At 47.8% G+C, this 72,089-nt stretch overlaps 2 protein-coding genes across 2 annotated transcripts; one reads left to right on the plus strand and one right to left on the minus strand.

The window, feature by feature from the left end:
• Positions 1-5,652: 5,652 nt before the first annotated feature.
• On the plus strand, positions 5,653-7,066 carry LOC144115221 (uncharacterized). Its single transcript, XM_077649502.1, has one exon. The coding sequence runs from the start codon at positions 5,668-5,670 to the stop codon at positions 6,073-6,075; it is 408 nt and encodes a 135-aa protein (XP_077505628.1). The 5' UTR covers positions 5,653-5,667; the 3' UTR covers positions 6,076-7,066.
• Positions 7,067-16,971: 9,905 nt separating this feature from the next.
• On the minus strand, positions 16,972-46,812 carry LOC144115223 (lysosomal phospholipase A and acyltransferase-like). The gene is made up of 7 exons (XM_077649503.1): positions 46,641-46,812; positions 46,414-46,562; positions 25,055-25,330; positions 24,738-24,836; positions 22,641-22,868; positions 20,727-21,021; positions 16,972-20,040 (listed from the first exon to the last, which is right to left on the minus strand). Exons 2-7 carry the CDS (start codon positions 46,547-46,549, stop codon positions 19,818-19,820), a joined length of 1,257 nt encoding a protein of 418 aa, XP_077505629.1. The 5' UTR covers positions 46,550-46,562; positions 46,641-46,812; the 3' UTR covers positions 16,972-19,817.
• Between the last annotated feature and the right edge of the window lie 25,277 nt (positions 46,813-72,089).

Raw genomic sequence — 72,089 nt, forward strand, 5'->3', positions numbered from 1 at the left:
CACTCGGGCGCCGTCAAATAAAGCGTCGGCAAAACTTCGTAACACGAGTGGTGTTTTACTGGTCTTTTCGGCGTGCAGTGCGAGTCAAGCGCTCAGTACTTCGTCGGCGTGTTCGCGGGGAAGTGACTTCTAATCAAGCTGCACCCCTTTACTTCAGTGTCGAGCGCCAGGTGTCCGCGCCGAGTCGCCCTTCGGAGGGTGCGTCCTCCATCGTGCCGTGTCTTCCTCCCTTCGCGACTCACCGCGGCCATCGCGGGCTTCCCTCGCGGGCCCGAACGCCTCGCGTGTGTTTGGCGACGTTCGGCGAAAATGTACAGCGCCCCCCGGCACGCAACCCACGGCCGCGCGGAGCCCGCGCACGCGAATGACCTTTCAGATTGGCATCGAACGCTGCCGCATAGCCGGGCTTGCTCACCGTGCGCTTTCTGCCTGCGGGAGCCCTGCTGCAGTTCGCGGCAGCGTCGGAGGCTCTAGTTTTTACCGCGATGGTCGGAGACAGCTGTGTGCTTGAAGGAGCGTGTTGTGAGATGCGAAGGAAGGACGTATGTGGGGTGCTATTTAAGCGCGGACTGCTTCGCACTGCTTATACAGCCTCAACCATAAATTCCATGGCGCTCCTCTGGCGGCCTTAAATAAGAAACAGACCGACAGTTTGGGGAAGGAAACTAATCACACGGACGGCTGTACGCGCGGCAGGCAGCGCGAAGCCCGTGATCAGAGAGCCACAGAAATGAAAGCACTACGCTTGAGCACGTTAGCGTCAAGACGGACGGGGAGTGTACATGACAGCACCACTGCGCACGGTGTACGCACCGGTGTACCGCATGGGACATCTGCTAAGCGGCCAACTTTAAGCCCGCTCCTGCCCCCACCCCCGTTCCCTATTTTTTCCGAGAGGAGGTCAGATTGGAAGTGCGTGAGAGCCGCGTATTGCTTACAAGCCGACTGAAGGGTTCGCGACTGCTCGGAGTGCTGGGCGCAGTCATTTTATGCGCTGTCCATAAGTGAACAAGGAAGTCGGGTATTTAGGCTTCGGGCTTCTTATACAAGTCAATGAAAACGATAAACAACACACACACACACACACACACACACACACACACACACACACACACACACACACACACACACACACACACACACACACACACACACACACACACACACACACACACACACACACACACACACACACACACACACACACACACACACGCACGCACGCACGCACGCACGCACGCACGCACGCACGCACGCACGCACGCACACACACACACACACACACACACACACACACACACACACACACACACACACACACACACACACACACACACACACACACACACACACACACACACACACACACACACACACACACACACACACACACACACACACTACATACAGAGGAAAAGGTGTGAACAGCGAAAGAAACGGGGGGGGGGGGGCTCTGCGAGTTTTTCCTGTCCCCGCTTTTGTATACGCTCGTCGTTGCCTCTCGTAACGAAAACTTCTTCGCAATTTCGCAAAAGGATTCGTATACTGAGATTTGGGTGCCCCGGGTGGACTGAAACCAATCCGGAGCAGCTTACTGTGGCATGGCTTGTGGCGCACAGTACCGGTGAGTTTTAGCACAGCGGAGACTTATATGTACTAGCGCAGACGTAGACCCCGCCAGCTGGGATTCAGCTGCGCACGCGCAGAGACAGTGCGCGTCCGCACCTGGTCACCGCGCATGCGCAGCACGCGTCTGGCTGGTCTTAAATACGTCTACCCTAACACTATCTACTGCGCTAAATCTATTGTGTCTCTTTGGAACGCAAAAAATCTGCCAATCAATCAGTGCCACTCTCCTGCAGTGTAGCGACCGCGGTACAATGTGCACCGCAAAGCCTCGCAGCGCATAAGCCAGTAGTCAGCCCGGGTTGAAGCCAAAGGCATCCAATGCAAGCTTAGCAGAGGGGAGGAGTTTCCGTTTTCAGTCCGATCGCTGCAGACTGCCTGAGAACCGCGCATCAGCAACACAAAGAACTGACGCCACACAAATGCTTTAAAACTTTTAAAAAGTCCATGTTAGGGAATGCATACTATAGAGAAGCATCATGTTTGTAAACAAATGTGGCGCTGCGGTCGGCAGCGACGCGGGGTGTAGGCAAAACGCAGCACGCCTACACTGCGCCAAGCGACGCTGCCTTCGAAACTAACCGGTGTATGCAAATATTTCAAAGCGTGCGCGTCGCTTGTGACTAGAAGCATTTTTGTTGATACTCGGAGATTAGTTTGCACTTTTTCAGCCTGTTCGCCAGACGGAATCAGTAGGCGGAGCGATGCATCGGGTGCTTCTCCGCTATTAGTTGGCGGAAAGTAAGAGCGCAGCGCTACGGCGGGGAAAGCGCGAGGTATGGGGAGAAGCTCATTGTCCACTGGCCGATAAAGCATATCCGATTGCTAGTGCAGGATAGGACGTTGTGATGCACGACTCGAATCAGCTTTCCCACTCGACGAACTCTGTAATGTGCTTCCTATTTTCACCGAGCCGCCTCACTCCGGAGACCTTGGAAATTAATGAACACTATAGCTGCTTTGAATAAGGCAGATGCGATCCGAGAGCGCCACGAGCGCATGCGCAGACGTTTTCCTCAAGGTGCAAACGAAATTTACGCTCACTCGGCTAAGCTATAAAGTCTTCTTTTCATTCTAGAATGTATTCATGTGTGCGCATTCTGCTTGATCGGAGTTGTTTTTGGCGTGCAATTTGCAGTGTTCGCAGGTTCTGGTCGACCTGCAATGTGAAAATTCAAACAATTTGCAAAATAACACTGCGCGACTTTGTCGAGATCCTCGCGTCGTTGGACCGGTGTTAAAACGACAAACTTGTTGAAATTCGCTAAAACGAAAACAGAGGAAAAACCGCCGTGCGTGCGACTATCCGAGTCCGATGCTTCTTCAAGCGCGGCACGGTGTGAATTAATGCTGAAGGCGACTGGCGGCAGCTTTTTGTCTTTTTTTGCGCGCGCAAAGTGATGCTCGGGACGTTGTCCGTGTGATAAGCATCTGAAAATGGCCCCCTGCGTTCAACTTAGGATCGGATCCCAAGCACACGGAATATCGCGCCTAAACTTATGCTGAGAGCACGGCAGAATGAGAACGAGTTGCATACGTTACTTGACTTTTGCACAGTTCACCACGCGACCGAACAGCAACGATGGGAAGTCAGAGACACGAACCAACTTATTAGATTTGAATGCAGAAACGCAATATAATAACCCAAGGAGCGAAACGAGCTCTGCGTAATAACCGCGAAGCCGATCCGTCGCCGAACTTGTCTGGCTCCTCGGCCCCTGCCCGACGCTTTCACGCCTATTTGACTGCGATAAACTTGTGGAAACTTAAGCCGCATCCTTTCTTCTGCATTGCGGCTCGACCAACCTCACCACAATTTGTCGGCACGCCCTGAATTGTGCCCAAAAACACGCAAGCGTGGCGCACCCTACGCGGAAGGTCCGCTTTTTGCCTACACAACGAAAGTAGCTGCTGACGCCAGCGCCGCCGCATCTCTTTGACGTCACGGCCTGACGCTTGTCTACACTTCAAGTTATGAGCCGAGAGAGTGCAGACGCCAGCAGGCTTGCCTGTGCAGAGCACTGGAGCTCTGTGCTGCGGAATAAAGCGAAATTTTAGTGCGCCTGATCTGCATGTAGAAGCACCGTATGCTCGTGCATTGGTCGCTTGAATGTCTCTGTGGCTGCGCCCGGTCGCGACCATTGTGTCGTTTGGCGCGTGATATGAAAGTTCGCTTCGTTTGGTCCACACAACAGCGATCGAGCGCTCCAGACAAACCTGCTCACGGCTACACGTGCCGGTTCGTACTCCGAGAGTATAGTAGAGGGCTGCAGTTCCGTGTTTCTCGTTGGTCCATCGCCAATTCGCAACTATAACAGTGCGACTCCCACGTCTACAAGTATATCGTCAAATGCATCACTCTATAGGCGTGTACACGTTGCCCGCAGAACTGCCCTTGTCAATAGATTTTATCTCTCCCCCTTGTGCAAGGGGCTTGCCCTTAGGGCAGGCTTCCTCATGCATGATAATGTGGTACGCGGCAACACGCTCTGCAAGATTGCCTCGATATACTTACACCACCCCGCTTTGCCTTTGCAAGGTGTCTCCCACGGCCGCGCTCTTGGACGCCTTCACTCGCTTCTCACAAAGCCCAAAAAATGCTAGTAAGAAATTGAAACGTTTCCAGTATTTTAAAATAGATGCCTCTCTTAAATGTAGGACTGCTTGCGACTGGGCTACTTCTTCACGTTGCATTGGGGAGCCGGCTTGAAGATACTTGTTCAGACGAGGACGCAGATAAAGCATGCAGGACGCAACGCACCGCCTAGAAGCCCTGTCCTTGAATTTGTTTAAGTTAATTTTTATCAGTGTCATGCTGCTAATTGGTTAATGACAGTTCTATTACCGATGGATTGATTGATTTGACACGGTGACAACGTATTCGTCAAACTCCAGCCAGCTACTCTTCGAACGCCACTCACAGATGGCGCTGCTTCACGCCCGAACAAAATTGCAATTCGGGATTTTTGCGAGTGAAAATGAGTTACCCAATGGGCACTAACCATTTTGATTACAGTTCTAAAATCTGAGCAGCCTGCCGTTATTGAAAATTGGAAAAGATTTTGGGAAACCTTCTGTGGTACATTGGTCATCTTGCGTGGCTTTATTAATGGAACAGCATGACAAACTCAAAGAAGCAAGTAAACGGCGGAGTGCGTTGTTTCTCAGATGCGATGTGATCACGATACTTAGAAGCACGTTCTTGCACTACAGGTCAATCAAGTCGCATGATGCACGGTCTAAGTTACCAGCGTTCTCATTTTAGTCTCCGCTTTCTCTTACCATTGCAGCAGGGCTGAGGCTACTTCACTCTTTGGCAAGTCTGTGCAGAGGCGAGTGAAGTGAGACATCTGTGAGACTGCTGTGATTTACACTATCCCAAACAGACACTCGTTGAAAGGGGAGATAAATTTTCCCATCTGATCTGAAACATATGACATTCATAGGCACTTTGATAGACACTTGTAGTCACGACATGAAACGACGAGCTCATGAGTTTACGCGTTAAGAAAGGCACTTGAACTGCACACACTGGTGCATACCTCCGACGCCGCTATTCGCGCTGTTGGCCATATGCACCAGTGTTGTTCCCGAAATACAAGCTCTATTTTTTTCCCCGACGCTCGCTTGGCGTTCTTTGTTTTGACGAGCATGACGCGCGCCCACAGCCACCGCTCCTGTTCTGCGAAGCTCCCTTGAAACGCTATAACAGGACAGGCAAATTCATGAATGCAGCTACAGTACAGACGTGTCCCGTAAATACGGAGCGCGCTTCAGTGTTTTTACTTTTCTCGAGCTTCATGCTCAGAAAATGTGACTTTTTTTATTTATACGCCAACGGAGCAACGGCATTTCTTATAGCACGTATTAAGTACCTTCTAATTTCCCCTGGGTAAAGCGTGAAAGCAGATTGATCACAGAAGCGTGCTACGTATTATTACGGCCACGACTGTGCCCAGATTTTCTCGCTGGTTAGAATTTGCGTTTGGGGAAAAAGTGCAGCGCAATTGCGGGCTTCTCGCCAGCGCCGTACTCATTCGTATGGCATGCCTGTCCGTGCGTAGGTCTCAAGACCTGCTGGACCTGAAGCTGCTGGGCCTCCGACTGGAGACCAAGCTGACCATTCTGGAGGGCCAGCTGAACAAGCTGAGCGCCACCTCGAGCAAGTGCAACCAGGGCGGCCGCACTGGCGGCCCTGACAGCGACACGGATGTGGCCACGAGCGACACCCAGGAACGCATCTTGCGCGCCCAGCAGGCCATCATCGACATCAGCAACCGCAACACGGTCGAACTGGAGAACCTATCGCAGCTCGTCACTACGCAGACGGCCAAGCTGGCCAACCGCTCCGACGCCATGCTCGGCCTGCTCAAGTCCTCCGAGCTGGTGCATCGACGACCGCCGCCCCAGGAGACCATCTCACAGGGCCGCAGACACCACCAGCCGTAGTGTCCTGCGACGTCTTGTCGGCCTGGCCACAGCGCTTCTTCCTTTCCATCCACGTGAACGGTTTGAGGGGAACGGTGCGCAATAAAATCGGGTCAGGCACGTTGGTGCGCGCCAGTTCTTTGTGACCTCCGGTCTCATGGGATGAATGAGACAACGTCATCGGGGACATATCTCACTTCGTCGTTAAGTGTGTTGTGTGCAACAGTCAGCGAGAAGCCTTCATGCGTGTGTTGGCAGGGGGAGTAATTTATGTCCTGTGCACTTCGTATTACTTTAGGTAGTTGGTAGGAATCGCACTGAGGGAAGTTTCCCGGCTTCTCTGGGATGCTTCGTTCCTGTATACCAACCGCTGGATACCTCTGGTGCTGTCACTCAGAAGGCGAGCGAATGCACGCAACGCTGCGGTTCTAGTGTGCCAGCGGGACGCGAAAGGGGGGAGGGGGCTTTTTTTTTTTTCAGGTGTACAGTGGGTGCTTGGTGAAGAGATATGCTTGTCAGTGTGGTTCAAAGCAGTAAGCATCGGTCGGCAGTGCAAAGGTTACGCAGACGTTTAGTACGAGCAGCCAAGTGGCTTCGCGTACGAAGCGTTTGTATGCGGCCTTGCTCTCTCTCCAATCCAGTCTCAGTCTTCTCGGCTTCTTTCACACTTTTTACCGGCTGGCACACTCCCGTCGTACAGTGCACACTCTCGTTCAGGGTTCTGATCACAAAGCCTGAAGCTGCTGATTATTTTTGAATGTTTTCAGTACCACGATCTTAATTAAGGCAGCAGACAGAAAGTAAGGCTAAAGCTTCTGTTTTGTTGCCTTTCTCTTCTGTCTTGGTTGCTTGGTATTAAAACGAGAAAGGATATGAAATCTTCGCATTTGTGTGTTCTGTATACTATTCGACAACAAGCTAGAAGAGAGGGCGAGGATGCCGCAGTGCTGCTGTTTTGATACCAATGCGATTAGTACAACTGTCTACAATAAACCCAAGATTTTCTTCACAACGTTCTTAAAAGTTTCTTCAAGTGCCTATAGTACCACACATCCAATACAGTGCATCCATTATATGGTGGTATGCCGAAATGTTACGTGGTGCGGGTTTCTACAGAAATGTTTCCGATAATCAAACCATGTTCTTTGCTCGAGTGCAAAGTGTTTTCAGGCAGGTAAGGTCAATTTAGCGTGCACTCGGTCATGCAAACACGCACAAAAAAGTTTCGCAAGGTAAGTGGAAACGTGCTCGAAGTCGTCCAACTATGGCTAGGTTTTAACGGTATCATTTTATTCAATACATGTTTTTTAATGCTTCACTAGTTACATAGCGCTGCTTTTGAGGTTTGATGATCTGGCTAGGCAGACAGGTCAGCAATCATCCAATTTATTAGTTGCCAAACATAATTAAAATTTCTGTTGATTAGCTGTAATTTTTCTGCATTATGTATGAAACGTCCTTCAATGACGATTCTAACAATGCGCTTCAAGAATTCCTGAAAAACTCGCGGCTCATCAGTTTCTTCTCACCGTCCTCGTCAGCCACTGCGGAGTCCTAATGGTTTTCATTCAGCCACTAAAAAAAAAAAAATCTGCCGTTTGGTGGATTACAAGCATGACAGGACAGCCAGCAAAGCGCGCGGACAAACACATCAGGACGAAGATCAAAGAAAATAATCCCTCAATGTTTATTACATTTTCACGGGTGAGGAGGAAAGCAGCTATGCGTCAGAGTTAGGGTCCTTGTTCCTCTGCCTGTCTTGTGCGGCGGCTGTCCCGCTTGGGCGTACAGCTGTCCACAAACGTTTTCTGAACAAGAAAATTGCAACAAAGCCTAATTGCTGGGCAGCCTTCGCATGCAGCCATGAAGTGAAGTGTGTGCTTGGTAGTTCAAAGCGCGACGTGCAGAATGCACATCTCAGTGCCTGGCTGCGCTTAATCAGTGAGGAAATTTATGGTTTTTCGTGATTTCGGCGTTAAGAAACTTTTGTGGGCATCTGTACTAAAATACTAAATAGAGCGCTCTAAAGCTACACAGACATGAAGTTGCCCTCATATTCGCCCACTCAACATATCGTAAAAAAGAGATACGTTAACAGATGTGGCTTGAATATCGATTTAAACAGTGGTAACCGTTCTGACAATTTATTTCATTTGCTTCGCTTACAAGATGACCGCATCACGGGGCTGTTTCGTACCAGCGGTTTGAGCAAATGCTGTTACTTAATACTCGTAACTAAAAGTAACATCTAAATAACAGAGATTAGAAAGATGTGTCCTACCTGATAAAAAATTTTCAGTCTTTTTATTTTTTTTTGCAGCTTTCCTTCTAGCCTTTACGGCAGAGTGTTCAACTTTAAACGTCTGCTAAACGCTTCGCTTAGGAAGAAGCCGTTCAGTTTTCTCGAGCGTACGGAGCTTGCACCTTTATGAACAGAGCACAGAAAGAGACAACCCGTTAAATGCTTCACTTGGCAACGAAAAGCATCACAAAAAGTTTCAAGTTTATTTGTATGCAGTCAAGTGCTTTAGACAGGTTTGAAGAATTTTAGTTTAAAAATTTTTTGCTAGGCTGCTTATATGGAAGCAATCACTTCAACGTAACCACTGCTTCAATCTAATGCTACAAGCTCTGAAGAAACCAGCTGGGCCGACTGTAGAGCTTAAAGAAATTTGTGCGGCTGGATTAGTTTAAACTCTTTCAAAAGCAGTACGCTATATTGAATACATTGAAGATTCCTGAAATCACTGAGATATTTCTCAACTTAGCTGATCCTATTACCAGCTTTATTAATACTGGCCATTTCAGCTATCTATCGAATTATCGACGATAGAGTATCAGTATCTAAATCGGAAATCAGTTTCGGTTCTGTATCTTGTAGCGGTATCGGAGATATAATTTTTGAGGGCATCGGGTATCAGTATCGAATATACGTAGAGTGTCCAGCCCTGGTAGTAATCCGGCAAACCTTGAAACATTACTTAGACCTCCACGAGACATTTACACTGAATATTTGACACCTCTGGCAGACATATTTTTGGTGTTCTTTATCATGAATCCCACCATCATCATTACCAGCCTGACTACGCCCAATGCAGGACAATGGCTTCTCCCATATCTCTCCAATTAACCGTGTCGTGCATGCGTACCTGCAACACTATCTACGTACCTGCAACACTAAAATTGTACATTCCGAGTTATTGTACGTATTGTAGATATTACAGCAAGATATATGCCAGAAGTTTGCAGATTCCCAGCACAGTGTAGATACGAGCAGTCTCCCTGGCCTAGAAAGTTATGGTATGAAACAAATGTGAGTGGATCGACGTGATATCAAAAGATGAAATCACAATTTCATACACTTGGGTATTCATAACATCGGGGTGCAAGAACCTTTCATGCACGAATAATTCTGTCATATTTTCGGTTAATTTGAATCACGGTTCAAATATAGAATCGCACGTATAGCCACGCCATCTCGCCATTTTACAGAATAACATATTTCAGACCACTGCAATTGAATAACACAAGCACTTCACAGATCTCTTCACTCACCCGATTCCAACAGGTCACCTTCACGTGTGCTTATATGCCTGACAGGAAGGGTGTCCTCTCGAGGGCTAGTAGTAGACTCGCGCTCAGCAAAGTTATTAAATTAATGTTGTGAATTTTATTAATGTTGAGTGTTATAGAATCGAGTAAATTAATCTACAGTGTTCTGTTAGTTGAAAAGCGCAGTTATTGTTGAAACACCAAACTAAGCTCAGGCAGCAACTGTCAATTTGTGTGCATAGACACCCCCCCGTTCATACGTCTACCTCCAGTATATACATCTATGTGACGTACCTTGAGTAATAGTCGTGCAAAAGTATGCCTAATATGGGCCCGACTGAAAAAATCTCAGCTTTGTCCAACAACAAATCGAAATGAATAATTTTTGAATTGCTACTCCCAAGAGCAGTTTTTATCCGGAACGTTGAGCAAAGCAATGAAATATCTTGATCATTCTAGGCCAAGATTAGCATATGCGCCCTGAAAATGTATGATTAACGGACGAAAGATGAATAGGTGCGGGCAGTCTCATTTTTCTTGTTAGTCACTGAATAATATCTATGCATAGTCTAAGATTGATGTAGATACAATGTCACGAGTGCGTTTTTAGCTTTTCTCAAAGAAAAGTTGGTAAGCTGGACATCTAAAAGATTATACCTCCTATGGACATGAACGTTTACACTCAATCAGGACATCGCTGGGGGGGGGGGGGGGGGGGGGGGTTTGTTTGCAGGGAAGCTGGCTGTCTGATATCAGCAGGGGCTCGTTTTTCGGAGGTCGCTCGGTTCTAGTCACGCGACAGCAGAGGTGCGGTAGTGCTATGCCATGGCTACGTTGAGTCGTCGCCGTATGTTATTTTCACAGTTGTCTTCTATTGCTTATTTCGGGCAGCAGGGTGCGTCGTGTGGAGTGTACGGGCTCGATCAGCGGAGGAGAATGCTCGTCCGGCGCCTCAGGGTGCGTTTTAACGCGAATGTGTTAAGGATGCCGTTCTGCAAAATAACCCGGCCTCGTCGTCGTCCGCGGCGTTTTGAGCGAAAAGGCAGATTGTCTACCTTCCATCCAGGTAACGCGACCTTGCGACTCGCTTCTTTTTTCCTTTTTGAGCTGTTATCTCTTTATCTTGCTTCGTACTTTGTTGAATGGGATGGCTGTGTTTCTTCAAAAAAAAAAAAAAAAAAACTGGCGTATGCATTGGTTCAAAAGTAGCTCCAGTACTTGGTGACATTTTCCTTTATAAGGTTGATGGGTGCATTGATAAAAACTCGAGCGGCCATGCAAAAAAGATTTTCCGGTACGTTGACGACTATCTGGTATTCGTAGGCACACCTGATTTTACCAAGCGCGTTGTGGATGTAGTCGAAATTTTTTAAAAGTTGATCATGCGTTCACGTTTGAGACGACCACCGATGACAGTTTGCAGTTCCTAGATATTAAACTTCGTTTTCAGCAGGATCGCGTGCGCTGGAAGCATGATTCAAAGTCGGTGAAGCCACTTTCAGTCAGGACATTTCAAAATTATGAAATGTGGCATTGATGTGGCTTGCCTGGGATCATCATTGCACAGGTCGTGCATTGACTCAGTGAATGACAGTCCCCGTGAACAAGTTGGCAGATTAAGGCTAGCTGCTTTTCCTGGGGCCGTCTTATCCCTCGCCTGCCATAAGGTGCTGAAGAAAGTTTGCAGAAAGAAAGATTGCAGAAGAGCGAAAGAAAAAGTAGTGGTTCTTCCGTGTGTTCATCGTTTCTATCATCAGCTTAAAAAATGTCGGTAATCGGTATAGTACCAATGCGCTATTTTTGGCCCCGAGAAAAGCTGGCAGAATCTGTGCTATGTTCGGCACGCGCTCTGGCAGTGATGTGCGTGGCAAGGCTAAGGGATGTGCTGCGAACCATGTAAACCAGTACGTCACTTCGATGGTCTACAAAATTCCGCTCGCCTGTGGTAGTTCGTATATCGGACAAACTGGCCGATGCTGGAATGTATGGTTGCAGGAGCATGAGCTATCTTGGAAAAAAAAAACGCCTTCTTGAAATCTAGCGAAGCACTGTAGACAATGCCGCGCGTTTAAGCCTTTTCTTTACCGAACAACAATTTTGTTTCGGCATCCCAGTCAATTAACAAAGGAGGTGTCAGCGGCTTTTTGAGTAACAAGGGCGGTCTCAGTGGAACACAACTTTCTAAATCCATGCAGACTGGGTGTTATTATACTGTTTTTCACAGAAACCTAGGATCCTAGTATATAGTAGCTTTTCTAAACATTTAGGAAATAAAGGGGGTATAAATAATGGACGGTAATGGAATAAATTAATTGCATCCCCTCCTTTATGAATTATAATGACCTTGAAGTTTGCATAATTCTATGAAAAGTGCCTTCATTAAGGCAACAGTTAAAGATGTGGTCCAAAATGGGACAAAGAATGTCAATTACTTGTTTGAATGGTTCCATCTGAAAATCGTCCACGTCCCTAGACTTGCAGTTTCTAAGAGAGTTAAAACATAGTTTAATCCGCGGGTGCAAGGGAAGCACTAAATGAGTTCCGCTGATGCAGATATGACATGCAAGTAGGGTCATGAACGCTATGTGCAACTGACAAGAAATCGTTGAATTAATAATCTAGCCTTTTTTCATGACAACATCTCATTATCTATTGTGATTTCTAGTTCACTGTTGTTTTCGGCGGAATAATAATGCCATTTGTTTCTACACTATCACTTCATTTCAGAATATCACTGTTAAATAAATTGTGGAAGTATTCTTTCTTTACTTGGCGAAGGAATGATGTCGCCTTATTTCTGTATGCCTTAAATATAAGGAGGTCTTAATGAAACAGCTATACAGGTAGTTATTGTGTTTTATCATTTTTAATCATTCTCTATTAATTTAAGGCTTTCGAACGTTCTTTGGTTTTCTAGTGTTTCGATACGGGAAACTTTCACCGTATACGGCTTTTATGATCTTTACGATATTTCAGATCCTGATAAAGCATATCTATTTTTAAACAGGGCTCCAGTTTATTTGTTCAAGTCTAGATCGAAAGCATGCCAGAGAGCTCATTGACGAACAAACACTCATTCAACGGATACCCGCTTACCAAAGAAGCTCAGGTGAAGAGGAACGTGTGTGATATTAGCTGCGCGTTACCCCAGTGGTCACTTGAGGGGCTGAAGCACTGATACTAAATCCAAGGCCTGAAAATGACTACAGCGTACCAAGCCACGGAAAGGAACAAGGCGGCGTAAGGCATATGGAGTCTAACGTCCCTAAGAGGATCAGGCTAGGGGGGGGGGGGGGGGGGGGGCGCCGTAGTGGAGGGCTCCGGATTAACTTAGACCACTTGGCTATACTGGTAATATGAAGAGATGGGAACAAAAATACAGGACGACCAGACATCTGATGCGACAATTCCGCGAAAGCAATTGAATTTACCCTCTAAGGTTACTTTGATGCTTTTACTCCGATAAATTTTTTAGTGTAAGCCAAGTCTTCACACACGCGGCAAAATTTTTCTACAGGAAGAAGTGGGAGGCGCTTCTGGAGGATGTAGGTGGGGCAGGGAGGTGGGTCGAGGGTGGAAGAGGGCGCTTGTGCAGCCACCTAGCTAAGGAGACGGGTTTGGGTTGAGTAGGTGGCTGGTGCTTCTGGAGGGTATAGTGTTTGGTGGGTGGGCGGTGTACTGTGCCTGTGTAGGGGGAAGATGGGCAGCCCGGAAGATAGAGGGGTACGGTGGAAAGGGGGCTAGAGGCTTCGCTCCCAGAGGCTGCATTGACAGACAGACGCCGGCATTTTCGAGTTTTGACACTGGTGCTGCTTTCGCCTTTAAAAAGTAACGATACAATAGAAAGATCAAATGGATATGAGTGGGGCATGAAATGCGGAAATAGGGTTGGCCTGCAGTAGCCGGGCCGCCGCAGACGTTTGCAGCTTCTCGTCCCCCAGAAACCCTTGCATCAGCAGTCGGAGCTCACGCAAGCCACTTGCTTTAGTTCGAGACATACTGTGAGACTTCTGCACGCAAGAGGTCGGCGCAGTACGTAGAGTACTGTTCAATTGGTAAACGCGCTCACAGGCCCCGTGGTCGAAGCCTTAAACGTTCGTAACGTTGTGATGGACCAGTTTCTTAAAATGGTCCTGGGTCCACACTGTGCACGAGGAGATTGATGCAGAGACTCCAAGAATGATTTTTTGATTATGATTTAATTAATGAATCTGGCTTGATGCCGCTTACGGGAATGCAGTAGGGCTCGCCCACGTCGGGGCTTAGTCAGATTGGTGTGGCACGGGCTCGACGAATGGCTGGATGTCTGCAGCGGCCCGGCTGGGGATTTTTCGCGGCTGCGCTGCTCTCGGCCAGTAGTCGGATGAGCTGCCAGGTGTTGGAGCGCGCTGTCGGTGGCCGAACGTTAGCGAAGGCTACACCGGGCTCCCTGGTCAAATAAATGCCCCGGCCTTGCTCCGTCTCGTCCGCTCGCTCCTACCGACCCCCCTCCCCTTGTTCCTCCCGTTGGCTCCCTCTTTCAAGCCTTTTGCTTCTTTTTTCATCAGCCCTTCCTTCGCCGCTGGCTGCTGCTCCTCCTCTCCCCCGCGGCGCCGCCCGCTCGCTTCCTTTTGTTCGCTCCGCGCAGCTCCCCTTGGGCTTCTCGCGACTGGGTTTCCAGGGAAGGTCACTGACCGGGTTCGCGCTGGCAGTGGTGCGCGCGCACGAATCGTCACAACGTAGTGCCGGCGCTGCATGTAACCTCCTTCCAAATTCCATCTACCGAAGCAGACAGTAGTTCAAGAAGGTGGCTCCCATTTTCGCTGTTTGTGAGCAGGGCTAAACCATGGCCGTGGTGTCAGCGTAGTACTGAGGCACTCATTGGTACTTCGGGGACATGGAGAGCAACCCACCTTTTGTAGTGGGGGGTCCCACTGAGGGCGCCTGCGTGCGGGTAAACCCTGTAGGCTCAGATCGCAATGGATATAGGGAGCCTTTCAAGACACTTGATGACATGCTCAGGGCAAGTAGTGTAGGAGTCCACGTGCACATGTGTAATGCGCACCGTAGCCATCGTTTGAAAGTATGGCTGCAGCTTTAATTTCTTGAAAGAACGTCTTGCTGGGCAAGTTGGTAACTGTTCATCTTTGGTTACAGCCACGAAAAAAGACAACACAATGCAGGCTCAACTCATTTATTCGAAGGCAACACGCACAAATATATACAAACTTGCACGCAAGGAATACTGTCGTCTTCAACGTTGATATGATGGCGAACTGGTGAAAAAAAATTGTTCTCAGCCTTATACAAAGATATGGACGTGTCGCTGACGCACATGCTTCCTTTCTTTGCAATAAAAAAAGCTTCGATTAATTCCCTAGCTTTTGTATCTTTCCCTTTTGAGGGAATTCGCCCACCGGGAAAACGTGGCTCACAAGAGCGTGACGCGCAGGACCTTATATGCTTAGACATATTTGGGCCCTCTTCATCTTGCTCAACGTTTCTTTCGTGTTCCCTGATTCGCTCGTTAACGCAGCGCCCAGACTGCCCTATATAGGAGCGGCCGCACGAGAGGGATATTTCGTAGACAAATCCTTCGGCGCACTTCATGAACGATCGCCCATGTTTGGTGCCACATCCTCTTTTTTCTTGTCGGTCTCTTTCAATGCGAGAGAAAATTCTTCCGAGCTTTTCTGGGGCTGAAAAAACAAGCGGCACACCATGCCTGCTCGCGACCTTCTTCAAGTTGTGGGCCAACTTGTGCACGTAGCGCACCGCCACAGGCCGCAGCACCTCTTCTCGAGGGACATCTTCCCCAGCTCTCACAGCCTTTCTCTTCATCTTCTGTAGCAGGCTTTCAGCGACCGCCGTTACGAGCGAACCAGGGAACCAGTCTTTCTGCCTTGTGTCTTTTTTCGCGCCTGTAACCAAAGATAAGCTTTAATTTCGGGACGACGTTTTGCCGCTACGACCTTTGTAACCAGGCTGTGACCACGAATTGCAGAGTACAGCGAGCACGTCAAGCATGCAACCCGCAGTAAGCAACTCACCCTGTTGCTTGCATCGCTAGTGCCTTTTACATATTGACGTCGTATTGGCAATGCCGCGCGAGAGCTGGAGGGCGCTCGCACAATGTATCAGTATTTTTTCCCAGTCTTTCTTCGGCTATAGGGCCCGCACACGGTGGCACCTACTGCGAGCTTAAAATGCAAAAAAAGTCAAATCCAGTTTAGACAAACTTTTTTTTAATTCTATGTTCTTTACATATCCTGACGCTGGTAGAGCACCGTAGGCGAAACTGAGGTCGTGGGTTCCGATCCCACCGACGGCGTGTGGTTTTTCGGTTCTGCTTTCACTGATTAACACCGCAAATAAAAAGAAACATCCCCTTATGCTTCTTTGTTTCGGCGACTGTTTGCTTCCGTCATTGCTGATGAAATTCAGGTAGGCTATGAAGTCAAGAATGCATGCTTGAACTATACAGACAATCCCAGATATAACGCACCCAGATATACTCAATTGTTTACATCGAGCAGTCAGAACATCCCCATGAATATCACTAAAAAGTGCAGCCCTCGAATCTGTCCCGAACGGAAGTTCGATAGACCCAGACAGCGCGCCGCGCGCCTGCGAGTTGCGCTTCTCCGATCGACACTTGCCCGAAAACTTTTTGCGCGCGGAATGGCGTCGGCTGCGAGCTTCGACATCTGCTGGCAGCTCTAGCGTCATAAAACCTTCATTTGTAAAACCGCGTAACGATCTGAGCGTGGGGTGTGCTTAAGGGTATCATTCGGTTTCTCGTACCAATTCTCCACGCGACACTGCTGAGATGCAATGAAGCCACCTATCGGTGCACAGCAGCTTGTCATGCAGTGAAGCAAACCGCGTCCACTGCGGCTCTTCGGCGCTGCAGGCTAGGTCTAGGGGCACCTAGTAAGCATCGAGATGCCGGTATGCCGGCACATCGCTAGCATGGCTGCACTGTATTCTTGCTTCGAGGTTACAAATAAACATGCCTACTGCCGTCGTAAATATTGAGGTATTGCGCTATCCCATTCGAGCTCGATATATCAGTAGAGTTAGTTCTTGGGCTAGTTGGTATTCTTGATTGAAGCTCATAGTTCTTCACCGCAACGGCACACAGCCAAAGAAAAGTAGGACGAACACAGCGCTCGACATCGATATCAGGGATCGACTGTATTCCACTGAATCGCACAGGGGTGCAGATCCGAACAGAAGGTCGGGTCTCCGAACTTTTTAGAAGCACTGCTGTCCACAAACAGCGCTCGGTCAGAGAGCACGCATCAAGTCAGCGCCATGCGGGAAAGAGTGGATGTGCATGAAAGTTGCTGCGGCTAAACTGAATGAAATGTACAGAAGACAGAGTAAGAGCAAGGAAAAGCAGATTTAATTGCGATTCAAGCAATGCATATATTTCGAAACATCACAGGTTTCCTTCTTTATACTGTGTATAAGGTGTGCGAAAGAGGGCGACACGTAGAGTTGTAGCAGTGCACCCTCGAATTGACCATTTTCAGAAAAGCCAGCGCCACCTGTCGTGCAAACCGGGAAGCCCCGCCGGCACTTTCGGTTGGAAAGGAGTGCTCGAGCAAACATGTGCAAGGCAGCGTTCGGCAGTTCACGTGCGCATGTTTTGTTGTTTTAGTGTTGTTTCTTTGCTGGAAACGTGCGTCTGCTCACGAAAGAGTATGATGGAAGAGAACATCCCAGTGCGTCTGCTCACGAAAGAGTATGATGGAAGAGAACATCCCATTTCCGTTTCTAGAAACAGGGTGGAGAGAAGAGTGCGCGTTGTAGCCGGAAAAACAACAATGTGTGGTAATACCTACACTCCGCTACCTCAACGGAACGCCGAATGACCAAGTGAAAATGTGCGTGAATGTGCGCCTATGTGCGGATGAGTGTAACAGTATAATGGGATGCTCTTTCCTAATGCGCACAGACGTTTATGTTTGCGCTTGCTTGAGAGGGGAGGAGTTTCTGCTAACTTCACACAGCACCTTTTGCCTCAGGGCAGACTTAGCTCATTAGTAAACGACCACGGCTCGTGCTGATACGGCAGAGCGCTGCTTTGCGTGCAAACGGACCGCCGGAGCGTTACAATGCGCGGATATACGCGAAGTTGCGCTCGGCCATGCTCCCCCTGTTCAGGTAGCACAGCTTGGCATTGTAGCATTAATGGAGAATGTCCATACTAGTATATACCATTGGGCTTTCCTGCGTCGATGGCAAAACTTCTAAAACGACCGAGCAGTGTGCACTTGGAAGTAAGCGCGAAATAAAGCCGGAACGCCCGTTTCGAAACGTGCTGGATGTGCGCATTACGGGCCCAATCAACGGGTTCGTCCTGTGCCCCTTGTATCTCGTCGCGGCCTTTATTACCTACAAGTCTCGCTGTTTTAAAACGCGTGGTTAGATTAAGATAAAAACGCGTTGCAGTTACATGGCAGTTACAGCACGCATCAGCCGCCGCACTACAGCGGAGGAATGCACAGCCGGCTCATGTTTTCCAACCAAAACCAAATCGCCTATAGATGGCGTTGGGTACGCCTTCACCACGCATGCGCAGAAACTTTTCTGAAAATGGTCAATTTTGCGGTGTAGGACATTCCAGTGGAGCTTCAAGGTGACTGAGCTCACATCTATCATATCCTGTTACTTCTCCATTTTCGCTTGTCTGGAAACTAGAGCTTAAAAAGAGACTTTCGCACGACCCTTGTAGATGCCGAGCGCGACGTCCAAAACAGTGTTCCGACACAGTAAAAGGCCGAAATACCTCGTCGCTAAAAATAATTAAAAAGCCCTGCACGACAAACACACAGTGGCACGTGGTAAACCATACTTCTATACAAAGTGCAACCGCAGATAAAGTGCAAACAGGTTCATAAGTGTACTCACAGGTTTTGTGACCTTTGCAGTACAGTCGTGCGCAAAAGTGCGGAGACCATGGGAATGGCGGTGATTGCATCCGCCCATTTCTGCCAGATACTCATTTATAGACAGAAAAATTGCAGACAGGATAACTTACTTCGTCAGGCACCCTATGCAAATCTTTAAAGCAGGCGTTGCATGGTGAGAAATGGCTGGCACGCAGTTCTGTCAGCTTGCGTGGTCTCCACTTTTGCGCACGGGTGCACATAATGCACCACATGCATAAGCACCGCAGGGTTCTGCTGGGTGTCGAGCTGTGGTAAAGCTCCCTAGCAAAGCTCCTCGGCCTTCTGACTAGCCGCACAACGGCGTGTATTTTTCATCCGCCGTAGTGAAGTACTTTTTCTCGCATGACTTGCTATAAATTCGTTGCACTTTGTGCCACTTTACTCCGACTCTCTGCAGTGAGTCTTGCCTGTGCACGTCTCCTCAGCAGAGACTCCACGTTACCTTCGCAATCCGGGAGCGAAATAGGCTGATCCTTTATATTACATGAGAGAGATGGCATCTACTGTCACACCGAATCAAGAGATGATGAAAAGCACGTAATACTCGCGCTGAATGGTTTCGATTGTTAGCTTGCTGTATGGTGAACAATCGCGCTTTTTAACAGTGTGCGAGACAAATCTCCGCAGCGGTAACGTCGATTATTCGGCCCGCAGCTTGAAATGCGGCGCGACAGCTGGCAAAGCAGCCGCAGGCCTACGCGTACGGCGTACGTAGAGCATTGGCGAGAGCTTCTGCCACGGGTGTATACACGGAGGCGATGCAGCGAATGAATGGCGACGCACGGTTCAACGTGCGCAGCCGTACGCGACGCACTGTTGGCCTCACGAGTTGCAATAGTGGCCAGCGTACAGAGAGTTCGCCCAGCGCCAAGCATACGGCACAAGACACCGGGAGAGTTGAGAAGGTCAAACTTCGCCACGGAAGCTATGGAAAAGCGTCCAAAATAGCACTGACTTCGGGTGACGCGCGGTTTCAGAGTGATGTAGCTACTGTAGTGAATGACTGTCCTCAAGACGACTGCTCCGGTCCAATGAAGATGATGTCAAGAGCAAGCACACGTTGAGACTGGCGGTCGCATCACAAACATCACCAAATCGCGTGGCTTAGACGTTAAGAGACGCTAACGGCATGTTACTGTTGGCTTAACTAGTCATCGCGGTAACCGCCGAAGAGATTGCAAATGACGCGACCGGCAATGTCACCACAGCCGAGCACCCACAACACCGCTTTAGTCCCGACGGAAGGTCGTGAGCGCACTCCGGAGGCGAGCGTCACTGGCCCAGAACGAGCGCCTTGATGTATTCGATGACGGCCGGCTCGTAGAGGATGCTCATGTGTTCCACGTTGTCCAGCGTCTTCTCGTAGACGCGCTGGTTCTGGCCGTACTGAAAGCGAAGGCAGCCGCGCAAGCTGCGCAGGTTGACGGTGCCGTCGCCGTCGCCGAAAACCACCTGCGGCTGGATGTCTGGGAAGCCGGGCTTGTGGTATTCGATCCTGCAGACACGACAGCACCCGTCACCGAGGAGTCTGTGCTCAGCTTTTGGGAAAAGCCAGTGCACCTTCTCAAATTCAGTTATGCCTCAGCAAACAAGAAACATATCTCGCCTGTTTGCTAAACACCGTTGATGAAGACAGATGGAAGTGCGATTCGAAAGAGCAGCCCCGAACCTGTCCGTGCACAAGACACTTCGCTTCACCCACAATTGAGCTGTGTAAAATGATATCTCGGTCCAATAGGCAGATTGAACGTTGCGTTAGTACGCTGGAACCACCACATTAAACCGAGACTTCTAAAACGAGAATAAAAGTTAGAGACTGCCAAAGAGCTACGCAAGGCCTCGCCATTACCTTAAGTGGCACAAATTGGGGTAGTAAAAAGGTGTCCAATAATCTTAAAGACCTCCTAACAAGAGGGAAATGGCGCCAACTGCCGAAGCGTTGGGCAATTATGAAATGATTTCTACAGGGCACACAGCCGATGAGAAGAGAAGATCGAAGTATTACTCTAGGCATCTACCAGGCATTTTTCGCGCCGGGTGCCTCCGACTAGAAAGAAAACACTTGTTTTGTTTCTTCCTCGCAGTCCGCGGCCCGTGGTAGCGAAGCAAACTTTGCAGTGCCCCATTTCGCCTCCAAGTCCAGCTTAAATTTCCGCCATTCATAAATGGTTGAGACCTCACCTCTCTATTGTGCTGACGTTTCGGCCGTGCAGACAGTGGATTTCTACTCCTGGCGCAGTGTTGTCGAGCATGTACGGCCGCGTGTCCTTGTACATCTCGTAGCCATCGGGGAAGCCGATGTCATCGAAGAATGCTTTGTAGTCGGCCAGGCCGTAGCTGCGATCGAGCGTCTTCACGAGCACCTCGGACTCGTTCCAGTAGAGCCGGTTGGGAAGCATGTACGCCAGGCTGGGAGTGGAGCGTTGCTCGGGCCGCACAGACAGCGGGTTGATCACCACAACGCCCAGGTTCTCGCCTGCGCAGAACAAAAGTCACCCTTGCTCATGCTGCGACGACTGCAGCCTTCGTGTGAGAATGGCATGATCGTGACCGACTGCTGGTGGAGAAATTTGCCAGCCGCCATCGCTTCTCCGACAAACCCGGACATACCGAACTCGCGGGGGGCCTCGGAATATAGTTCGAAATATCGACAGTTCGGTATATAAAACAATGGCAATGGTTAAGTCTATCTGTAACTAGAAGCTAGAACACATCGCAACCATGCCCATAACGAGATTCTCGCAGTGACGTGTTCGCTAGGCGTTGCTAGGCTTAACCTGATTCGCACCAAATCCGCAGCCGACAGTGCTGAGGAACGACTGTTTATCGTAAGGTGTCTAACCCTATTAGCAAAACGATAAATATAGAATTTCCGCTCAATAAAATTAAGGCGCTAGCAATGACAAAAGTAGCTAATCCCCCCCCCCCCCCCCCCCCAAGTCCCGAACCGTGCCGCACTACATACACGCCTGCGCCGGTGTCGACACCAGGAGAGCTTTCATTAGGCACCGCGGCACAGTTCGGAACTTGCAGGAGGGGGAGGGGGTCAGTCCGATAGTACTGTAGGCTTCCGCAGCGCCTTTCGGCAGCGAATCAAGCCAGGTGAGGGCCATCGCTAGCTTTAGTTAGGTTGGCTTCAGCGCATCACTGCGATGTGGACTGTACGACAGACCGAAGGCCACACTCAAGCACAACCCACGTTTACCTCGTCACGCGGTTTCACAGCGCACGCACTACACCAGCACGTGCGCAAGGCCGCGCAGCAGTCCCGTCTCTGAGCGCGGATAGTGATGGAAGAGCAACGTGCGGAATTCTGCGAGAAGCGCCATTTGCGGGGGCTTGGCGCAATTGCACCGCTCGTTAGATGTGTCGGAGTTCGATTTACTGTGCGGCTTTCCTATATTTTTGCACGGGATTTTCAAAGGGGATAATTTGCAAGTTCGATACAGCCAGTAATTCCAAATATCCAAATTCAATATACCCGGGCTGCACTGTAGTGCGAAAAGAAATATTTCCCGACGAGAATGCGCAATGGGGTATACTTCTCTAGGACTCTCTAAGCTATCAAGACGAATTCCAGCAACTTTTGGAAAAAAAAAGCCTGATTTCACTAGTCTGATACAACTCAAGACCGAAGCGGAAAATTCTCCAAGGAGGTCCTCTTGGCAAATGGAGTCGAGCGATTCTCATGACGTCATGGTTAATCGCCTTAAGCTTGCTATCGTGATATCGCAGAGGGTGCCAGATGAAAGGGGATAAGCGGACTAACCGCGACGTCATGAAAATCGGTCTACACCATTGGCTGGACGGCCTACTTTGAGGGGCTTCTGCCGCTTCGTTCTGGAGTTGTATCCGACTATAGCGCACATTAGGGAAGCCAAGTCCTACTTTCATTTTCACAAGTGCAGTTTCAAACCACTGGTCCATAAAAATGTTGCGCGCTTTTGTTTCCGCTTACGTGTCCTGGAGACACGTCTCCCGATAGTACTTCAGTTTGTAGTCCACGCTGCTATCGAAGCATTTGTACCCCTTATGATAGCCAGAAGCACACTACAGCTGCAAATGGTGGCAGACAGAAGCCCCCGGGCAGCTCACCTGAAGCGTAGGCCTTCAGGGCCTTGACAGCGCCGCCCCATGCGCCGCCTAGAGTAACAAGGGCACGGATGTGTTTGTCCTTCCACGCCTGCCTCTGTCGGCTGAAGAAGTAGCGTAGGTTGGGGCAGCCCATGCTGTGGCACACCAGGATGACGCTCTGGTCTCCATTGGTCGAGAACGTCTCCTCGATGAGGTCGTGCAGGCGCTCGAAATAGTCCCCCAGTTCATCTGAACCACGGTCAGAAGAAAGAATGGTTACGCCAGGTCCTGTTACGGCGCAGTGGCACTTCCAATAGCACGACCTGTGTGCTTGAACGAAGGAGTTTAAAATAGAGCGATAGCTCTACTAATTGTGAATCTCGAGTTTCAGTTCGTTAGTGCACTGACGTTGAAATAACCTTTGGAAAAGGAAAGCACTATGTCAGATGCCGAAGCATACTTTGAAGACGTCATCGCATTGGCCAAAGACAAATTTGGCCCTACCAACATTGGCGCACCCCAACTCCCAAAATATGGCCCACCCCAATCCTGAAATTCACCTTGAAATCTATATAGAAACTAATTTGACTATGGCCAATACGATGGTGACCTCCAAATTCGGCCCACCCCCAACCCCCAAATTTCACCTTCTCAGCTTTGGACCAAAATCTGACCCGGGCTAAATGGTTAAAACTTGCAACTGAGTACGTAATGTACGTAATCCGAGTGCATATAGCAGCCGCAACAAAAAATCAAGCCATGAGATAACAGCAAAATCGTAGTAAAGCAAGAAAAAAGCTATTCCCTCGACCTTCGGTGTAATGGAATTAAACCACATTTTTGTTGTGTGTGTTGGCGATTGCGACATTCGAATCAACGTGCTATAATGTTCGCAAAAATTAACCAACGAGACTGTCACGGAGACATCGAACTGCTGTGATAGGTGCATTCCCTTAGGAGAAGTGGTTGTCGATTGATTTGTAGTTAGAAGATCAGTTTGGAGAGCGAGTGTTTCCATCGCATTCTCCTGCAATTTGCAGTTACCCATACCAGGACATGGATCTCAACAGCAAGTGCGGGCAGCGCTCGAAGACTGAGGTCACCAGACAAGACGCAATGCAATGCAATTGTTTTTATTTCACCGCCGAAAAAATTTCGCGCCAGACACTGCCTCGTCTGTGCCCGAATCCCCAATTTCTACTTCTGTCTGATAGTTCTAATCTGACGCGTCTGCTGTGGTTACCAAGGATTTTGTCACATCAAAAATGCTTTCAGGCTCGCCTGAGTTGTTGGCTTCCTCGTACGACGGAAATAAAATACTACACTCCTGAAGTAGCAAGAAGACTCCCCCTTGCCGGGAATAATAAACACGGCGAGAGGGAAACACGATCATGCAAGCAAGTGAGCCATTTTCGCACCAGCGGCTATGCAGGTTTGTCGCTGAAAGATCGTATTCCATAATAGTTGGAAGGAAGATTTCCCCTGTAGGACGTTTTGTGAAGGCAGCTACTAAGCGATGAATTATTTGATCCTGTTGCTTAATATGTAAGCGATGCATTATTGCTTAAAAGTAGAAGTTTTGTTCCACGAGCATCAGAAGGTAAGCGATAGTTTTCGAATAGATTCACAAATTTTTGCCTAGTCAGCAGTGATGAACAGCATATAGGCGGCAAGTAACTTTGGTATCATTACTATGAGGGTGCATGCTATTTCTTGGTTTTATAACTTTACTGAACTACACGTGTCAGGGCGATTCAGATATGCTGCCGATGGACGATATTGTCGAATAGGAGGAGTTGCCTTATTACCAAATAGTATATTCAGATAAAATAGCACAGCCAGATATGAACAAACGAACTGGCGGTATATGCTCCGTTCTCACATATGAATACTTTTTTGTGTGTTCACGTTAACATACGGTATTTCCATAAGGTGCTTTCGTCGAGTAGTCGACCAATGGAACTTTCGGCATCTGCGAGCGAAGCACTAAAACAAAGGACATAGGGTTGAGACCTAGGTGAGGTTAAGTCTGCAAATGACTCGCCAAATACTTTGGCCCATATACTTTGCATAGACTATACATACCAGGCATACGTCCAATTACACGGAAATACGTACTCGGAGCTTTCCTGAAGTCGTAAGGAGCCCCGCGAACGTCGACGCCACGCTGGTATCCAAGCAGAAGCAACTCTTCCACGATTCTTGTGAAATAAGCAGCTGCAAGAAAACGAGAGCATGAAGACGCCTGACGACAAATTGCAGAACAAGGCTCTGAAGCTTCTCAAGAAACGTAATAATCTTTACGTAAGCGGGAAGGTCAATCTCTGAAATACCCCACAGCTAAGTACGGTTCTGCAGGTAACCCTCACCATTCGCAAATTACAGCTCACAATGGCCGAAAGTGGGCGACACGAAGAGCGAGCGAGTGCACTCACTGGGGGACACCTGGCTCGGGTCCAGCCACTCGACGGTGGACGTGTTGCCGAAGCCGGGCACCCGCACGTCCACCCCGTCTGGAGACCTGGTGGTTCTGGTCTTGTTATCGTAGACCAGCCTCATGTTGTCCACCCAGCAGTCGAGCACGTAGGGAACCATGAGCTCGAGGTTCACCCAGAGGTCGAAGTAGTCGGCCGTCCGCCGCTCGCAGAAATAGTGCACCGTCTCGGTCTTGTTGAGCTTGGCCTCCAGCTGGCTCCCTCCGTCACCAGGAACTGCGCGTGAACAGGGGTGCAACTTGTACGCCAGTAGCCCCGAAAAATCTTGAAAGGCGTTCTTAGTTCCACACGACGCGAAGAATGGCTGAACAGTGCAACACATAAAGATGGGTCCGTGCGGGGTACCGCCGCGATGACGGCAGCACTTGGGTAAAGTAGTCAGGTCACTGGACCGGTGCTTGCGACACGGCAAAACTAGCGGCACTGACGCGCACGCCAAATAATTTTACAGTCACACACGTAGGTAAATCACAACGATAGTCGCCACGACAGTCTCAAGACTGACCAACATGAAATAGCAGAATTAGGAGACTGCCATACGTTCGTGATTAGGGTATGAGCTCGCAGTATGAAGACTGCATATGCCTGCCAATTTCGTTTGGAGAAAAGCTATTGGCGCTGGCGACTCCCGTCTTTTACGACAGCACAGCCCCCAAAATTCTGGTCGATCGAAATGCCCGCAGGCGGGCAAACACACGGATCGGCGCCCCTCTGGAGTCTTCGCGGCAAAACCGCTGAGAAAGGTGGCGTCCCAACCGGCCCCTGTCGCGCTCTTTCGCGTCACCGCCCGTGGCGGATTCACGCGCCCTCAGCGAGAACCGGCCAAGGTCGGACCGTCTACGCTCCTGAAGGTGGCGACCGTCACGTGACCTGCAAGGTCGCAGGTTCGGCACTCCACAGCCTTAGCCGCGATTTGCTCAACTCGCAAGGTTTGCTCTGACGAGAGCGATATACGCACTTCCCGCGCCAGTTGCCACGTTGGTGTAACCGCAAGAGACGGATAAATGGATGCCCATCACGCCAAAAACGTCAGCGGCTGAAATGAGGGCTGAGCTCCGCGCACGCGAAAACTCACGCGAGGACGGAGAGTGGCGCCGTCGCGTGAAGAGTTGAGCGTGTCGCTTGACCCGTCGCCAGCTCCCGAATCCACGGACAATTTCGCACGACGCCCGGAAGTGCATGCCCCCGCGATTTGTCAAACCGCGCTGTGCCGTTTTCCGTGGTTTGTGACCTGCCTCAAAGAGCGCGTCGAATTGGTTTGTCATCACCGCTGCCGCTGCACCGTAGAGAAAACAGTCAATTTGCTGTGGCTGTGAGGTACAGTCGTAAAATTAAATGGTTGTCGTAAGTACTAAAACATCTTGAAACGGGCGAGCGCACTACAGGGAGAGATGCGTGTAGAGTCGGGGCCGGGCTCTCGATTCCTCGTGCCGCTGAGTTTCAGGGCGGCGGGTGCAGAATCACTCGCGGGGCAAATGTTCACTCGCATATGGTTTGCTCGCTTACAACCCGGTCGAGGTGACAAATTGCGTATACCAAGCCGCAGTGCGCAGACAGTGAAAGACGAAAGCACGTCTCCGCTGGTGCACGTCGCGCAAATCGCCTGTCTCCGCCGCGCTTGCCCGAGGTTTCGCCACTAAGCGACAGAGCTAACGACGGCGGTCCTCGCCGCGCCACCGCGTCGCGGTTTTTTTCCCGCATATGGAGGCCAGCCACACTTGAAGTAGCGGGGCGCAACTACATCTGCTCCAGGACTAGCCTCTCTGGGAAGAGCGACTGAGCTTTGATCGTTGATCGTCGCCGCACTGGCCTCAGTGATGCGCAGAATGTGCCCTGCAGCTCCAGGCATGCAGCTAACACGATGCGCAGTATGCAAATTCCTCACTGTGTTCTTGAGAATAATAGATACCGGACCAAGGAATAAGCGAGGAAAAACTATACAGCGAATATAGACCCCTGGGGTAGTGATGCGACGGAGTGAATGCCTCAGTATATAGTCACGGTGTCCTATAAGCCTGACCAAATTACTGCTACGAACCGAGTCAGGCCAGGTCAGATCTTCAGTCTGTCGAAGTCGGCAGCCGGGGAGTACGTCACTGAGAAGTAAGGGCGTGCTAAATATGCCTCCCGATGGAGTAAACACTTGTCCCATATTTCACTCCTTTGACTGGAAGGAGTGCGGCGATTTTCGACAGTGATGTGCACTGTCTACAGGAGTGGCTATACTTATAACAAGAAACATGAAAAACCTTCGCCACTGTTATGGTATGGTTCCTTGCTCCAGGGACCAGCAATGCTTACTTTTTGTTGTTTTTAATGCGTAAGGGTAGATCTCGGTTATATGGGTCCAAAGGAAGAAGTAATACGGTAAAGACGGGTGTGGAAACCACACCCGAGTATAGGAAGGCAGCAAGGGAATTCGCGGAGCTATATTGCTAAACCTACATAGCCTGGCTAGGACAATCGTACAACAGCTTTCGCTGATTCACGAGCAAAGTCAGTAACCCTAGATCTACATTCTGCATGGAATCTAGAGTCAGCCGTAAGACCTTGATTACCCCCCTCCTCCTCCCTCAGTGAATTCCTTTCATTTCCCCCTACCAGCTTCGGCAGGTGGGGGCAATTGTGGCCTAGTGGCTTGGAGGGGTTATCACGAGGGCTGAATGGAACGCAATCGTATAACAGCTTTCGGTGTAAAAAAAAAAAAAAAACTGATTACACTTGAGCGCAGTGTGCATCCTTCCGAATGAGTGGCTTTAGATGAAGTAGTCTTGCGCGAAGATGCATTCAAAAGATACATTCAGAAATGGCTTCTGGAAAAACGCTGTAGGGCGAGCCTCGCCTTGGCAGCCTTTCGGCGACAAAAACCGAAAGCAGGGACACGTGGCGTTAAATAAAAACCAGAGACTCGTCACTCAAACAGAGCGGTCGTTCGTTTCGCAGCACCGTAGGGCAGATGGCCGCGAGCTGGCGAAGGACATCCCAGAAACTGATCCCTCTCTAGGCGTCGATGACGACATGTGCGCGACAGAACGCCGGCTGGCAAGAGGTCACGAGACTTGCCCGGCATTAGTCACGGGGCCGAAGCGGGCGGCGTCCTCAATTAGGCGCCAGCACGCAAGCAGTCGTCGCCATCAAGTGTGACGTCGTCGAGACAACCGAGCGCGTTCTATGTCAAAGCTTTTATCAACGTTAGCGACCGCTGCCGAAATTAATGAACCGCGAGAGAGCGGCGGCACTGGGGGAATGAGGCGTGGTATACGGGCACTGTTAACCTCGCGACTGTAAGCTCAGCGTGAGCGGCCAGTGGCGGGGTGTAATTCAATCAGCCCCAGTTCTGAGAAGGGGAGGCCAACAAAGATTCAGCTCCCTTGGGCGTTGCTTTTCTTGCGAAATGCAAACAATGGCGCGAAGCATTTATGCGCTACGTTCGCGGAGACGAGCTCGCGATGCTGCTCCCAGGAACTGCACAGGGCGCCGAGAAGAAACTTCCACATTACTTTGCGCTTCAGTGAACGCTTTCGAAAAATGCATAATTGTAGGGGAGTCGAAAGAGAACACGTTTTTATCCACCTCTAAGCCACGGTGAAAAAACGGTGAATTTGGCAGCCATGCTGACCTGTGGCGTATTAAATGAATTTTGGTAAACGAGTTTAATTAGCGATGCCTGGAGGTTAGGACCACTGGCAAGTTCGCATCCGCAGCGCGAGAAAATGCGACGCTTCTTTCTACACAAAACCGAAGCAGAGCAAATAAGGTGCTTCGTCTTCGTCCCTGAGAGCGACGAAGAAAAGGAGAGTGGGTGCAATTTGCGAAATAATTTAATTGGCTGTTTAATTAACTTCGTTATTTTTCGTAAAAATTACCGACTTCGCCGCGGATGACAGTTGTTTTTGTTCTTGGAAATATATTTACGACACCTTATTAGAAATTTTCGAAAGTTCGTCTAAACACCCGCTAGAGAGGATGACGACAGTGAAATTACAGCGGGCTTTTAAAACTGCGTAACGTGGAACAAGGGTTAGAGCCAAACACTTTTCGGTACTATAAATTCTCGGGCCCCAGCTTATTTTTGTGTGTGAATTTTGACGTTTCGGAGCCGAGTGAGCAGCTGTGAGTCACGCCGCAGTTGAGCGCCCCGGACAGAGTTCGACCACCTGGTACCTAAAGTTATCCCAAAGCTCAGTGCACGATCGTTTCCACGCTTCGTCCGAATCTAAGCGTCGCCGCAGCGACCGGGATCGAACCACGAGCCACGGCGTCACGTGATCAGCGAACACCGCGAGCTGTTACCGCAACACGTGAATAAACGCGGGCGTATGCGGTGCAGTTAGGCGCTTGCCTTCTAGTTCACTTTTTTCGTGCAACAGCGATTGAGTGTTGGAGACGCCCGGCATGGGTTCCGGCAAGAGGTCTCTAGCGCGCACTACAGTTGCGCGCAGACGCGGCGAACGTGCCGTATACGTGGGTTTTTCTCGCCCCCTTCCCTCTACGTGTTGGCGCTGTTCCCGTTGTCCGGATCACACCACCCCGGTCTGGGACAAAAAAAAAAAATTGCGAAACAAATCTATGACGCGTACAAATAAGCGATAACGTCGCACCTCTGCCCTCGGACGATTCTGACCCGCAGATAAGCCACTTTTCCTGCAGATCCGACTGCCCTGTTTCCGCCCTTCTCGTAATGCGACAGCGAACGTCGCGCTGTCAGAGACCTCCCGCGGTCGGCTCGGCTCAAAGAACAAACAAGACAGGAGGTAACGCGCACGTATGTAAGCAGGTTTTCGGTCAACGGAGGGAATCCCGCTAGAGCAAAGCAGAACGAAGTTTCAAACGAGCATTAAGCACGCTTTGTGTGTAGGCGTTTTACGCAACCTGCGGAGTGTCGAGTACAGAGAAAATACATGCGCATGATACACAGCACTCCTGACAACGCCTCATCGCGTTCGCGAATGCGTAGATGCAGTTATCTGTCGCGACATTTGCGACAGGCATGACGCGCCAGCTAGGTGGGAAGAAGTGTGCAAGCAAACGGAGAGAAAAAAAAGAACTGAGTTGATTTTAAAGGCAAGTAACCCTGTCGGAAGATTGGAAACTAGCGGAGGCTCGACCTTTGCTCTCATTGTAAATAACGGGGGGGGGGGGGGGGGGGGGTAAAGAACGCAACGCACAGAAATGAACGCACCTTCAATAAAAAGCATAGTTTTAAAAGCATACTTATTTCAACTTCTACCCCGTCGAGTTCCGCAATGCTCACAAAGCAGTAACTGGAAAAGACGGCAGTTTACAATGCGCCTACGCGGATGCGAGATACTTGGTGAATCGTTGCGCTGCTTTCTATCAGTGCAGTCTGCTATCGTGTTGTGATACTGTAAGATATCGATACCGATGGCCTCCATAGACAAGTAGGCCAAGTTCGATATCCCGATAGCGTTTGTCAGCTTCCCATTTTCTCGGCACGTGCCGCTCGAAAAACGACCCATAACACCATGGCTAAAAAAAAAACGGGGACAACACTGCTGCCTTGGGCGATAACAAGCGCTTGCTTTTGTTTTCCTGTCGTGACAACGATGTCTAGTTGTGTTTTTGCGAGCCCCGTCAATGCGAAAGCATTGTTACCTCGCGTTTCTTTTGTGCGAGAACCCGGCTTTGCAAGCTTTGCAAGAAAGAATTCATGCTAAGAGCTATCGAACAAAAACACTATGTACTAGCAATTTCCAGCGACTTCAGCAAAGCGTTGCACTCTCGACCAAAGTTTACTTCTACAAACTTCAGCTAAGCGTTGATGACACACATGATGCTTTTAATTTTTTTTTCATGTCTTAGTCGTAGAAAACAACACAACTTTGAATACCTACTCGACCTCTATTAAACCAAATTTCTTGGGAGTATCGCAAGGAAGCGTTTTAGGCCCTTATCTCTAATATATTCATAAATGATATTGGAAATCTGGACTCCTTAAAATTTGTAATCTACGCAGATGATAAGAATTTAATGCAGATGGCAATAAATCTACACGCCTGGGGAACACGTTGTTCATTAATACTGAAAAAGCTAAGGCCATAATTTTCTAAACGAAAGGGAAGCAACCGGATTTCAGATACCCCTTTGTCCATTGTTCCTTAGTGGGAAAATGGCACACATACGTCCCACTTCGTTCCCCATGCTAAATGGCTCGTAAGAGGCTTGGTTTCCTTTACGGGTGTTTAACGTCCCAAAGCGGCTCAGGCTACGAGGGACGCCGTAGTGAAGAGCTCCGGAAATTTCGACCACCTGGGGTTTTTTAACGTGCACTGGCATCGCACAGTACACGGGCCTCTACAATTTCGCCTCCATCGAAATTCGACCGCCGCGGCCGGTATGGAAACCGCGTCTTTCGGGTCAGCAGCCGAGTGCCATAACCTCTGAGCCACCGCGGCGGCGGCTCGGAAGAGGCAGTGGGACGCAGTAGTCCCACTTGTGCTATGCTCCCACCTATCTTAAGGTTTCAATTATTTGTTTAAGAACTGTTTCAACCACGTCCAATAAATGAGGTAGCGAGTCGAGACCTTGAAACTTCTTTTCGTGTGCATTGCAAGTTTTTGGCTAGGTTTGATCTGGCAAAAACAACGAAAATGTCCGATAAGGGATTCCTTTGTTCTCTCTATAGAGAGGAACAACTCTAGGTCACAACATGCAGTTCCGAAGATTTTCGAGAAGGAAGAACTTTTTACCATGCGGAAAACAGCTCGACATTTAACGACTGAATATTGAGTGGTGATTCTCAAACATCGCATGTAGAGTGTTCTTGGGCGCCAGATCATAGTCAAACATTCAGAACTACCAGCAGCAAGAAGCCCTTCCGAATGGATATGGAGGGTAAAAAAACGACCAAAATAGTTCGAGTCTCGGGTGAAGGTCGGCTCATCGGTAAAGAACACAACCTTGTGAAAGTCGAACAAAGGCGTAGACGCCGTTGGTGTTCCACAACGGGAGAAGTGGTGGAAAAAAGTTCATGAAATGGCCAGACGAAACCCAGTGAGGAAATCCATGAAGGTCAATGCATAAATACGGCCCATTTTCTGTATTCCCCATTTATTGCCAACGAGACAAATATGTTCCTCTTAACTATATGTGCTAAAATTGTGCACAAAACGGTTCTCAATAAATTTCACCTCACCAGCAAAAAAAAAAAATGTTCATCAATTTAGCAACAAATACGCTATCCTACAAAGGGTTATTAAATAGCAAACCCATTGAGGTAGTATTATCAGAAGTCTAGGAGTATTTTTGCAGGAAAATACGCCATGGGACAAGCATATTGATTATGTCGGAGGCAAATCTGCACGTGTAGCAGGCCTAATGTACCGTAACCGGCAGTTACTACCTATAAATACTAGACTTATTATCCATCATTCACTTTCTTTCCCACATACACTACGCCTTTTTGGCGCAGACAACAACGACTAAACAAATGTTCAAGCTAACAAAACTTCTAAATAGGCTGGTTAAAATCATTTTTGATAGTCCTCCAACATACACCTCCCACATTTTGCAGAAAACGTTCGCGTTGATAGCGTTACCCAATACAAATATAGCTTGGGGAAAACATTCAGGAGAAAACAAAATAAGAAACGAACTTACTATCACACATTGCATGTGTAAGAGCAAATCATTAATTCTGGCTTGTGTCTTGTTCACGGACTAATCATGGTACGAAAATGTATACAAAAGTTCCTAAAAAGCAGTTTTTCTTTAGGGAAGGTGGAATTAACCCAGAAAATTCATCAGGTAAACTGTTCGTGCTCCGTTGATAATGTGCTGATGCTGCTTGTGTTGCTGAATGCGCCTCTGAATGATTGTGGACTTTGTTTCTCTTTGATTGCAGTGGAAGAGGTGCTTGTTGCTTTTCTGTGAAATGTGTACAGATGATGTGCTCTTGTAAAGGAGATAGGAGGAAAAGCTGTTTTTATGCAGCGTGACCACCTCCCATCTTCTCATGTACAACAGATGGAAATAAAGCGAAACTGAATTCAATTACGTCCTCAGCCCCTTCCATTGTCGGTTGGTTTTAGTTACACTGTACACTGTAGATGGCTGCGAGTCAACCGAGTGAAGGAAATTGAAGGAGTGCAAGCGATTAAAAGCTACAGTCCGTACAGCCCAACTATCAGGTCTGGTCCATGAGTTGCAGGCTGAATATATGGTGCGCTGATCTGCTATAGAGCGTGCATGTCGATATGCCGATGCACGTGTGTTGCAAGTGCAGAGACAAAGCAGATTTTGTACATAAATAAGTTGGAGAGTGTCGTAAGAACGAGTTACAACTTTCACTTCGCAGTCCCTATGGCAGTTCCTTAATTTCGTTTTAATTAAGCATCATGCACTTCCAAAGAACGATTCGCAAAGTGACCTAGTTGTTTGGAGCCCGATACCGGTGGTGTAGCTGTTTTCGTGTTTCTCAAAAGGAGAAAAAAAATACAAGAAAGATATCCTTTGCCGCGTCCCGCAAACAGAAAGGTTGTGGCAGATTTTAGGTCAGGGCATTTTGCTCCCAAAGCAGCAGCATTGTTCGAACTCCACTAACCCTCTTTCCAGAATAGTCATCGGCAGGGGCATACAATGCAAAGATAACAAGAAAGCTCTTTCTCGCCCACCAAGCTATGGCGTGCGGCGTCAGCCACGTGTCCGTAGCCTCCGGGGGATGTAGGTGATGCTCAAGTCGGCGAATTCTCCCGACACCGAAGCGCTGTGTTCGGGTCTGGCGACCGTGAGACGCTTCGCCATTGAGCAGCAGCAGCTTCGCAATGGAGTGTTTTGGAGCTACCCGCCACCGCGTGCCCAGTCAGCGGGTCGGTCGCGCCCGACCAAAATAACGGGGGCTATCTCAGCAAGAGATAAGCGTGGCGTGCTAAGCCAAAGAGAGAAGGGTGCTGCTCCACCGGCAACGGACGTGGCTCACGCTGTCGATTCCTGTGCGCATTTCCAATTTCTGCTTCTGCCGTTTCACGCCGCTTGTTCAAGCCCACAGCTTTATCGATGCCTCGAGCACATCAAGCCTGGCTCGCTAATAAACAGAACAATTTTTGATGCTCTCGCCATCATAACTCCAAAAATCGACATTTACGTTTTCAAGCTACGTACGTAACGAATAGTGTCAACTTCAAATGAGCAACCACTGAAGTCTCCCTGCCTTTCCTCTGGCCTGTCTCATTCTCTCATTGTGGTGATAATGGACACCTGCGCTTTCAGACAAGGGAGGGGAGAAGATTTTGACACTTCAGCCGGAAACATCTTTGGATATTGAACGCCAGCCAAGTTATGTCCGCTGCGTGTCCACGGGTCGACTCCAAAAGGCGAGTACTGGAAGAATGCACCATTTGTACACGTTCCTTTCAAGAGACATCTGCAAACAGCCGGCACAGGGGCCATACGTTGGCCTTGGTCCTAATAATTTGAATCTAGGGCAATGACATTGCAAGTCATGGTTGAGTTACTGCCTCGTTACCCAAACTGCCGCAGCCCAACGCTTCGCGTACTTGTCGAACATGTAGTGAGCAACGGAGAACTGTCTCCGTGCATAGCGCCATTTTGAGTTGCATTTTCTCCCTGTTATATGGGGCTATGTTTAGGAAGGAAAGAAGTATGTTTAGGGTGCTTGCGTACGCTTCAACGCCTCAATTACGCAATGTCTGCGTAATGTTTCTAACGAATCGAATACTTAATCATAAGCTGTTGCGCATGTAAAGCTCCATTACATTCTGCGCGACCGTACAATGTAAGGCTTGGTTACATTCAGAATTCGATTTTTTTTAAGACACCAGTATTTCTAAGAACGGCCTTACATTGCTCTGCTAACTCACCGTTCAGCTCCGAATGTCGAAGCCTTTACTATACTGTCTACAACCAGCTATATTAAACTGGGAGGACGCAAACATTCTAATCCAGAGGAATGGGATGTTAAGGGCCTGAAAGATTAGACTGACCAGCTTATCAGTTGCGCGCAAGGACTGAAGTAATAGAAAGGTTTATCACACGCGCATCCCCCCGTATCACACGCGCTCATCGGATATCCCGTAACTCCCACCTTAACGCCGTCTACCCCGAGCACTCTCGCACTGTAACGTATCAACAGTCTTTCTTCCTTAGAAGAGCCAACGACTGGGATGGCCTTCCATCCAAAGTGGCGACCATCATCAATCCAGTTCATTTCAAATCCGCCGTCGAAGATCATCTATGTCCAAAATAATACAATTTTAGAAGCCCACCCCTCATGTAATGTCCTTGTGAACCTTTGAGGGACAATAAATAAATAAGCTGTGCGTCCGCTAAAACTTTGCGTACGAAACTGGGGCACCTCACGCGCAGTGCCGGCCGTCCTGGCAACGGCAGGTTTAGATTAGATAACTAGCGTAGCGACCGAGAAGCGTAGTGTAAGTCAAAGCTCTTGAACTGTGCGTGTGCGTGTGTCGTAGAAACTTGTTTTCTTAATGGCGGTATGGGTGCACTCAAAGGTTTTGTTTTCTGAAAACCGGAAATCAATAAGCGCAAATCGAATGAAAATGTATATTACGGTACAAGGTTGGTGAAGTACTTCGCATGGTGCCGTTGATATGGCGACATGACAGTGTGCGCCGTACGTAGGTAGGCTTAACGTAATATTTGAACAGTGTCCCCATTGAAGGTTACGCTATACCCAAACGTGTAATAATTATTTCAGAAAGACGACGCGATTCGTACAGAGAATTATCGCAGCCAAAGTCACTAAAATAGAGCAAGCTAGGTTAGCAGTACTATTCAATCGTTCGTAATTGCAACCGGGAAATTCACATAGCTAAGATCAGGCACAGGTTAAATCATTAGTTATTCGAAATTGCACACTGCAGTCTTTTTACGTGCATTTAGCTTTTTCGGTGATACATGCACACTATAGTTGTCATCTATACACGCTGGTTGTCACTGCCATCCAAACAGGGCTCCTTGCTGTCTCCCAATTTAACTGTTATTGCAAATGTTATTTACTTGTTCACTGATATAAGAAAAGAGTCTGAATTGTGCACACATTACAGGTTCCATATTTTAGCACACTGTTGTCGAATACGAATCCAAATACACGAGAAAATTATGACATTCCCGGTAATATGGAATATGGAAAAATTTGTTGTAACTGCAGCAGTTCTGCATATCACAGAAGGGTGACCGTGAAACAATACAGATTCCTTTGTCGTGCTGAAAAACACGAAGTAGCCAAAATTAAAATAGCACAGTGTGGTGACAATAAAAGAGGCCAAGCCATGTGTCACTGTGCTGAAATGCACGCCTTTGTTTGTGCAGCGCCTCCTCTATTTTGCACAAGCCAGAATGCAGCAGTGCAAACAAGCCTGGAGAGTTGTGCTGAGAGCCAGCCAATGTTCACACATGCAGAAACAAGCTGGCATGTGTTCTGTGCAGCTAAAAAAAAATTCTAAAAGTGTCCATGTGAATGCACCAAATTGATAATTTTCAGGAGATTACATGAAAACCGATGTTACTATAATGAAAGGAAAACAGCAACTCTACGAATAAGTTAGTATTGAGTACAGGTTTGCGCTTTTCCATGTGTTTCACTGCTGTCAATGTAAGAAAATCACTGCAGCTGTAATCCGACTACATTCAGGACGATGTAACTGTATATGCAATTTAGCATTGTTATAGAGAAGGAGTCACCCTTTTATAAACGCTGTAAATGCTGGCCCCATAGGATACCTGGCTGGGCATTTCATACGAGGAGAAAGATCAAATTACATGCACACAGAAGTCACATGCGTAAACACAAGCACCTAGCAATTTAACCACATCACATAATGGAAGTTTCTGCATTGCTTCGCTTGACACAGGGTAGGATACAAGCACACGGGAAATACTGACACATATCGGCTCGTAATGAAGATGGGTATGACTGAGGGTAAAAACTAATAGTGCAGTCCTATTAGCGTTGGTGAATAGGCCCTTCTCGAACACGCAGACGGTTGTTCTGGAGGGTTGGAATGTCGGTATGCATAGTAGGATTGCAGACCACACAGCAATCAAAGCAGACTTGTTAAATGAAACACTGAAAGGGAGGTCAATAACGAACGTAAAAAAAAGGGGGGAAAGGCCGAACTACAATACCCTTAGGGTTGCCTGAGATTAAAAAAAAAAAAACTCAGGATGAGCAAGTGTTAGCATGGGCCAACTGCTGACAGCCGGCTAGGATCAGTTAAATCCAGCTCAGCTCAGTTAAATCCAGCTTTGAGAAGCGTAAGCATCTGCTGGAGTCTTTTTTGGCATCACATAAAATGAAATGCTCATGAAAAAGAGCTGCACTAGTCGGCACATATTAGAGATTTGTGCATTGTGAAACACCAGTGAATGAGTTGCGACAATGGCTTTTGTTCGTACCTAAGTGCTGCTGATCTGGTGATAACTGGTGATACCTTTGGCTCAGCTCATGATCACATGCCGGGAAAGTTGAATTCATTTAATTTGTCACCAAATATTTATTGCAGATATGGGCCCGCGCAGCCACCAGGAAATAAGAAAAAGACTCTCCAGATGTGAGATCTGCCATGCACACCAATGTTTTCACACAGATCTCACAGTGCCGCCGGCATACCATCGTAATCCGGCCACTCATAGTCGCAAATTGCACTTTATGGAGCCCAATGCCGCAGAATGCTGGCGACGTGTCTGTAGTCCCGGAAGAAAACAGCTAAACAGCAGTGTAGCCGAGGTTGTTTCGCATACGCAAAACACAAGTTTCAGAATGGACTCGTCGCACTCACGGCGGTTGTTTAATAGAGTACACACGAACGCCGCAGGAACAACGACTTGCGCTCGCGATCACTGAAACGAATACGACCCGCTGCGGAACACGAAGTTCATTTTGTCCCGTCACACTCACGGCAGTTATCAAAGACAGTTCTCAATAAGGAGCACAACCAAAGAAAAATGGGTGGAAAAGAAGAGCGCACTTTTAGTAGATGAGGAGGAAAGAAATCTTTGTAAACGAGAACAGCTGACACCGGCTATGAAGAAGCTTCTCTGGCAGACGAAAACTCGAGAAAAGGAAAAGCAGTATCGTTCTGTCTGGCCTCAAAATGGGCGTATTTTGGTAAGAAAGGCGGAAGGTTCCTCGGTTATCCACGCCAACAAAGAGGAAGATTTGAGCGCAATAAGATGAGAAACAAAAATGTGCAACTTACTAAGCCCCAAAGTAGGCCGCAACGAGGCTGGTTTATTCTATGGTCGTACTACCTATGCGTCCAGCAAGACCTGCTTGAACCTAGAACGGTTACAATTTTCTTTCAGCATGACAAGACCCATGACTCGCGATAGGAATCTGAACACTGGCCTTCTGAAGCCGCGTGATTTGGCAGCATCCGTTGGCGCTATGAAAGGGAACAGGAATGCGTTGTCAGCCCGAAATAAGGAAGACGCGATCATAACGTTACTTGATAGCTTTACTTTCCGTTTCGACGTGATAATGGTGACTGAAGCATGGTACCGCGACGAATGGGAAGTGTTGAAATTACCTGGATATGTGTCGTTCTTTTTAAACCGCTCGAAAAAGAAAGGCGGTAATGTTACGTTACTGGTGAAAAACCACTTTTTACTGCGATGTACTTACTGACTGGTCAAAGCTAACAACCGATTACGAGGTTTTGTCGATAAAATGTCTTATCTGGTATTCTCTCGACCATTTATGGGCCTCCTGGAAGGGACGTAGAAACTTTTTTCGTTTCTTGACTCATATTTGGGTTGGATTAATGACAATAACTACGATTTTATTCTCGGCGGCGATATAAACATAAATCTCTTGATCCCCTCAAGCAATCGGGATGACCTTTCTAACTTTTTAACAGCTCACGCATGCACAAATGTTATAACGACTCCAACTCGCACTCGACTGAATACAAATATAAAGCAAACAATGTACTTGCGCTTTTAACAAACTGGAGCGTGGTAAACTCCACTTATAAATGTTTAGAAAACGAAAGAAATTTTATTCCGCCCGAAAAACAAACCAGCGAACGTAACCTTCAGTCTTAGCCTTGCCGCATCCAACGTTGAAATGGCGTCCGTTGTCAGGAGTCTCGGAGTTCTTTTCCACGAAAGCCTGTCGTGGGACGCTCACGTTCAAATGACTTGCTCCAAAATATCTCGTAGCGTAGGAATAATATCGCGTTTGCGTTTTGTTTTGCCGCAAAACAAAATTATTGCTTTATCATTGCCTGCTTTTCTCCACACTAAGATATTGCTACATAGTCCGGGGTACTACCACTGCCACGAATATCACCAAAATACATGTTGCAAAAGAGAGTTGTGCGTATGATTTCTAATGCTGCTTACGACGCACACACCGGGACAATTTGAGAAACTAGGTCTAGTCCCACTTCCCAATCTTTACTATTCACTGCTTGCCTCATGCTATCAAACCTCGATGAAGAAAACTGACCCTCACCTCAAGGAACCAAGGAACTTGCTGCTCTGAAATTCGATACCCATTCGTTGGGGCTATCTCAAATCTGGACGTCGCTGCCCATTCGTCATTTTTATTGGCCCCATCCTTGACAAGACTGCCACTTTGCAACATCTTCCAAACAAGACGTTCGTCGCAAGGTCGCGTCGCGTCTGGTGTCTGTCAAGACGAAAGGGGGGGGGGGGGGGGGGGGGGGGGGGGGGGCTTCCGCCGCGAAACAGCCTTGGAGGGCGAGAGCGAAGCGCGCGGCCGCCGCTGCTGACACTGACGGGCGCTTCTTTTCAGCCGCCTGTCGCTGGGTTGGGGAAGGGGTATTCAAAGGGACGCTGTAGCGGTGAGGGCGCCGAGACCGGTCCTAATGACCCCGCGCATCATCGATCCCTTGCACCATTGTTCGGCCCGCGCGCACGGTCGCGTCCGCATGCGGCTCAAAAAGGATCGTACCACGCAAGTCACGCAAACACCGCAGCGCAAAGGCGGCTGGCTTGCGTACGTACTCAAGACGCAGGGCTCGCGCTCGCGTTCTGCGCATACGAAGTACCGTCCCCGCAGGCTCCTTGCGTACGCTAAGCCATAGCGGACGCACAGCTAAAATTGTCTAATCGCTAACCGAATCAGGTCAACCTTAGCCTAATCAACCCGTATATATAGCCTTCATAGATTACGAGAAAGCATTTTTCTGTTGAAACCGCAGCAATCATGCAGGCTACAGGTAACCAGAGGGAAGATAAGGCACATGTAAATGCACTGGTAAATTTCTTTAGTTGTTGCACAGCGACCATAATCCTCTACAGGAAAAATGATAAAGCACCAATCAGGAAAGTTATAAGGCAGAGGCAGGGAGACACTATCTCTTTAATACTATTCACCGCGTGTTTACAGGATAAGTGGATAGAACTGGATAAAAGGATAAAGAGTTATAAAACTTCATAGATAATGTCAGTTCATGCAAATCGGTTTGCTAAGGAGAATAGGGTACGAATTGCTGAGAATGATTGAGGACCTAGACAGGCAAAGCTGAACGGTAGAATTGAAAAATTACTATGCACACAATTGAAGTAATGTTGAACAGTCTAGGACGGGAACAACAGCTTGCGACAGCTAGTAGAACATTTAAAATGGCAAGGGCAGGCAGTGACCGCCGATCCTGACCATAGCTATAGAAATACAAGGCTGGGGTGGAGTGCTTTTGGCAGTTACTGTGAGGTCATAAATTGCGACTTACGAGAATCCCTCGAGGGGACATTATACGACAGCTGCATCTTACCTGTGCTCACCTATGGGGCAGAAACGTGGAGGATAACGAAAGGGGCTGAAAACAAATTGAGGATAACGCAGCAGGCTGTGGAAAGGACGACAGATGTGTAACGTAAAAAGACGGGAAGAGTGCAAAGTGGGACAGGGAACAACGCGAGTTAAGGACATCCTGGTCGAAATGGGCATGGGCAGGGCGCATAATGCGAGGGAAGGATAGCTGATTGTCCGTAAGGTTAACGGGACGGATTCCTAGAGAAGGCAAGCGTAGCAGGGGGCGGTAGAAAGTCAGGTGGGCGGATGAAATTAGGAAGTGGGCGGGAATAAGGCGGCCGCAGCTGACACAGGACAGGGTTAGTTGGAGGCATATCCTGTGGTGGACGTAGTCGGGTTGACGATTTGATGAGCGCCCTTATCCACACAAATAATGACACTGCGAGATTATTCTGTGCTAGCCTTCCGTCTGTTATTGAGCGTATTTGTTCATTCGCTGATGTAAGCATTCTACCGGCTGACTCAACGTGTAAAGCCCGTTAGCATGTGTAACGCATACTCGACTGCGCAGTCACCTGAACACGGTTTCAAGGGACACCGCTTCCGCTGGAGAATAAATAAATGCGCGACGCTCGCGAGCTCAGCAACTTTCAAGTGAGCTTCGATTTCGATGCCTCCCGACGATGTCCGGGGCAAGCCTGCGTGCTATTGGTTAATTACCCACGCCTTGGAAAAAAAAATGAAATAAAAAAAATCGAGGCCGCGCAAGGTCAGCAGCTACTGACAGATGGGCATGTGCAACTATAACTCGCATAGAGTGCATGCGGAGGCTGCATCACTGCATTTGCTGTGCAAAGCACCTTTACACCATTCATGTGGAGAATACCATGCGCAGAATCCCTTCCCACGTTTTTTTTTCCCTTTGAAGCAGCAAATACGCAAACGCTCCGCATCCCCACCACTGCAATGCGAGAAGTCGGAGTAAATTGGTTAACCTTAGCCTGCTTGGTTACCCTACTCATGGCTAGGACGTAGAGAAGGGAAATTTTGCCGGTCCTTTCCATGAATGGCCACAAAAAAAAAAAGAAGTTACAGCGTCCAAATGAAACAGCTATAAAAGAAGCTAAGGGACGATGCCTTCATGCCACATCGTGTACACGCAACGAAAAATTGCAGGCACACAAGCCTAACGTTTAGAAGTCGGGCAACCTTCCCGGCAAACATCCGCGGACGCGCTAAGAAGGGATGTATTCGGTTTCCGAAAACGAGGGTAAAATTACGCGGCAACGGTGTTTGTGAAAGTCGAAGCGCTCTCGGGTAGAGGCTTTCGCAGAATGAACGCCTTCCGTTTTGACCAACGCTCACGTGCCGTCCATCGGAGAAATAGCTTGAACCGCCCTGGGAGCATCGTATGGAGCCGTATGTGCGAAAGAGTATAGAGGAAGCCATGATTCACACCCAGATGCTTAGTCACAGTTCAGCCTCATATTTAGAGTAGTCTTACATTGTAGAGAATGGCCAAACCCCAACTGAGATCTTGCTAATGCGTTATCGTAGCTTGAAGTTGGTCGTGCTGAAAGCAGCGGCCGACTCATATGGTCACATTTGGTGCAATAGCCTTGTCTCTTCGGTGTCAGCAAAACAAAGATCGGACAAGGGTCCGACATGGTGTGACCATTAAGGACGAGGTGTCAAGAACAGCGCCAGGACATCCGTGGTGACCAGGAAGAGAGCCAAATTTCGGGCAAGCATCACGGTTCTGTGGCATTACTTGTCAAGAAGAAAAATTAAAAACAATTCCCCACCACAACAGGTTCACATTCTCCCTGACCAGCGATGAGCGCAATACGGGGAGGGGGCATTGTCAAGCAGCGCCGTCCGTGTTAGAAACGGAAGGGACCTCCCGGATACATTGCTCTTTTTTGTGGGGGTGGGGGGAGGCGAGAGGCACAAAGATGCTTTCAAGGGTGTTCCTTGGTGGGACAGTGCACAAGAGCAGGTTAGCCGTGACATCCAAGGAGAGGGCGCCGGCTGAGCACAAAAAAAACAATAAAAACACCAGTGTAAAGAACCGCAAACTTCGCCCTGGTTAAGAATGGTTAGAGGGGCGAGTTGGGTATACATAACGGATAATACAGAAAGAGACAGGGGATAGAAATGGGCACGCGCTCTATGCATCTCCACAAATACTTCTCAACTGGAATATGTGCGCGAATAAAAGAACTATCATCTCGGTGTGCGTTTGTTTGACAAGTTGAAAGCCCTGAGAGGGAATGTAGCGAGTGGGATGTGATCAGTGCGAAAGGTTGCAGAAATTACAGCGAGCTAAAGTGTTGGCTTCCATCCGTCGTGTCATGACCAGCACCTCTTCTCCCTTCCCTTCTCTGCTCGGTTAGCTAAGGCAGCTGCACTAGCCGGACAGCTGTTCGCAACCGCCGCACAAGCGATTAAACCGCTCGATCAGGGTGCAAGGCATGAGCATTAATACCGCAAATGTGTGTGACAAGCCATCTTTTTTTTTCCTCGTGCAATACCTAAGTCATTCTCAATTTTACAGGTGAAATAACGGAAAGATCCGCACTTGCACACAAAATGGTTAGCTTCCATAATGCACAAGGGCTGCTCGCCGCTTTCGAAATACGAGAGGATACAAGATGTGTAGTCCGCAGCCGCCTGGTCACCCCGACTTGGAGGGACCGAAACTGTGGGATACTGAATAGGCACGATGTACAGCTACAAAAGCGCACAGAAGAATCTGGACCGCGCCTCGGTGGCCAAAGTCACCTGACGCGTTACCTAGCGAAAAGCTTGGACGCTAGATGTACGTACATGCAAGTAAAATTTACTTTTGCGCTGGCAGCTAAGGTAAAATTCAATAATGGCAGCGAGTGGGCGAGTTGGTTTTCCATTCTGACATGTGAAAAATTCTATATAGGGCAGACAGGAAGATGCCTAAATGAGAGGTTAGGAGAGCATAATTACAACGTGGAAAACAAAAAAGGGGGGACACATGAGTATCCATATCATGAGTATCAATTAAGTGCAAATGCAAGAAAAGCAGTTGGAAGGCTGTCGTCTCGCTTTTCACAGATGGGAAATACTTTTAAAAGGCAGGTGTCAAACAACACGAAAGATTCTGGCGGCTGTAGAGATAGCATGAGCGGGCAATGGTTGCGTAAGCGCTCCACCAATTTTGTTGTCCGGAAAAGAGATGTCATATCTTACATTGGCCACGTGGGCTGCAAGATAAAATCACCTGCGCATGCTTACAAGACCATTACCACAAGTATAAAATTGTTTTTCTGACAAAATAAAATAAGTTGCAAATAAGCGCTTCGTGTGTCTCGCTTACTCTGTCGCCCTTCTATTTCTACTACGGAACGCAACAGGAGAGAAAGCCCAAATACAATCTAAATATTTAAAGCACGGATCCATTCAGGTACAAAGCCGATATCAGTGCAGCATATCGTTCCGCGTTTGTGACCGGAAACTCGTTTCGCAAGCCGAAGATCGTCTTCTGTCACGTCTTATCGAACATTTTATCTTCCACGCACGCAACTGTAGCCTAGTAACCTTTCCGCTGGCTTGAACTTTCTAGTAGTTTTAAATGGGGACTGAATTATCCAGTCTAAACCAACTGAAGCAGGAAAAGGTGCGCCGATTTCGTGTTTTGGAATTCGGTCATAACCGAAAAAAGAACAGCAGAATTAGCCTGTACGCCGCAGCTAACTGCCTATTCAGAGTCAGTTGCACTTGGTTAGAAGCGAAAATGAACCAAGAGCGGAAGCCGGGACTCGGTGAAAATCAAATAGCTGAATCAATCAGGGCAGTTGTGTGTTTCAAGGCATTGCTCCGCGGCCACAGACAAGTATCTGCAGAACAGAAGGCCCCCATCTCGTCAAACGTGGTTTCTCGCCTAGGGGCCGCTGCTTCGATAAGTAAGTAGGTTTTGCCACATGTAACGACACTGACGAAAAACCATGCATAAGGGTCAAGAAAAACCCACGTGAATGCGAAGTTCAGCGGCAGTTCCATTATGTCCGTAAGCACGCCGACCACGTGATGCACTGCCCAGTCGTTCAGTCCAGAGTACAACACGAACATGAAAACCCAGTTTGTAGAACCAAACTTGCAGCGACGTCTTTGTGGGATGGTTCAGTCATTTAATTCCCGCTTCGTTGCTTTTCGCCTCGGTGGCTGACTGGTTTTGGCGTTCGGCTACTGATCTCAAGGTCGCGGGTGCAATCCAGGCCGCGACGGCCGCATTTCGATGGAGACGAAATGCAAAAACGCCGATGTGGTTTCATGTGAGCGCACATTCAAGAATCCTTGGTGGTATAAATCCATCCGGAGCCCTCCACTACGACGTCCCTAAAAGCCTGAATCGTTTCGGTACGTTAAAACTCCACAATCCACACTTGGCTTATGGGGGTTTAAGGTCCCAAAGCGACTCAGGCTATGAGGGACGCCGTAGTGAAGGGCTCCGGAAATTTCGACCACCTGGAGTTCTTTAACGTGCACTGACATCGCACAGTACACGGGCCTCTCGAATTTCACCTCCATCGAAATGGGACTGCAGCGACCGCGATCGAACCCGCGTCTTTCGGGCCAGCAGCCGAGCGCCATAACCGCTAAGCCATCGGGGCGGCTTAATCCACACTTTTATAAAGGCGATAATATATAACACCTTCGACTAAAAGAGCTCTAAATGCTACCATTCGCGCGTTATCACTTGCAGATGGATTGCTCGTGCTAACATAAAAACCACGAGATAAACTGCGCGAGACTTGCCCCCACGGGATTACCACATTGTATCACCGAAAAACCGTAAGCCATCCAAAGAAATTCAGCAAGAAATAAAAAAGTGCGTCAAATTCTCTCAGAAAATAGAAAGCGAGAGATCTAAACCCAAGTTATATTAAGAAGCTGACGCCAGTGCAGGTGAGCAGCGCTGAAGTTCAATGGCTTTACCGCGCTTTTCTCGGGCAGCATAGCGCCCAAGACTCGGAGCATTCCCTTTCCACTTTATGCTCGCCATGCAAGCGCATGCTGCATTTTTGTTATGCAAGTCTTCAGTACAGCGCTTTGACAGTCGGCAGAAAGAATAAGTAGCAGAATATCGGGCCCTGACAGAGTGAAAAAAACATTAAAATTGGGAGACACTAGAATCTCCCAGGTGGTGCCACTTTTGTCAGTGGCCACGATTAAAACTTGCTGCGGCACTCAACCAGACTGCATGCAATACGCTACAGCTGCTATATTTCACAATGAAAGTCTTCCGAACGAAGTCAAGCCGTCTAATAGGTTCGTGCCTGCTGTTTATACATCAGTCGGCAGGTGAAACTGCCATCATCAGACAAAAGGGCAGGTCTCCATTTCAAGCCAACAGCTTGTTTTCATTCCATGCAATAAGCAAGCCCTACAGTGGGCACCGCTTTCTAGTCGAGGAAAAATGGAGAGACGATGCAGTACGGACTGACCGCAACCAATCGTTGAGGCGACCGTACGGCACGTTCCTCCGCATCAGCCGAACATAGTCTGCACGTAAACAATAGAAATGAGATAAAACACGCACCGAGTATCACCGGATGCCTTTTGACGGGAAGAATCTGGTTCCACATCCTCTCGAAGACGGTGGCACCTGCCGCATCTTCGACGCAGAGCACCGCGCAGGCGATCGAAAGTAGGGCTACTTTCCGGGCCGGCGACATCGTATTAGGGAGACTACGAAAACAGAACAAAATTTGCTATCGAGCGCAAACTTAAAAAAAAAAAAGTAGCGAGTCTGAAGAGAGCGCAAACCTTGGGCGGAGAGCAGAAGCGGCGATAGGATTCACAAAAGCACGACGACGAGGGATGCGGGCCGACGGTTTGGGAGCAGCAGCCAGTAGACCACGGTCGCCTGTCCGAGCACGCGATGCGGGGTGGCGGATGGTATGAGTCGGCGGCCGACGCGAGGTCTTTTTCAAGAGCCCCTCCTCTGCGAACACGCGCAGATAAAAAAAAGAGCGGAAAGAGAAGAAACGAAGCCGGCGAAAGGCGGGAGCTGAGCGAGGGGAGCTAGAAAGACCGCAAAAAAAAAAAGTAATAAACACGCGGAGGCGCAGGACGACGACGCATTCCAGCGTCACGTGCAACCCCTGTGACGTTGCAGTGACGCAACGATAACGCGTGTGCCCATTGGTCGATGGGCGCGCCCCTTTGCGAGGCGGGACAATCAAGAACCCAGCTGCTTGGCGACGAGCCTGCCGCCATATGGCCGCAATGTGCGGAGCTGCGCCGTTGTCCGGCGCTCTTCAGATTAGGCGCGAACTGCACCCGCGGCGTTCCCCGAAGGAGAGGCACGGCTGGCCCGCGTTTCGTTCGCGCTTCCTTTTACAAACGCTCACGTGACAGCCGCTTCCGATGACGGGACAGAGTGGAAGCGATCGGTGAATGGGAAGAAGCGACGCGACGGAGCTGTGAAAAATAAACATCGGCCAGAGCTACAGTAGGCGTTGTTCATGCATCGATGACTGCGACAGAAACAGGTACGACACGAAAGGCCGCGATTTTGGCTGCCTAAGTGTAGACGTCTAATTCGAGGGTAGAGTTTCCAACACTGCGTTATTTGCGAAGATTACGGTGAAGGATCACAGCAGGTACTCGAGGGACCCCACCGAGTCGCTGTGAGGGCAATCCTCGGCTTTGGATTTTTTTATTTTCAAGATGCCAGTTACGTACTAGTCACAGGCAATCATGCAGTGCAGCAGTGCGTACTACTGGGTTACCGACTGACTGGAGGCGGATGCTCACCTATTGTGAAGAACATCAAGAGATGCAGTGCGTATGAAGCTTTCAAAACAGATTGAAATAAATCGGACACTACAGTTGTATCGCGCATTAGAACCGGTAGAGGTCTCACTCCACGAGGGGATCAGGAAAGAAACGTTTTATGATAACTCAAGAGGCAGTGCCCTCCTCTTTGAAGCTAGGTCAGGGTGTTTTAGAACGCGCAGCTACACAAAAAAATTTAACGAAGAAGATGATACATGTGATGTGTGTGGTAAATCTATAGAACCAATAGAACACCTCATTCTAAAATGCGATGGTATCCATCCCGATGTCGATGCAGGCACAGTCACTCTTCCTGAGGCCTTAGGGTTTAGAGATAACAATAGTCAAGGAAATAAATCTGTGGTGGAAATTAGCAAAAAAGCGATTGGAGGATTGGTGGCACAAAATCAAAGAGGTGACATAAGTTTAAAAGTGTAGGAAGTCGCATTTTAAAGAAAATGGCGAATTTTATTAACTTACAGCAGAGTTAAACAAAGATAAAGGGAAAAAACTGAGCATGGTGGCAACTACCACTGCCCCGTTTCAAAGGGGACGCTCCTACCTTCCATCCATAGCAGCTGCTGTTTCGAACTCACAAGTGAGCGCAAGTACGTAAAATTGACCTGGTCCATCCACTGATCCGTCTGCTTGCAATTACTTGTGAAAGACCGTCTCAACCACCGTTATATTCTCTTGCACCGATACTTCGAAGCGTCCTCATGCCACGCAGAACATGCGACGAAGCAAGTTTAGCACTGACGATGCAGCAGGCAACTGATCATGACCACAATTTCGCGCGTCACGCTGTGAAAAGTTAGAGGAGAAATTTTCACTATTGAATACTTGTATCCATGGTAAAACAGCGCAGAAAAACACGAGCGCTCGTGTCGTCCTGTTTGTTCCGTCCTCGTGCTTTTCCACGCTGTTTTACAATGGTAGTAGTAACCAATTTGCCCAGCTTTCCGTACTTCTGAATACTTGTGCCTCGGGAATAATGACAGCTGGCTCACTAAATAATGGGAACATTTCCCAAGTCCTTATGCGGACCAGGACGCCAAGCAGCTTCACTAGAGGCAGGCTAGAGTTTACAATCTCCTTCGTTGAGGGCAACGTGAGAGCGCAACTCTCGTTAAGGGGCGTGTACCATCCTTCTAGACCCCACGCTCGAACACGTTGGTTAGCCCCAGTTAGTCGTTTTCAAGAAGCGTCAATGCCTTTGTAATGAATGCCTTGCAGGCGGCTGTATTCCATATACAAAAACAAACATTCAAGTTGTTCAGAGAAGGCGCCTCACTCTCTCGCAGAACCGGACCGGGCGGGTGTGAACGCACCCTGCGTGGCGCCCGTCAAGGCATCTTGACCACCAAGTTTTCGCGAGTTCCTTGCCTCGCCTGCTTCCTCGCACGTTTTTCCTTCTAAAGCAGCCGCCCTCTGTACTGAAGTCTTGCTACTTTGTTCCCTCTTATTTGTGTCTCCCTACAATGCCGCTGCGCCTTGAGGGCGTCAAGATTAATTCTCGTCTCAGAGGAAAGGGTTGAGGACGGAGTCCCCGTTCAGGGCAGCGAAGAGAAAAGAAAGAAAAAACAGCGGCCAACTAGCCTCGAACTCGTGATCCCGAGCACCGCAGAAACCTCGAGGGTGCCACGCACATCGGAAACAAAATAGGCACAGATGTAAACGTGTCACGATGAGGCAAGGAAAACACAGCCATCGCTTTCCCTGGGATACCGAACGCAAAAGTGGGATCTGAAGTCGAAAACTACGAAAAGCCATATTAGGTGACGCTCATATATTTGTAGTTCGAATATATAGTTCATATTAGACAAACATGTCACTTATCTCGTATGCGCGACGCTTCCGCATCACGGTGTAAGATACCGCGTGCAGTGCCAGTGATCCAATAGCTCGCATTAGCTTCTGCGATTGCCGACCGCAGGCGCCCTCGAAACCCCCCTACACGAGTTTACTTCTTATCAAGACTGCGGATACGTGCTAAGGATAGTGTTGCTCGCCACGTACCAGGATTAGGCTCCGGTTCACCATGATCTGTATGCGGAAAAATTGTGCGCAATTTGAACGGTATGTGCTTGAGTGCATCCGTCCAAAATTTTGTTAGCGTGCATGTTATAATGGGTTTGGTTACGAGTGCAACTGCCACCAGAATAACACTGGTATGGCATATACCATCTCAGTGTCATTCTGGTGACAGTTCATAGTTTGCGTTGCATAACGCAAACTATGCACAATAGGATCGGAGTCTCGACTCTTCCGAGTCATAGGCTCATTCCCAGTTCAGCTGGCGCCTGTATTCCGCAGTGCAGATATAAGAACAGAAGACAAAACCTACAATAGGGTCGACGCCCATCAATGGGTACGCATCTGCCGTCCCTTATAAAAATGGTCTATAGGCAGTCTATAGACTTCCGGCTGACTCTATTGCCTTCCTATAGATATATCCTTTTGTCTATTGATAGTCTATAGAATTTCTATTGACAAATGTCTACTAAAAGTGTATGGCCATAAACCTATAGATTGTCTATAGACTGTATATAGGATTTGTATTGCATGTAGGTCGTTCTCTAGGGTTTGTCTATAGAGAATCTATAGACTTTATAGACGGAAGTGTATGGACAGTCTATAGACTGTCTAAATAATTTTTTGTAAGGGATGTCAGCCATCACGACCGTGATAGCCTTCTCTGCACTGATCGGTCCGACATGTTGGTCGCGAGTCATACGTTACATGATAACTCGACCCACTTATTTTTCATTCTTAGGGCATGGCTGATGCATTTTATTTGTTATTTTTAGGTCTGCCTTAATTTACTACTTGCCACCCCGCCAATAGAACGAACAGGCTGGGACATGTTTCTAAACATTTTACGGTCGTCCCACCATAGTTTGCCACCCCAACCGCCACTGTTGTTGCCGCCTCGCGGGAATTGAAAGACCGGGGAGATCAACTCGCGACGCTTGGCAACCTCCGATCGGGACGAAAACGGTCATATACTCCTCCGCATTTAACGACCGTTGGTCTACTTCATATGTACGAAGCGATTATTGACAATTGGCGTTAGGCCGCGCAGCATCTTGCAGCACGATCTTGTGCAGCTTGATGCGTTCACGCATGCGTCTACGTTTCGAAGTCTGCAATGATAAAGTATGAACTTGTGATGAAGGTGAAAAGCTACGATCATTGGGACTGTAGATGAATCTGACCATATATGCAATAAGATAAAACAATCAATGTAATGCGCGCAATAGGAGAACAGACAACTGAAGCGTGGTCACGTACCGGCCAGACTGACCAACTAAAGCGATTTGTAAGTTGAATTTTTTAAAAGTGGGTTTAAGGTAGCCAAATTTTCAAAGTGCTTTTTTAAATATTATCAATGCGAGCATGCCGTGCTCAGCTATTTGAAATCATCCAAGCAATGGAACTCACTGACATGGGCCACGCAATTACCATTATTACTGTAACAGAAATATAATGGCTACTTTTTCCTACTGAACGTCATGGTGACCATATTAGTGAGATCAGTTAATTTGCCACGCTTTGCTCCATTGGTAAAAAAATTAAAATACTTTACTGCAACGTTACTAACGCTCATGATTAACAGGAACTAAACGACGCAATCATCAACATTGTTACAACCCTGCTGGGACACGTCGTTAGACCCTCGTTGACACCGCGAAAAAAAGGATGTCTCTGGGAACCTACCCGCGGAATCTTTCCCACGCTGTTCAGGAGGGGGGAGATGGCCTTTCCTTTGTCTGGTTCGCCGCGATATGCGACCGACGATGGACAAGACGACGGAAGGAAGAGGGGAACGCTGCCTTTCTTTAATTAACCGTGTCTGACAAGAGCTGTCCCGACCGGAGAGAGGTGTCGTTTTAGGAAGGATCGCACAAAATGTTACCAGCTCCCCCTCTCCGAAATAATAGCGCGAAGTGGGCAATCCGTCTTGTTGCGTTTTGCCGGTCAAAAACATCTCCAAAGTACCCCTCTCGGCTTTTGAGACCGAAAGCGTGACAAAACTAAGGTTCATTTTCTTAAGGAGCCTGGTAGCTTGCTTCCTTTGGATCTTCCCTTCCGAGAGCCCGCCGAGGTTGTGGCCGCGGCGCCGCACCTGTGTTTGGATGGACACGCGTAGCGAAGGACCTCCTCCGTATGGGCACCGTGCGGGAACCCAGGGGGCAGCACTCTCGGCGAACAGGCAGCGCCGCCGGTGGCCGCCGGAGCAAATCCGTTGGGAGAGACGCGGCCGCCTGAGTCGGGCGAGCGCCTAGTTTGGGGCGGCCGTCGGAATGTTTTCAGGATTGTTGCAGCAAGGTGGGGGTGATTTGGGCTAGTTGGAGTGACACAGCGATGGATAAACTGTGCGGGAACAAGAATACACCAGACAGAGAGACAAGGAAGAGCCCTGGCTTTATGCTGGGCGTTTATTTCCAAGTAGCAAAGCACGAGAAACAGAGCAGACGACACAAGGAGAAGGGTGCCCAAGAATAAGGAGAAAAACACAACAAAATCAAGGAGAGGGGATAAGAGAACACGATGAAAAAGAAGTAGAAAAATACAGAATAAGATTTGTGGCAGCCCCCGCGTGTGGTACAGCGCGACACAAAGCCAGCCACGAGCACGTCGACGAAGCGGTGCGGCCGGAGGGTGAGAGGTGGGGACGCACTTAGGCAAAAGCTCAGAGAGCGGAAAGAAAAAGAACGTTGTGAAGGAAGTGGCGGTGGAGAAGGAAGGAAAGGATGCGGAAGAAGAAGAAAATTGATGAACGGAGGTGGAGGTGAAACAGAAAGAAAATGCAAATAAATACCAGAAACTGACGAAAGGACTGAAAATTCGCTTACGTCAGCAGGCTAGGTTCATAGAAAGCGACATCTCTCTGTCTGTGAGAATAATTGAGGTAACTGATGTAGTAGACAAACATAATTATCTTCAAAGGTTTCAACTGTCTCTCCGGTGGGGCGCATTCCTCTTTCCTGATGACAGAACAGTCTTTAAAGGATGGCATGTAGCGGAGGTCTCCGCAGCGAACATCAATAAGAAGCCGTTTGATCATTCCCTCCACATCGCACTGGTATGCGCACAGCAGGTCGCTGATCCAGCATACTAGGCAGACCCTTTACTCACGAATGTTTCGATTGGAACATACGAGCTTGATTTTTTTTTTTACTTGCCCTCAAGACACACCTGACTGAAAAATTTTTGTTTTCGCGTCTGTATGGTCACAGAGGAAATCATCGCAACTATAAAATTTATTATCGTCTTACTTAAAGACTCAGTTATTTTTGGAAAATGGACACATTTTAGCCTGTGTCGACGCCGAGTGTTTGTGGGGCACTTCCCCGGACAAAAAATTACAATCATCAAAAGAGAACAAAAGTATTGACAAAGACTTGCTTTACAATTAGAAGGCAGCACTTTAACAAGACAGGAGGAGGAGAGAGAAGGAAGGGTACAAAAAAATTGAGAAGAGGCAGGGGGAGGTCGTCATACCTTTCGAGAAGAGAAACGGCGGTGGAGTTGGAAGAAAAGGGTGTAGGTGCGGGGGAAAAAAGGAACAAGGAGTGTAAGGACGCACAAAAAAAAAAACTAAAGCAAATGGACCTATTCTATGCAAGAAAGAGAAATAAAAATAGAGCATCCAAATACAATTCTAAGCAAGAGAGACGTCAGAAAACAACGCATTGAAATACGAGAAGCTGATCAAAACCTTACAACGGCCAACTTGCCAGGTTTGCAGAAGAAGCGGCATTTCTCGGTAGACGGAACAATGACGTAGTCTTCTGCAGTAATTTCAAAGGGTTATGTTGTTCATTTTATTTGTTCAGATATGAGAGCAAAGATTGGTGCCTGACAGCGGCGCCGGCTACTTCTTTTCACATATTGGAAGAAATCACTTGGATTGGCGACCTAAATGTCAAGCAAACATAATATACACACTATGAATCTGGTGAGGCGGTTTCCGTATTTCACGGTCACTGCAGCGAACGCCGATGTGCCAGTTAATTACTTTTTCTACATGGTGCTGGTGCTTACGCATGCTACAGCGGACACAGTGACCCGTTTGGAGAATATAGACCAAACCACAGGTTATAATTGAGCGTTATGGAATAACTATCTATGTCGGCGCGCGCCACCAGACGCGTTCTGTGGTTCCTAGTGCAGGCGCTTTCCTTCTGTCGGGTAGGCTAAATGGAAACAGAAAATACGAGGGCAACATTGCGGAATAGCTCGATTCTTTTAGATGGTGAGAAAAATTACGAATGCAGAGATTTGTAGAGTGCCTTCTTTTTCTCTTTTGGCAACAGCGGCATGCGGTGAATACTGACGTGATTGCCGGCTCACTGCCCGTCGGGACGAGAGCCATTCACTGTTCCCGTCACTTCGGATTATAGAACTTGTTTGAGGACGTGAAAAACATTGACCCTGGTGAATTCAAGTATGCGCTATTGCAGACTCCGGCGCAGTAATTCGTCTGTGACCACAGGATATTACCAAAACAACGAGCGAAGGAAGAATAGGACGCGCTCCCGGTGCGGAAGGTGCGGAAGGGCGACCGAAAAAAAAACGCCAGTACTGTCAGCATACCGCGGCGTTTGCTGGTGCTACACTGAAGAGGGCTACGATAAGAGTGCTTTCTATACCTGTTTCCGTCGTGGCCGCGCGAATAAGAGCGCTGCAGTGATAAACTCGGACGAGTACCGCAAATCGGCATGCGCCTTATTTGTTGGTTGCTTTGTCGTGCGAGCTTTGGTTTGCTCAGCGCAATGCGGCTTCGCTACTCGTGGAGCATGTGTATGGTAACACGTTTACTCACTGCACAGTCCAGACGGCAAACCACGTCTGCCAGTCAGCGGCAGACGTGGTGCCCAAAGAAGCAAGTATTTTGCCCCGGATGTCAAGCAACGTAATGCGCACCACCCTGCATTCTTGGCAATTTCCCCCGCAGCGTATGCAACCGCGAGTCTCCTATACAGGGAATCCTTAAGGATGGTTGAGAAGCACAAATACACTCTAAGAACAATTCACCGGCCAGGAGTTGCTCCATATTGCCGTATTGCTTCAACAGCACTCGGAGCGATTTTGTTCTTCAGTCGCTTCGATGTTAGTACTTGCTTGCGTGCGCAGCACGAAAACTTTCGTGCAGTATTTGTTTTAGGATACATGCTAATTTTCAGCGATTACACAGCTTTATTCGTTTTACATCGAGCATAGAAACATTTTTCTCTGTATTTAAATCCGCTGCTGTAGGCTGTGCTTCACGGTGACATTCCGCTTTGTTCAGTGCACTGATTTTTGACCGTAGCAGGTGTATAAAAGCGGCAGGGGAGGGGTGCTGATGCAATCGCAGACGTCGCACCGCTAATATGCCATCAGGCCGTAAATTTCGCATAGCGCTGCAAGCGATACAGAGCAACTTGATTTCCTTGTTTTCTCTGGGTCACTTTTATACTGCATGATACCGAATAAAACAATTTCCGAAGCTGAGTAATTTTTTACACCTAAAAATAGAGAGCACGCACTCAGGCCGACTAGTCTGCCACAGGTGGTCAGTGCCGTCCTCACGCCTGCGTTTTTTTAGGGTGGCTTCCCACCGTCGTGAGTTATGGCATTGGTGTTTTAGCGGCGTCATGATTGCAGTGCCCTCAAAACAAGCTTTGAAGATGCATGATATATATGATGCATACGCGGAACTCACGCGTGCTGTTGATCTCGGAAACTCCATGACACCCACGTAAAGGCGGCCATACACGATCATAAGCTATATTGTAGTACGTATGTATTAAGGAGCCAGGACCGGCACTTGCTTCACGCCCAGCTGTGTTTACATTGGTTCCCTTCCACACAATGCTGCATGTGTTATAAATTGCGACGCGCGAAGTGCAACTTAAGTAGACAGATTTAGACCTCAAGATACTGGCGCAGTTTTTCGAAAGCGCAAAAAACTGGCGTTAAACAGGTTCACTGTGTATAGGGCGTGTAGAGCGCGAAAGCACACTTGGATTCCAAAAATTTGAAGCGCACAAAGAGACGAGGACGAAGAAAGAAGACGTGACACACACAAGCGTTCGTGTGTGTTACGTCTTCTTTCTTTGCCCTCGTCTGCTTGTGAGCTACAAGTTTTTGGAATGTCTCACCAACATGCCCAAACAAACCACCTTGCCACACTTGGATGTTAACCACGAGCATTGGCACGGAGCTCGTTTTGCTTGAGAGTGTTTCTTTAGCGGCGAGCAAATAATTTGCTGTGCAAACGCTTCCGCCGTTCACAAGAAAATCGGAGCGAAAAAAAATACTAAACAGGAGTTTTACATCGCAACCCGTAGCGCAGCATCAACACTGGCATGCTTCCCGCAGTGCAGTTACAGCAGGACCGGTATCGACGTTGGCAAGAAGCTGTGGCGATCCAGTCGTGTCGATAAACTAATCTCGAAAAGCTCTTGCTCTTCGGAGCAGTAAAGCTCCGACAGAACTCTACGAACGCAACATAGAGCCGAGGAATAAATGACCAAGCCAGCCACGCTCCAGTGGCTCGTCTGCTCCGTCCTACTATGTCATTACTCATTTTGATGCCAGGAGGCAATGGGTGCCATATTTAGGCGCGCCACCTGGGCAGCGCAGGTTCCGTGCCTCGTGTTGAATTGGCCACCGCTCAGTGCAAGGGACGGAGCCTTAGGGTATTTAACAGGTGACCTGAGTGAGAACGATGGCTCTGGGCCCTGGCGACAATTTAGGCTCATCCAGTCGCTCGACGCTATGAACTTTTAATTCATGACTGCTTGCTCTTTTCTAAAATATGTAAATAAGTTTCGTCAAAGTGCCATCAAACCTGCTTGTTTTTGTTTCCCCAACCTTCAAGTTCCGTCTTTCCTCACCCCGAACGCTCGGACACGCTGCCCGAAGGAGCCCGGGTTCGAGTGAGCCCCTGCGCCACAACAACATACAGACGCAGTGTCACCGATTACATTCATTACATCATTAATGAAAATTACAAACCACATGCCATCTGGTCATGTCTATTACACTGTATGAGAGCATTCACAGCAGTCATTACTCCCACATGATGAATTACATACAGAGGCAATGCTTTGACGTGAGTAGATGCGGGTGCGTCCGATGTGTATGCACTTCAACAAAGCTATTTTTAAGCTGTTCCTTCCAGCCGCCCACATGAGGCTGAATAGCATGTGGCTTATTGCTTATTTTAATATTCCATTAATTTGCCACATTTAGTTATTCTGGGTTCAATGCGGCATCTGTAGTCTTGGTAAAGAGTTCGGGTAAAGTGAATGCGGGTAAGTCGAGAATTACCAATTCCACATATGTGGGCATCAACCCAATAACGCTATCGGGTCATACGCTTAAGGCGGAGCTTAAGTGTCGTCTCCATTTTTTTTTTTAATGGGAAGGTGCAGCAATGCCTTGTTTCCACGAGAAAAGTGCTCCGCCTGTTTTTTACAGCATTCAGTGTGAAAAAAAAAAAGCTTCCCATCACCTGACTCCTACAATAATACACTAGCAATAATACCCTGAGTAACCTGTAGGACAATTATAAGAAAAGGAGACAACTGTGTCGGCTTTATGAGGCATGCGGCTTTGTTTCTCTCCTCGGAAATTTGGGTAGAATGCTCACCGGAAGCAATGACCGCAGCATAACTTTCTGCAAAGCCACTGCTTGGCAAATCTCCGATGGATTGTCGGTCTCAACGACGAAGTACCCCGGTAACGGACAAGGCCGACAGAGCTTTACAAAGATGACATAGAGTATTCAAGCAAGACTGCGCAGCACGAGATGCGATATTCGTGTCTGTTTCTTACATCTTCGATAAGTTAAAGCAGGCCCCCATTCAAGAAAGCGGCCGGTGGCCTTGACCGCGGAGTTACGCTGTCAGACACCTCGCAAGCCCGAGGCATAATCGTCCACCAGCAAGTCAGCGTTTCCGGAAATAACAGCACACGTCTGCACAATCTCGTCTCAAGCGGGAAAACGAAAGAAAAAAGAAAAGTCTGGCTGCTGCAGATGCATTAGTCGAGAGTGTCAGTAGACAGAACTTCAATAACGTTAGCGAGCTTAACGCTTTTAGTTCTGACTGTGCAGAGTACAAAAGCGTCTGATGTGAACGGACGCTTTGCACTTCGATGCGTTTCCCAATCGCTGTACAAGGTCCGCCGACACTGGCCCCATCACGCCACACGTTGACGGCATACAGTGCAGGTATTTCTGCTTGTACGCGCATTAGGCTGCCGCTCTTAGCGCATCAGTCACGTGTGTACGCACTGCACGGTTTATACTCTACGATTGCCACCGAGAGAGAAAAAAGGTCATTCCAGTGCACGATAACGATAGCGAAACAGCGCGCGGATGGGTTTCGTTTTGTTTCCACTACTGCTAGCAAGCGGCAAGCGGTGAAACTATCGAGTGAAAACGGGGGCAGTCTGGGAGAAAGGATGTCCGCATCGGCGGAGAGGGAAGCACGGGGTGCATGACAGGGACACGTCAGTGCGCGCGTGAACACCTCGCAACATGGGAGTTTGTTTTCGCTATCGCCCCTTTGCTACCTTATCGCGTGGTAGCAAAAAAGAAAACGAAAAAGCAGACCCGCGATCGGCCAGAGCCGGGACGGAATGATCGCCGACGCAATCAATCGAGGGGACAGTCAAGGACAGATTGCACCCGGGATTCTGCGCGGCACGGCCCGATACGGTATCGGCAACGTGGCCGATAATGCGTGGGCGTAGCTGGAGGCACGCACCGAAGGACATGCTACGCGAGCTCGGGTGTGCGTGACATCATCGCGCATAGATCCAAAGCAGTGTCCGCCCGCCGCCAGACACTGGCTTCGCCTCTGTTTCGCTACGTACAGCGCGGCGGACACTGAGGAAACCAGTTTGAGATTTCTTGATCCCCGCCACTTAGTCACGCTGATCTGTACCGCGCAGAAACGGGTGATCGATTTTTGAAGGGCCCCGTTCTATACAGCGTCTCCTAGAGAATACCGTGCAATGATCGCGTGACGCTTCCTTGCCAGTCCGGATTCACATCAATCATTGTTTAAGGCCAATTGCGTAATTACTGCAGTCAGGGCGTCGGAAGGCTGCACTGGCGGCTATTAAATGGAGCGTACCAGTGCCTTCAGTGGAAAGAGTTATTTTGTGTAATAATAAACGCCTTTATTTTCCAGAAAACATGTTTACAATTTTAAGACACGTCTACCCAAGCCATAAAGGCTTGTATGGCAGTACTCGGCAGTCGGTGAATGACAAAGATATTGCAGAACAGGCGTGACAAAACAAGCAAACCAGAACAAAGTTAATACCAAAAGTAAACAAGAGCCGCCGCGGTGGCTGAGTGGTTATGGCGCTCGACTGCTGGCCCGAAAGACGCGGGTTCGATCCCGGCCGCGGCGGTCGAATTTCGATGGAGGCGAAATTCTAGAGGCCCGTGTACTGTGCGATGTCAGTGCACGGTAAAGAACCCCAGGTGGTCGAAATTTCCGTAGACCTTCACTACGGCGTCTCTCATAGCCTGAGTCGCTTTGGGACGTCAAACCCATATAAAGCAAACCAAATGTAAACAAGAACAATCAACAGTTTATGTTACGGACATAAGAGTTTTTATGAATGCTTTAATTGTGTCAGCAAGAAAATTGAGAAGATAGAATCAGGCAGAGAATTCAAAATTTTTGGTATATAATAATTACGAGTGAAGTGCCCATAATGATTGTAGCAGGGGGGACCGTAAAACGAGGGTGGTGTAGAAAAGAACGAACAGGAATGAAAGGAACCAAAAATTCACTTTGGCAAAAGTGAGCACGAATAACTACATGGTGAAAGAGGGCATCAAAAGAGGGCAGTTGTAAAAATGAAAGCAATTTGCAGTCCGGTGAAATATCCATGTTGTATGCCACGGATAGAAGGATGTTCCTTAGTATTGCATTTAATTTCATTCGCCAAATTTTTGAGCAGTGATAAAACAAAGTGACTCCATATCTGAGGATACCATAAATAAGGGAATGAGCAATAAGCTTGCGAGTCAGAAAAGGTAATAAATATCGAACATTGTATAGCGCACATGATAAACCACGATGCTTGTTACATACTACGGTAAGATGACTATTCCAAGCCATATCTCTGTCAAAAAGTATACCGAGGTATTTGACACTATTTGAAAAATTAATAGGAACGTAACAGTTAAGACAATGTGAAGAATGTAAAAACAATGGTTCAAAAAAGGGAAGCTTTTTAGGGGGATTATGAAAACAAACGGGGTAAGTTTTTGTTAATTGAAATATAATTGTTTAAAAACCAGTCCATAACATGCACTACATCTGTTCCAAGAGCATCCATGGCCAGAGACAGAGAAGCATTTATTGACAACAATAGCGTGACATCGGCGTATTGAAAAATGCAACATTTTGCTACAGCATTTGATAAATCCTTTGCAAATAAATTGAAAAGCAAAGACGATAAAACAGAGACCCGTGGAACACCTGCCAACAAAAATGACTGCGCTTCGATGCCCACCTATTTCAACAACTTGAGCTCGACTAGAAAAATCGGTCTTTCAAAAAATCCTTAAAAGGACCCCTAAATCACATGACATCGTTTCTTTAGCAGTACGTCATGCCGAACACAATCGAAAGCTTTGTCGGTGTCCAAAAACAGACCCCATGTGAATTAATTATTACCAATACATGAGTAAATGATATCAGTAAAACTTTCTAATAACAAAAAAACTTTCGTTTACCTACAATGAAACCAAGCTCAGAAGAGCGTGTTGTCGGGCAAGTTGGCTTTGCATGATATAGAAGAAGTTAGCGCAAAACTTAGACGAAGACAGAGAAGAAACACACAGGACGACAGACGAGCGCTGCTGTGCCTCTGATAGGATATTATTCTTGAGAGCAAAACTGTACTTAACTCGGAATAGGTGCTTTTCAAGAATCTGCGCAATCGCAGGTAGAATTGAAATAGGCCTATCATTTTCAATAGCCTTTAACGAGCCACTTTTATGAAATCGCTTAACTATGGCAACATTTAAATTGTGTCAAATGAAGCAGTCAGTAAAAAAATCGTTCAACATGAAGATAACTGCCGATTGCAATATCGTAAAATTACGTTGGCGGTCACTCATTTTGAAATTATCAATACCTGCAGCTTTCTTGGAACTAAAGCTAAAGATTATGCCATGAAGATCTTGGGGTGCAATACAGGGGAGAAAAGCTGTATAAACTGTGTAATATAAAGACCGTGGAACCTCATAAAGGAAACTTCCTAAAGACCTGAGAGAAAGACGCATTAAACTCAGAGGCCGCAGAAGGCGTCTTTGAAGGGCCTAACAAATGAATCGCTAATTGATTGATTTGGGTTTCGTCCAAAAAGGCAATTAATAGTTGACAAAGTTTTACGTGAAGAGTGTTGGTTGTTATGAAAAGCTGTATTGAAGTAGTTAAATTTCGAGGATCGAATTATGGCAGTAATTTTATTTCTAAGCAACCTGAAATTATCTTTGAGGAATGTGTTGTTGAGACTACGCTTGCAACGTGTCCAGAGGGCGTCTTTTTTTGCAATGGCCTTTAGAATGTCACTTGTTAACCAAGGAGGATTTGGGTTGCGTTTTTTGATCACTTTGACCTTTTGTGATAAGGCAGTTATGGAACTGATAACCTGTAGAAATCTGTCATACACGTTAAAAGACTTAACTACCTCGAGGAAGCAGACCCAGTTAATGTCTGCTATAAGGTTATCGAATGGGGCAGTGTCTGTATATGAAGTTCGCTCCTCTCTTTATTAGGGTGTGATTTATTTAAAGAAGGAAAAAGGATATGACAATTTACAAAGTAATGACCTCAAAGTTTGTATGTAATTACCGAAGAGAAAGACTGGGAAAATGGAGCTCTTATATTGACGTGATCAATACAGGAAGCTACGAAATGTTTCCCAGATACTCTTCTCTGGTGTAGCCTTTTATCGTTGGTTCAATACTATGTTTTGCCCAGGTATTTAGGTATTCGCCAACAGATGAACGTGCTGGGGACAAGGTGTCAATTTTGAGGTCTCCAATGAGGCATATAGCATGATTTGGCAAATGGGAGCCAAAAATTTTTCGAGCTTTCGAGTTTAGTTTGCACTTCATGCAAACCGCGAATCTTGCTACAGCTTTTGCCACCAACAGCGAAGTGGCAAGACCCAATAACGATGTCACATGAGCGCTTGCGATCCTTACGCAGATCCGACGTTGCTACACGGCCAATTTTAATCGCAATCGATCCTGGCCCTGCTCGACACCAAGCTAGTTCCCTAAGCCCGATGGAAATTTTCATTCCGGATCGAGGAGCTGCCGCGGTAACCCTCGTGCGCACATTCAAACGCAAACAAATAAGCGGCTACACTGCTTGCTTGCACATCATTTGTAAATTACACGAGTATATACCGCAGTCAAAAGAGACTACTTTTACGCGGTGGTGACAAGGGCTGCCAGAGCACATGCATCGTTGCCTGGCATGTTGGAGAGCACACTTCAACCAGGATCGACCTCAGTCAAGATCGGAAGTGTCCGTGTGGCAGCGGCACAACATGACGTGCAGTACGAAGCCTGATCTGCACACTTCCACGGACAACTCCTGTCCCGGTTCCGGTCACCCGAATGGACTTTCACGCACGTTGCGCGGAATTCTGAGCAGCAGCAGCAGTGTACCGGGATGAGGTGGGGATCTCGCTGCATACAGAAGGAGACGGGGTAAAAAAAAATTGGTGGTGGTTTAGCTCTGGTTAAACTTTGACGCGATAGCTACAGCTGGCCGAGTGGAACTTGTCCTGTGACCAACCACGTGACGAACCACGTGATCAGCCACAGCGCCTCACCACCGGCAGCTGCTGCGCACCACGTGACGAACCACGTGACAGCGTGGCAGCGCCGCCAGGCTGAAGACTCGAAATGCTACAGTAATGTAGCTATCGCTACAAAAAGTGGTTAACCTGAAGGTGGTCACGCTTGGTTACGCGGCACTAAGAAAGGAGACGAAGTAATCATGGAGGACGCCAGCAAGGACGCTTTTGCGACAGAGTTACAACTTGTGGCGCAAGTGTGACGACATCAGATCATAAGCTAACATTGTGCACCACACCCATTCAAGCAACAGCAGCTCGTACTATCTCGAAAACTACTTACCCAGACTTCACAAACGCTGATGATTCAAGCATACTTAATTACCTAATTTCGGAGTACGAATCGTTTGAAGAACTCGCTAATTACCAAGGTACAAATATAGATACGCTGTGGGGAAGCTTCAAGGCCATTGTATCGCACTGCATCAAAAACTTTGTACCATTGAAGACCAAACGAACAAATACGCGTAACCCTTGGATAACACGCGATATCATTCATGGGAAACGCAAAGTAAAACGACTAAGGAAATCACTAAAATCAAAAAATGACTCTCAGGTAAAACATAAGTACGCGAACGCCATCCGTGAAATGAAAGCAAAAATTATGGCAGCGAAAACAAACTACTTCTCAGTTACGCTTCCTAATTTTTTAAAACACTCCCCTGGAAAATTTTGGAAATACCTCAGCCCCAAAACACAAGAAGACACCTTCAATTGGCAAGGACAAAATCAAAATTTTGCAAATTCCTTAAATACATACTTCCAATCTGTGTTCACAGTTGACGATGGCTGCACACCGGAGAGTATTCAGCGCATTCAAACACCGCTAGACATGCCAACAATAACTGAGACAGGCGTGCTCAACCTACTATTATCAATAGACACAAAAAAAGCAAATGGTCCTGATAATATTCCAAACACTTTTTTGCAAAGATATGCTGAAGTCAACGCGAAATATTTACATTTATTGTTCAATAAATCTTTATCAACCTGTAGTCTAGCTAATGAATGGAAAATAGCGAAAGTTATTCCTATACACAAAACAGGAAGCAAAGATGACGTTTCAAATTATAGACCAATATCACTAACGTGCACGGTAGGAAAATTATTGGAACACATCATACTAAAGCATATCACCAGTTATGTTAAGCAAGAAAACATTTTATCGCCTGTTCAACATGGATTTCGAAGGGGACTTTCAACTATCACCCAATTACTCGGACTAACACATGATTTGTTCCAGAGCATTGATAACCAAAAGCAAGTTGACTTGATTGCACTTGATTTCTCTAAGGCGTTTGACAGAGTAAGCCATAAAAAACTAATTAGCAAACTTAGATCAACTTTAGGTAACGGCCCTATTATCAACTGGATCGAGGACTACTTAACTAACCGATCTCAGTATGTTGTAGTTAACAATGAAATTTCTTCTACTGCGCTCGTTACGTCGGGAGTACCCCAAGGGTGCGTCCTTGCTCCACTTTTATTTCTTATCTTCATTAATGATCTGCCCTCTAACATACAAGTTAAAATTAAACTTTTTGCCGATGACTGCATACTTTACAACGAAATTAACACTGTAAATGACCACGATGATTTAAACAGCGCCCTTCATGAAGTGGTAATATGGTGTCACAAATGGCAAATGGAATTGAACATTAAAAAAACAGCCTTCTTATGTGTAACCCGTAAAAAACAAAGGTCCGAATATGTGTACAGCATCAATAACATACCGCTCACCCGCGTTCACGAACACAAATACCTTGGATTAATCATTTCACATGATCTAAGATGGGAATCACATATTAACAGTATAGTATTATCTGCTTTAAAACGATTGTTCTTCCTTAGAAGACGGCTTCGAGAAGCGCCACCGGAGACCAAACTGTTAGCATATAACACATTTATACGATCAGTTCTCGAATATGGAAACACGATTTGGTTTCCCTACACACAACAGCTCATTAACAAACTAGAAGGAGTACAGAGAAAGGCAATTAGATTTATCTTTAACAAATACAGGACCAGTGATTCACCATCCCAACTGCACTAAGAGGTGTTTTTGTTTTGTTTAATTTGTATTGTTTGATTCATTGTGCTTTTGTTGTACTGCTGAAAGATACTTATGCAATGATGTTTGGATGAACATGTAAATTGCCCACATGTACAATCTAGTGGTAGATTTTTTTTTTTTTGGTGTTAATGTGTTTTTCTCTGAATTGTTTTCTTTTGTTTGTTTTGTTATTTTTTCTCGTTGCCTGTCACTGCTGCCCGGTATAATGGGGGCTGCGGCTCAGTCAAGCTGTCTATGACAGCTTTTTCTGCAGCTCCTCTGTCACTTTTTTGAGGCAGAAATAAAATTGATTGATTGATTGAACTACTAAACCAAGCATGTATTCTTACTTTACAGAAACGCGCCAGACTAGCACGACTAAAATTATTGTTCCAATTAGTTCATAACTCGTTAAACATAGATACTTCGTTATATATATCTGTAGATGAATCGAGACCATCCCGGCATAAGCACCCATTAACCCTTAGAGAGTACGCATTCCGAACCGACTGTTTCAGATATTCATTTTTTCCGCTTGCCATAAAAGATTGGAATAGTTTGAACCCCTCTATCACTACTAATACATCTTTGCAGAAATTTGTAACTCTGGTAGAAGAACAGTTGCGCGATAATTAAAATAGATAAATAAATAATAATTATACAAGTACAACAGACCGCTCGTATCACTGCATATAACAGCATCTGTATGAACATACTACTTACAATGTATAAATCGCACCCTTTTCTGTGAAATATACTCTTTCGTTATGTGTTTTATTTTCTGCTATCTGTGTTTTTTTTCCCATACTCATGTAATTACTTGCAAACAACAGTGTTCTTAATATATACCATTCCATTTGTATTTGCTTTGTACCTTCTTACTATGTGCCCATCCTGTAAAAATCCCAATGGGATTGACAGTATCTGAAATAAATAAGAAAGTGAAGCAATGAGTATAGAAAGCCTTCAGGAGCTGACGATCGATATTTGAGATGGAATGGCATTGGAAGCCATCGCAATCTGATTCAGTAGAAATTGCACATCTGGCCTGCGTGCCTGTTTCTTGTACTTGTCAGCGGTCTGTGTGCCAGTGGATCACAGACGCTGCTGAAAGAGCTAGAAAGCCCCGTTCGAACGAAACAGGTTGCGTTCAACCAAAGATATGTTACTAAGTCCTGCGTGGCATTCTGCTGCTTCGGCGCTGGAGGATTCGCCTTTCAAAAGCAAACGCAAAACACGCTGAAAAGAACCAAATTGGAGCCATCGACACAAAGAGAATAACACCCCCCCCCCCAAAAAAAAAATAAAAAATAAAAAAAATCTTCCGAAACTCGTAGGCGCGCCAACAGTACGAATACGTGGTGTCTGAAACATTTTTTAAAATGCTTCTATTCCCGTGTGCGTAACAAGCGGAAAAAATAACTCCATACTTATCCATACGATCAGGCTCGTTGTCGTAAACTGTGGCAAACTACAGCTTCGCGTACACGCATACTGATGACACGCATTTCATTGAAATGAATTATCTTCAATTATTTGGAGAGCAAGTGGTGCACGCTGTCCCCGAAACAGGGCCGTCACAGCAGCAAGCTTGGAAAGCTCAGTACTCACCGAGGTCCGCGAAATACCGGAAACCGGAAACCGCTGCGATGAAAAACCGAGAAAAATAAAAACTGCGCTGCGAACCGCACGAGCCAGAGGTGCTCCCATTCATCGCGTAGTTATGTAAACGAACCCTTTGCGAAACCGCTCCGAAATTCGTTAACAGCAGCGCGGGTCCACCCTGTTCGTATCGACGAACGCTGCAACCGACGGGCAACTCTGAGCAGTGACCGAGGCGACAGAGCCCAGGCAGCAACTATCGGGCTGACAACAGATCTCAAGTTGCACCACTCAAAGGCGCGTTGCTGTCAATCTTGTCTGGAACGTGCGTCTTCTCTCTTCGCCCCCTATCACCCGGCCCTTGCCTATCACCCTTTTCGGACTTCTCCGCTGTGTGTACGGAAACAAAGACCATAAGAAGCGCGCCGTGGGTGCGCCAAGATTCGTACAAGTGTAGCAAAGCGCGTACCCAAGGTCGATGCGCCGGTTGCCGACCAGTGAACGACTCTGTGCTGTCACCACGTTCACGCCCGAGCCCACGTTCGCGTGTCTTCCACCGTTTACGAGGACAGCCTATGCACATGTTAGCGCGTATAAAACGGGTGCGTGACCTATGGTGAAAATTCCGAGACTACGTGACCTGATATTGTCGGGGTAGTTTTGCATGCACACCGTAGCGTTTATTGATGTTTCTGAAAAAGCATGAAGTCTTGCGTTACGTGCAAATTTTTAGAGGTTTTGTAGAATCGTGGAATTCGATTCGCAGTTTTTCCCGCGACTGTACAGGACCCGAAAAAGCGTAGAGTTATTTCCTGACGGAGGCCAGCTGCTGCTACCAAAGGTACGCACGCCGCTGCTTATCCACACGCGTCAAGGTATCGCGCGGTGCTTTCGAGTGCACACGCATGGAGGGGCCCATCGGCACCGCTTTTCCATTACGTCAGCAGCCGCGCGCGTGACCCCAGGGCGACGAGCAAACATGTGGCAGCACCGATTAGCAACCTCATCTGACACGACTCATTACCTAGCGGAGAGCAATGCGCAAATCAAATGTTTGCGCAGTGACAGAATAAAGGCAAACGGAGGGTATCAGTACCAAGAAAAGTGTGACGTTTGTTGCGCACATGGCGGAAAGTTAGCACTGGCGAACAGGCAGCATACTACAGAGGTAACTTTTCGTGGCAACGAAGTGACGTCACGATTCCTACAAGTATCACGCGCTCCTCAAACTATACAGCAAATACACTTGCGTCTTCCAGTGCCTCACCCTTTTCTCCACGCACGATACACATAATGGCTCACTCACGTCCGTTTGGGATTTAGCAAGTATGGAAAGGAAATGAACCCCGGTGCCACACTTTCCAGCTATATATTTTAGTTACAAAATAAAGCTGCTGTCAGACGGTGTATGGAAACTACCAATCAAAAATACTTCCTGCAACTATACGCTATAGCAATGCGACGGTACTTGTCCCGCTCAAAAATTGAGAAACAACCCATTTTCTTGTGCCAAACGGCTTCAAATCGCACTGTTCGGGTAACACCGCCAACGAGCCTGCTCTGTCCATAAACTGACTATTTGAAGCCTCGCGAGCACAGATGGCAGATAGAAAGAAACGGTGCTTACTTCGCAACTATATGAGCCGGGACATTTGCGATGGCGGGAAGGGTCGCGTTGCTCCTCGGCGTTCCAGGCGGCTCTGCTCTCGCGCAGGTGGGAAACTTCAGCGTCCTCCCCCCGAGGAAGCGAGACGCACCCGTGCCAGAAGAGCTCACGCCAGCAGCACGGCGTTGTCCGAGGACTGACACACCGGGATCCCAGTGCGGTCTCGTCGAGCCCCTTCAGACGGACGAGGAGCTGAACACGTACCCCAAGACATTCTTAGTCATTACAGATTAGGAAGATAGACACTACCTGTAGCATGAAAGGGCCTGAGCAAAAAAGGAAGAGGTCATATGGAGAAAGTTACAGGCGGGGGTTTTCCCAACCCACCAGCACTAAGCAGATGGCACTCGGCGATCCGAGACCCGAGGTGTAAACCGTGTGATAAAATTGCAGACATGATTCACATGGTGTGGACATGCCCTATGTACAACGAAGCAGACAGGAATATAGAGTCCTGGAAGGCTTTAATGGTAAGTCAGAAAGAAGACGAACAAAATAAAGCCATCCGTCTGGCCCTGGACACCGCTGACAGCCTGCTGAAAGGGGAGGAAGATGACGGCGGTCAGGACTCAAGTCTTCACCGCCCTCTGATTCCTTGACGGCTGCCAATAAAGTTATTGCATCATGGGCCGAAACGGCGTCCAGCTCGGGTTCATAATAAGGTGCAATCGCTGCCTGGTTTCTTGAAGAAGTTTTCTCAGCGCTACAAAAACGAGGGCACAGAAAGAAGTACGCAGGACGGACACTGTCCTGTGTACTTCTTTCTTTCAGTGTGTCCTCGTTTTTGTAGCGCTGAGAAAGCTTCTTCAAGGAACCATGCTTCACCAACTAGCCCCACAACGCGTTTTGTGAAATGATAGCTGCCTGCCCGGAGCAGTCCGCGCGCGCGGTGTTCACTACGTCTCATCGGATCACGGAATTAAGCCTTCCTTAAAGACAGTGCGCCATGTCGCCCTGGTGGCAGTCATTTCTCGCTAGCCACCGGTGCAGACTGCGCCACCGGCAGCGAAAACGTACAGTACACGTTGAGTGGCATATGAACCAAGGCACTACCACGTGGATGGACAAAATGTTGCATACTTCGCACGAAATGCGACCGCAGAATGAAAAAAAGCCAATTCAGCAGCGAGAAGAGGTAATCGATGCGTTGTGGCTGTGAAAAATGAGATCCACGCAAGAGGACAGAATGCCGAAAAAAACTCCGGTCCATAATCAGCGCAGCATTCTTTCAGGCTTTCCGCAGCAGCGCCTCGCGGAAAACCAGCGACACGCGATCGCATGTTCCCTTTAACAGAGGACCATACTGTACTTTCCAATGCGACGGTTATGCAGACGCATATATCAGCATATTTCGATTTTCTAGCTCTATCCGACATAGCGAGAATGCTCTTTTCAGTCCTCTGTATGTTGCCTTCGAAAACACTTTACAAGCTGCGACTGTAGTACACCAACAGAGGCACGTTGTATTTATGTCTGTGTAGAAGCGAGCGGCTTCTTTTATTGATGCGAAAGCATTAGGTGGCTCACTTTCAAGGTCATATCCGCAAAAAAGTGTCCGCAAGAAACGGCGCCATGCGAAGTCACGATCCGACGAGTCACGCGACGACGGTGATGACGTCGCATAATTAATTAAAACTGATTATTATATTTAGGTAACTACAAGACTAATTAGTATAATTAGTGAGGTCATCATGTGAGTGTGACGTCATACCAGGTCACGTGACAGCGATGTAATGTGCCATCAAACCTAGTCATGTGACGAAGCTGCAATATGACATCACACCTACTCATGTGACAACGCTGTAATTTCTCGTCATACCAGGCCTCCATCCACCCCCTTCCACCCCCAGTTTCAAGGTCCATATGGATCACACATTACTACACATGCGCGCATGACGCATTACAAAGAGTGCCCACAACCCGGTCCACATTAATGACATTCGGATTGTCCAGCAGGTAAACGCGCCAGTTCTCATGAATGACATACTGCAAAGATTAATGCAACGACACATGCCTTTGACTCTCGAGATGATGGCGATGATGATGATACTAACAGCGTATACCCTTATGAGTCCAGGGAAGTCTGATATACTGCTACCAAATTAAAAGTTGCATGAATCTTGATTAAATATTGTATATTACCCAGCAACCGAAGACAATTATTGTGCGGGAAAATAGGAATACCTGCAGTAATGGGCCTTTTCACGTTGCGAGAGATCGAGCCGCCGCGGTGGCTGAGTGGTTATGGCGCTCGGCTGCTGGCCCGAAAGACGCGGGTTCGATCCCGGCCGCGGCGGTCGAATTTCGGTGGAGGCAAAATTCTAGAGGCCCGTGTACTGTGCGATGTCAGTGCACGTTAAAGAACCCCAGGTGGTCGAAATTTCCGGAGACCTTCACTACGGCGTCCCTCATAGCCTGAGTTGCTTTTGGACGTTAAACACCCATAAACCCGTAAACCGAAACGCTACGAGAGCGCCCTAGCGGCGGTGGTTCGGTCGGTCGATTCGCGTCCCGCGGTCAACAGACAGTCAGTTTGGTCGGTTGATCATTTGCTGAAGTTTTCGTGCTCATCCGAACGTCGCTATTGCGTTTCAGTATGCTTTTGTCTTTATTGCTCTGAACATTTACTTTCTGTTGAGCTGACAATGTTTTCGGCGATGGATTTAGCGTAATTTCTGGACGCGAGCAAGCAGTGGAATAACGATCACACTTCTGTACCGCCGGTTAGTGAGAATGCGATTGACATGCACTTTGGCGCACCGAACCGACAACTGCGGAAATAATGGGCTTTCAAAGAGGGGAAATACATTCGCCGCATTGAATGTTGCGTTCATCAGCACCTGAGGTGGGCAACCTCATGAGGTTTCGACCTCATGAGGTCGACCTCAACCTCACGTCGTGAGGTGAGGTTGAGGTGAGGTCGGCGACGGGCTCGAAATTTTGTGAGTGAGTCAGCAAATCAGACCTCAACCTCACACCTGAGTTTGGGGATGAGTGAGGTCGTCATTCAGTGAGGTCGAAATTTTGAGGTCGAGTCATTTTGCAGTTGCCACGCCTTACTCCGACGAGTGCCGCTTCCGAAGCGGAGTTGCAGCGCATCACCGCAGTGTTCGTGCAATGACGCTTGGTGTTCAGTTTCACCTGTTTGGACAACCGGACGCCACAGTTCCCTCTTAGCTTTCGGTGCTGCGCCGTAATGTCCGTTCAGTCCGAGCCTACAGGAAGACGCACCCCTCTGGTCTTCCTGGAAGGAGTGCTGCTGTCACAGCATTCCACTCTCCCTCCCCCTTTCCCCGCTGGCGTAGCAGCAGTAGCTGCCTCCCGGTCGGCGGCTCAAACTCCCGGGAGCGCGCAAAGCACATAACTCACGTTGACCCGAAGTAATTTGTCTGATGCCGCAAACAAACAAGTTCAGCCCAACAGGCACGCTACAAATTCCTCGCAGCGCGGATGGCCCCAAGCAAGTCTGCTTCGTGTTCATGCTCGTTGCCGGCGCTGACGTCGTGGCTCTTGCCTTTCAGTCGAGTAAAGGGGATCCTGCTGTAATACATTACAAGCTGACTTAACAGAAACTGGAGCAGTCGGCACAGGTGCGAGAAAATGTGATTCAGGTGTTTCCTAACAAGGGCACCTGCTGTTTTGATTACTGCATAACACCGTCGAAGCTTTTGATCGGTGAATTCCCCTTTCGAATCTCACATTAATTTTGTATATTCCCGTTCCGCAACGCAAGCAGATGCGAATATAATTTCAATCTTTTATTCTTCCGAATAACCTCTCTTTTGGTCTTCGGTTCCTTGTTCCTCCTCGGAAATTCGCTTATTATGCCGAAACACCGCAACACGAGGCGAACGCACCAGGAAAGCGGTGTTTGCAGCAGCAAAAAAAAAAATGCAAAACTATAATGAATGTATGGTGATGTGGTAGCTGATTCCTTCTGCTTTTTGTTTAATGGAGATGTGTGAATAAAACTGATTACATGCTCGCGCTGTGTTGCTGAGTCGCTGCTTCAAATCTTCTAATATGACGTCTAATGGTGCACACTGTTTATCGCTTCTGTTATTAGCGTGCGATTTCTGTTTGTATGTTTCTAATCATTCTCTCTTGTTTTTCTTTTCTCGTATGGCATCAGTTAGGTTGGCGGCCTGCCTTGCAGACGACCAGGCACTACACGTTATCTTTCCATTAACTGTTTTGCAAGAGACCCATC

Source organism: Amblyomma americanum, chromosome 1, assembly GCF_052857255.1.
Source record: "Amblyomma americanum isolate KBUSLIRL-KWMA chromosome 1, ASM5285725v1, whole genome shotgun sequence".
Classification (NCBI taxonomy): Eukaryota; Metazoa; Arthropoda; class Arachnida; order Ixodida; family Ixodidae; genus Amblyomma; species Amblyomma americanum.

Bases quoted from the DNA above. Each gene is read 5' to 3' on its own strand.
- LOC144115223 (XM_077649503.1), bottom strand. From the start codon at position 46,549: ATGTCGCCGGCCCGGAAAGTAGCCCTACTTTCGATCGCCTGCGCGGTG. The intron at 24,837-25,054 runs GTGAGTGCACTC...GTTTTCTTGCAG, and splicing joins CCCGAGCCAGGTGTCCCCCA to CTGCTTATTTCACAAGAATC. The intron at 21,022-22,640 runs GTGAGCTGCCCG...TGTTCTGCGCAG, and splicing joins CCTGAAGGCCTACGCTTCAG to GCGAGAACCTGGGCGTTGTG.
- LOC144115221 (XM_077649502.1), top strand. From the start codon at position 5,668: ATGGCATGCCTGTCCGTGCGTAGGTCTCAAGACCTGCTGGACCTGAAG.